Source organism: Triticum aestivum, chromosome 2A, assembly GCF_018294505.1.
Source record: "Triticum aestivum cultivar Chinese Spring chromosome 2A, IWGSC CS RefSeq v2.1, whole genome shotgun sequence".
NCBI classification, from domain to species: Eukaryota; Viridiplantae; Streptophyta; class Magnoliopsida; order Poales; family Poaceae; genus Triticum; species Triticum aestivum.
Genome location: NC_057797.1, coordinates 36,970,536 through 37,041,306, shown reverse-complemented (window position 1 = coordinate 37,041,306; position 70,771 = coordinate 36,970,536). Strand labels below are relative to the sequence as shown.

General features: G+C 44.2%; 4 protein-coding genes, 1 non-coding gene and 2 pseudogenes across 10 annotated transcripts; 2 read left to right on the top strand and 5 right to left on the bottom strand.

Annotated features, from left to right (window-relative positions):
- Positions 1-1,220: 1,220 nt before the first annotated feature.
- On the bottom strand, positions 1,221-6,874 carry LOC123184530 (OVARIAN TUMOR DOMAIN-containing deubiquitinating enzyme 1). 4 transcript variants are annotated; one of them, XM_044596628.1, is made up of 11 exons: positions 6,594-6,874; positions 5,941-5,988; positions 5,677-5,724; positions 5,157-5,279; positions 3,575-3,634; positions 3,405-3,488; positions 3,176-3,322; positions 2,416-2,450; positions 2,219-2,274; positions 2,054-2,148; positions 1,221-1,815 (listed from the first exon to the last, which is right to left on the bottom strand). In XM_044596628.1, the coding sequence occupies exons 1-11, from the start codon at positions 6,780-6,782 to the stop codon at positions 1,480-1,482; spliced, it is 1,221 nt and encodes a 406-aa protein (XP_044452563.1). In that variant the 5' UTR covers positions 6,783-6,874; the 3' UTR covers positions 1,221-1,479. The 4 variants fall into 4 exon arrangements, with proteins under 4 accessions (XP_044452563.1, XP_044452564.1, XP_044452565.1 ...); XM_044596629.1 differs by having other exon boundaries at positions 1,223-1,812; XM_044596630.1 differs by having other exon boundaries at positions 1,512-1,815; positions 2,054-2,132.
- Positions 6,875-13,469: 6,595 nt separating this feature from the next.
- Positions 13,470-18,601, bottom strand: LOC123184529 (OVARIAN TUMOR DOMAIN-containing deubiquitinating enzyme 1). Its single transcript, XM_044596627.1, has 10 exons — positions 18,313-18,601; positions 17,734-17,811; positions 17,210-17,464; positions 16,269-16,331; positions 16,107-16,190; positions 15,877-16,023; positions 14,677-14,711; positions 14,494-14,549; positions 14,328-14,422; positions 13,470-14,035 (listed from the first exon to the last, which is right to left on the bottom strand). The coding sequence occupies exons 1-10, from the start codon at positions 18,487-18,489 to the stop codon at positions 13,709-13,711; spliced, it is 1,317 nt and encodes a 438-aa protein (XP_044452562.1). The 5' UTR covers positions 18,490-18,601; the 3' UTR covers positions 13,470-13,708.
- A 302-nt stretch (positions 18,602-18,903) lies between these two features.
- On the bottom strand, positions 18,904-25,331 carry LOC123191445 (photosystem II CP43 reaction center protein-like; annotated as a pseudogene). Its single transcript, XR_006496790.1, has 2 exons — positions 25,278-25,331; positions 18,904-20,677 (listed from the first exon to the last, which is right to left on the bottom strand). The product of XR_006496790.1 is annotated as a photosystem II CP43 reaction center protein-like (transcript).
- On the top strand, positions 19,223-19,310 carry TRNAS-UGA (transfer RNA serine (anticodon UGA)). The gene has a single exon. It is a non-coding gene; the product is annotated as a tRNA-Ser (tRNA).
- A 6,779-nt stretch (positions 25,332-32,110) lies between the features above and the next one.
- On the top strand, positions 32,111-39,299 carry LOC123184528 (5'-3' exoribonuclease 3). The gene is made up of 23 exons (XM_044596626.1): positions 32,111-32,402; positions 33,005-33,107; positions 33,521-33,597; positions 33,730-33,921; positions 34,069-34,191; positions 34,288-34,350; positions 34,556-34,702; positions 34,811-34,975; positions 35,088-35,165; positions 35,283-35,369; positions 35,537-35,806; positions 35,897-35,992; positions 36,287-36,382; positions 36,583-36,653; positions 36,797-36,925; positions 37,006-37,082; positions 37,187-37,227; positions 37,307-37,381; positions 37,485-37,642; positions 37,832-37,936; positions 38,016-38,091; positions 38,195-38,280; positions 38,362-39,299. Exons 1-23 carry the CDS (start codon positions 32,199-32,201, stop codon positions 38,999-39,001), a joined length of 3,159 nt encoding a protein of 1,052 aa, XP_044452561.1. The 5' UTR covers positions 32,111-32,198; the 3' UTR covers positions 39,002-39,299.
- A 1,044-nt stretch (positions 39,300-40,343) lies between these two features.
- LOC123187272 (putative FBD-associated F-box protein At3g50710) lies at positions 40,344-43,411 on the bottom strand. Of its 2 annotated transcripts, XM_044599084.1 has the most exons (4): positions 42,323-43,411; positions 42,081-42,221; positions 40,810-40,936; positions 40,344-40,730 (listed from the first exon to the last, which is right to left on the bottom strand). In XM_044599084.1, the coding sequence occupies exons 1-4, from the start codon at positions 43,334-43,336 to the stop codon at positions 40,690-40,692; spliced, it is 1,323 nt and encodes a 440-aa protein (XP_044455019.1). In that variant the 5' UTR covers positions 43,337-43,411; the 3' UTR covers positions 40,344-40,689. The 2 variants fall into 2 exon arrangements, with proteins under 2 accessions (XP_044455019.1, XP_044455018.1); XM_044599083.1 differs by having other exon boundaries at positions 40,344-40,936.
- Positions 43,412-45,550: 2,139 nt separating this feature from the next.
- Positions 45,551-49,214, bottom strand: LOC123184527 (putative F-box/FBD/LRR-repeat protein At5g44950; annotated as a pseudogene).
- Between the last annotated feature and the right edge of the window lie 21,557 nt (positions 49,215-70,771).

The window sequence follows — 70,771 nt, the reverse complement described above, 5'->3', positions numbered from 1 at the left end:
CACCACCACTGCCACACCCCAACTACACCAGTGGCAAACGAGTCTCTAATCGTATTTCGTACACACCACACGCATAGTTCCAAGGTTCAGCCGCCCTCCTGCCGAAAGTGGCCCATCCAGGGAAGGGGGCCCACAACGGCACCGGAGGGGAAACCATTGGTTGCTTCCTTTATCTCATCTCTGGATCTAATTGGCTATTCCCTAATTTCTTATTATCTATGCTTAAGATAGGTTATTCACCTTTTTGTACTTACCGCTTACTTTGAACCATTATATCCTCATCGAAACAAGATGATCATCCACGAGGACTGACTTTTGGCCAGCTTCCATTTTATCACCCAACCATTGCTTTACAAGTTTAAATACGTATTGCTCATAACGACTAAGTTTGCAGAGTACTTCTCCCATTTTCTATGAAGAATAGTCAAATCTCGGGGAAACAAATCCCCACCATGACAATTGTGTCATTCAAAAAGCTATGAAGGACAACAAATTTCCAGATTGAAGAAATGACAAACATGCAATGATTGTTGTTTGAGCACATGTTGCGAGCAAAATGATGACTTCTCCACATTTTCTATGAAGAATTGTCAAATCTCAAGAAAACAGATCCACACCATGACAATTTTGTCATTCAAAAAGCTATGAAAGACAACAAATTTCCAGATTGAAGAAATGACAAACATGCATTGATTGTTGTTTGAGCACAGTTCGCGATCAAAATGGTGACTCTGATACCATTCATAAACCAAGGAATAGTTTTTGTTGCTATTGGGGCATTATAGTGCTTCGAGATTACAATCTCACCGAATATGACCAAACTGGAAAACTTTCCAGCATAATCCACTTCCACTCTACAAGCTTCAGCAGTATTCATGATTCATTAACAGTTCGTCCCAAAAGGTTCAATACTTCTAATTAACTGTATCCTTGAGCCTAGGAGAAACAGACAATCTGCAACAGATGCAACTCATCATCATCATCGACTCAAAATCTCATTTTAGAATGAGCTGACAAGTGCTGGATCAACATATTGGCTGCTGCCACTGGATTGTTCATAGTTTCCCTTGTGGTCCGATGATGTAAATTAATATCAACTTGCATCATATTAGAAAAAACGAATAACTCCTCAGAGTATCAACTTGCATCATATTAGAAAAAGCGAATAACTCCTCAGAGAAACAAAAAACGACTAGCATACCACCAAATACAGAAGCAGTTGGGGACAACATCAAGAAAAACACACCATGTATTCCCAGTGCAAGAAAGTATATTCCCTCGTTTTTTGTGCCTATTTAAAGCTACACCCCCGGACATATACAGACCAATGAAGCAGCTTTTGGCTTTTGCTCAAAGATTAATCACAAGTACTGTGAGAGCAGATGCCAATAAAAGAAAGCCCATAGTATCACTAGATTTCTACACCATCATTCAGGATTTTTCTTGCCAGGTAGGCTACAGGAAGTGATATTTCTACACTTAGTTTTGTTCACTGCGATAAAGAATGTCACAGTGCCTAGGCCTACACAACAATGTCAGCAAAGGTGTGCCGTCAGATGATAACAAGTTGCCACTTCCGATCTCATGTGGTTCAGGGGTTGTGATGGATGACCAGTAGCTTTGTACCAAATGAAGAGGACCCTTCCCCGATTCCGACCGGGGGAATAAATCAAGGCGCTCCACTTGAATTCCGCGATTCGAACCTTCGCCCACAGTTTCGACACGCAACGGAATGCCAAGCGCATATGTTAGAGCCCTCATTGGTAGCACCTCAGCTTCAACATCCAGAGGACGCAGCTCCTTGCAGCAATACTGCTACCAAAACCAAAAATATGCAACAGTGAGCGTAATCTGTATTGGTTGACTTATTTCGTCATGATTATCTCATTTCAGTTCACATTAAAATTGTCCAGAGTGGCACAATTTTAATACTGAGGTTTACAAGTTTATGCACAGAAAATACTCAACGTTGATATTGAATTAAAATATTACAACATAAAGGACAGATAATCTATTAGTTGAGTCAAGAATATATAGTGTAGGAAACTCTAACCGTAAGGGCATCCATTTCTTTTGGGAGAAGTGATTTGAAATCGTCTTCTTGTGATCGGATCTCAGTCTCTGCCAGCAATCTTAGCAAAGAAATAACTAACAAAAAAATGTGTTATACAGAGAACAAGTAGACAAACAAAATATGTCAGCAAGTATGTATACTCACTCCTGAGTGGCACGATCTCCTGTATACTTCTATTGTACAGCTCATCAGAACTCAGACTGCAAAAGATAAAAGCACTTGTTTTAAAACCACTTGTTTTAAAACCAAATGTAACAACAAAGAAACAACAGGATTTTGAAATTTATTGCCATGTCCTTTCAAGGAATATCACTACAGAACATTAAGTTAAGAACTCATACCCATTCGCAACTGAGTTGACCAAATGACTGAACTCCTGAAAGAACATGAAGACAGTTTATTAGGCATATAATTTAAGCTATATCATGAAATGAAAATCTATAATTTAGCAAAATGCTGTTGTAACTGCTCATAATCCTGCACTATTTTTGCAGTCAGTACTATTTGTAGTGGATGTTATTTCAGGAATTGGTACTTAAGCTGCGAGACAGTGTCCATACTGTATGCAGAATGAACCAATTTAACATTTATCAAGGCAAAAAAATAATTCCGGAAAGTGGAGGTTTTGTCTACATACTCAATGTTTCAAATAGCCGGCTAATTCTTTACAAACATGAAACCCTATGGCAGCTATTCTAGTAGCAGCAATAACTCCATTATACATGTGCCAAAAACCATCGAACTCATAAGTATTGTTTCCTCTATACTCTTCTTACATATTACATATGATATCCAATAGATTGGTTCAGGCAAGGCTCACTGTAGTTCAGTCAAATAATAAATATGTGGTGAAAACATTGTGGTGGTGTTGTTCTTTATCAAAGATATTTTCTGGTGATGCAGCATTGGGTAAGATAACTGCCAATACAGCCTCAGCGAGGGCATTGGACAATTCAGGACACATAAGGGACAGCAAGTTAATTTGGCAGGTATTTTCTCATGCAGAGTTCGTTTGTCTGTAAATGTCAGAAGTATTACAAAAAATAGGGGTTACAGATCATAAAGGAAGAGTAAGATAATGTAAGCTGGGAGAATACGTACAGAAAAAACACTTGAAAAGTATTCTTCAGGATTTAAGAAGTATGCTTTATCCCATTTCAGACGACAGAAATTCTCTCTGGACATAGCCACATGTTCCATTAGACGAGTAACTTCAGCTTGACTATCTTGCATTAATCCAAGGTTTTCCTATTTAAAAGCCTCCTGGTATTAAACTTCTGTGCAAAATAAAACAGCGACATCATCAAAGACAAGTAAATGAGATAGTTACCAAGTAGGAGAATAAGAATGCCCTGTAGAAACAGCTGCCATCTCCACGAGTTCTTCTGAAGTGCGCATAATGCTGACAGAGAATCTATAAAAGGAAGTTTAGATGTGCACAATTTAAACTAAATAATGTTTCTAGCCTTCTACCATGAAATTAGTTGCATGCAAACAAACCTTGATCTTTTCCTTGAAGAAATTCTTTGAATGTTTCTCAACCAAACGCGAGAGTCGTTTCTACCATAGCAAAAACCAGTATCACAAAAATGGTGTAAATGATTTGTGTGATTTTAAATTCAAAATGGATTTCAAATAAGTAATGCTGAAGCACGAGGCATAGAATCGGTAAGTCTAACAGATTCTTTTATAGTTTTCAGAAACGTATCATCCACTAAATTGGGTGGAAAAAATGATTTCAGGACTTCATGGGAAAAACCTATGTTTCAACAAGGGTCATCGATCATAATGTGCAAACAGACTAGATAGATGAAATATGTCTGGAGCAAGAACTTAGAAGAAGTTAAGAACTTCTATACCCAAACTATCATTGTCCCAGGACACATTATGACCTTATCAACATCCGAATGTGAAGAGTAAGTTCCAGTTTCCATTGTAATTGCACAGTATAACCAACGGCGGAGCCAGGAAATAAACATAAGGGGGGCCGAACATCAAGGACAACTCTAAAATGCGACTAAGACTGGCGGAATATATAGGAGTTGACACTGAGTATAGCAAAAATGTACTATTATAACCATAAGTGTTGATAATATAGGCAAGATTTTTTTTGGATCAAAGGACACGGCCCCATTTTTATTATGAAAATGGAAATGGAGTCTTATCCTACAGAGACTAATCTCTAGATTTTTTTTTATGTTGCAACCAATACTTTGAAACAAAACTATATCCACCAATGAATGTTGTGAATTAGGATACCAAAATGCAAGATCTTTCATATTGTACCAGTGTGTCCGCTTCCTGATGTGCTCCAAAGTACAAACTGAAGAGAATAGAACTAGCAAGATTTTTGTGTCTTCATCAAAACAAAACAAAAAGGATTTAGCCTCGTCCCAGATTTTGGCTTGGAAAAATAGAGTAGTTGAGACAGAAGGGAAACTGCACGAGTTAGAAAGAAGCACACCTGGTGTGTCTGTGTTTGTGAACTGTAGAGTGTGGCTGTGGGAATGAGAGCAAAAGTCAAAATGGTTCTCAGTTTTCACCGATTGGGATCTTCTGTGAACAATACATGTATTTCATTTGCTAAAATGGTGTAGGTCACATAGCTCTAGGCATGTTTAATCAGGGGTCTTCAAACATTTTCTGCAGGTTGGGGGGAGCCGTGGCCCCTGCTGGCCCCCCCTGGCTCCGCCGTTGAGTATAACGACTAACGTCTAACAAAATGATTTTTCCGGAAGAAGAAGAAACGAATATCAAAGAATTTCAGAAAGTATCCAATGTCTTCCCCAGATGGTATAGCAGGATAAAATGACACATTTTATTGCCGCAAAAAAAGTGACAATTTTAGGATAGTAATATTTGTCTTAGACAAGGAACAGAGACTGGGATAATGAAGAAGCTCATTGGAAATGTTATAGATTTAATTCTCAAATATCTAGTTATCTACTGAAGTGTATTGCTAGGACGTTCAGGAGGTCAGGTGGTATGATCATCAGCACAATAAAAGAATCCACTGCATTTTGGTGAATATGCAATTTATGACTGGTGAGCTTAAAAAACAGAGGAGCAACGATATTCACACCTGGCGTCCTAATGCAGCTTTACGAGTATCCGGACACTTGAAAACATCACTGACAACATGGTGCTCCCTTGGTGGTCGGAGGTATGTTCGCTTGCCATCCAGAAGTTGCTTCCAGTTTTTGCGCTGGGAAAAAATATTCATTTTAGTTGAGCGACACTGAGTCATGCCAAAGAATATCATGCGGGAGGTTTTTTCTTTGACCGCTCATGAACAACGAAGTGTAGATTTTCTCATCATCTGGTACTTCATCCTAAATAATTGCTGATCCATTATTCTAGCACAAATAAGGCCGATAGTATGCTATGATATTACACAAAACAAGTGTGGTTACTGATTCGGACTCCAGTGAATACAATCAACAAGTACAAAAGGAATCGCACACTGTTATGACTGACGAGACATCCTTCTCTAGGTTCAGATTCAGAACAATTGGACAAACAACTCAAGTGTAACACAAATTTGGGTAGTGAAGTCATGGAATTGAACTAAGAACTAGCAGCAAGGGAACACAGATTTGCACCTCATCGTCTGCCACCTCCTGAGAATTCTCATCGTCCGGTCCATCATCCTACAAAATGGCAGAGCATTACTTCACTTGTAAAATGTTCTTTCCAGCACAAATGGGGTGAACAGGGAAACAAGAAAAATGTTCAGCCAAAACCAGAACATGCCGTCCGGACTACAGAGGAAAATCCTTAGGTTCTCTTGCTATAAATATCCTTAGGTTGCCAAGTCAACCAATTATAGCAAGAAGAACTAGCAGCAAGTGAACACAAATTTTCACCTCATCATCTGCCACCTCCTGCCAATCCTCATCGTCCGGTCCTTCATCCTACAAAATGGCAAAGCATTGCTTCACTTGTAAAATGTTCTTTCCAGCACAAATGGGGTGAACAGGGAAACAAGAGAAATGTTCAGCCAAAACCAGAACTACAGAGGGAAATCCTTAGGTTGTCTTGCCATGTCAAGCGACTATACCAAGAAGAACTGGCAGGACACAATTTTGGGTAAATTAGAAAATCCGACCATTTTTCCCTCGGCAACGGCAAGAAATCAGAAACTACACAAGGCAGGAAGAACTTGCAGAAGGGTCCGCGAGTATGCAGCAATCCATCCAAGCATTCAAAGAACCGCGCCAGAACTACATGGGGCACAAGAACTAGCACAACACTGACTAGCAGAAGGGCCCGCGAGTACCAAACCAATCCATCCAAGAATTAAACTAATTATTATAGGAACCTACGACCGCGGCCGATGCTACAGCCAAGAAAGCATCCCCACGAACTGGGCACCACGCCCGATCCGACATGCGACAGCCAAGAGCACATGTCCACCGCGAACTGTGCACAAGACAGACGCGGAAACATAAAGAACATCCAGAAGCACCAGATTTCACCAGACGAATGAGATCTCGGCGAAAAGGTCGCTGGAACTCACCGTGTCCTTGCCGGGGGGGCGCGGAGGGGGTCGTGGCGCCTGAAGCGGGGGCGGCGAGGTGGGCGATGCGGGCGGTGGTGCGAGCGGAACCCGTGGTGGCGTCGTCGGTGCAGCCTCGGCGGCGCCGCCGCCGTATCGGCTGCTTCCCGCGGCGCGCAGTAGGTTCTTGAATTTTATCTTGAACCCCATTTCTTCCCCTCCGAACTGCCTTTTCTGCCCCTCCGACCTTGGATTTTCTCGCTTCTCCCCTCGTCTCGTGTGGAATTTGTGTACCGCTCCTCTCCAGGGACCCAACTGCTGCATATTTATTTATACTGCTGTGTTGTCCCGAGGGTATGCTGTGGAAAGTCATGGAAAGCTGGAAACATTTTTACCTTCGAAAGACAATATTTGTTCAGACTTATGCATTTCATGTGATAAGCTTACGCGATGAAAATATATATTTTCTATCGAATGAAAATCATAACGTTTTGCACAGCGAAATTTTGTTGGGCAAAATGCCACAATCAGGCTACAAATGCTCCATTTTGATTAATCCATGTATTTGTCCCAGCAGAACTTGCCATGTTCCCGAAATGTAAAATGTGTCGGACATAAATTTACTCAGTCCTATATGAATCTCAAGGTTGGATGCGGATTTACTTACCAACTACACATATTTGCATCGGCATTCTATTTATTTCGTTAAATCCACGAGAAAGGGGTGCTTGCAATAGATGCGACACGTCGTCGTCGTCGTCATCGTCGATTCAAAAATTCATTTTAGATTATAATGTTTAGCAAGAACTGCAAAGCTTCCATTGCATTTTTCATAGTTTTCATGATGCCCTATTACTTATTGCAGCTCACAAAGAATTGCGCATAGTTGCATCATTACTTTTGGTTACTACCTTACTGGTGCGATAGCATGCCTTCTCAAGGTAGGGTTCCATGTCAATGGTTGATAACATAATGTTACCATTAAGGTGTCGATGAAAAGACATATGAGAACATGAAGCAGTTGGATAATCAAGAGGAAGAAAAGGGAAGGAACATGAGATGGAGTAGGGAAGTATAGATAGACCGTGCTTGGGGTACATAGCCACTCTATGCCCGACAAGCTAGTCTAACACATCACCTCACGCTAGTAGCCTATCTGGCAGCCAAGACCAGCCACTCACATTACTACATACTAGGGGAAAGGACAGGTTCCTGACCAATATTACCACAAAACAATTGTAATGTATTAATTTTACAGTCAACGGTGAACTAATAGAGGAGTTTAGCAGGATGAACGGGCCGCTGCTTGAGCTGCCTATTTGTTCCGTCATACTATACGAGTCCAATATGTATGTGATGTGGTGACACGTAGTGCGGAGCCCTCCGGGTGCCTATGATGACGAGAGATGACGATGTCCATGTCGAGATGCACAACCCACCTAGTGCAAAGTCCCAGTCACGCTCCTCCAGAGCACTTTGTTCCTCACAGCACACACCCGAGGAGTTCTTGCTTCTTGCTTCTCCGGCCACTCACCTTCTCCTCTCTAGTGTAGCTCCAACCACACCGAGGACCATGGGTTCTTCCCAGAGCCTGCCTCAAGGAGATGTTGTCATCATTGTAGTCATCTGCCCTGATCGCGGCGGCGATCGGCCTTGGCTGCTGGGCATATTGCCGCCATCCCGTAGCGGCAGCCCCTCGCCGCCACCTTCACCCGAAGTGCCCTGCCAGGGCCGACCTAGCATTATGGAGGCCCTAGTGCGATTGAGGCACAATGAATATTAACATATGTACTTTCAACAATATATATCGTATATCATGAAAAAATAAAGGCATTAAGATAAAAACATAATTTTAGTTGGAAAATAAAGTCTCGATACATCATCTATATATATGTGATTATATGATGCAAATAATATGATTATAATGTACTCAACTACAACTAACTAGTGAATACATACAACATGGTGAAGTGCGCCGAGGAGGGGGGCATACTGCGCATGCTGTTTTTCTGTTCTGCAAATCGATTTCCTTTTTGTAATTTTTTTAAGTACTCGTGCGGCGTCAAGATCCAGGAAGATGACCCCCTAAGCCTAAGGTAATTATTTTCAATTTGGACATATCTTTTCAATTTGGCAAGGTCTCACTTTGATGGACGTATCTTTTCAATTTGGTATGAGCCCATCATAACAGTTCAAAAATTTCAAAAAAATGAGATTACATTTATTGCATGCCTGCTCATTTGAGCTTACGATATGTTACATAACCGGGCATTACAAAGAGAGCATGAATCTTGGAGCCCTAAAGGAAACAGTGGGTACTGAAGTAGATGCTCTCAATACTAAAAAAAAAGGTAACACTTGCTGCTTTGTATTCTTCTTTAACTTTCAGCAAAATTATCAAAAATGCATCTGAACTCTATAAGCAGCAACATGGGTGCTGACACTGCATATGAAGAATATACCCACGTCTAACAAACATTTTCTCTTTATAATTAACCTGACATATGTTTCCATTACATAAGCAGCAAGGTCACTGCAGATACCCCCTCTGGGTATGTACTTTCCAAGACTCTATCTGCCGCAACCCACAAGAAAGGGCACTGGCAGGTCAAAGGGTAAGGAACTACAATGAAAGGTGAATGAAACTAAACACTGATGTTGACTAGGTTGATTAGCACATTAATTTTCACAAATGTAATTAATATACTTCCAATTCCACATTGTGATGCATATAATGTGGTTGCTTTCCTGGATAGCAAGAGCCTCTGCGTTCTTCCCCATTTATATTTTGTAATATGTGGCCAATCACAACAAATACCAATGCACCCAAACCTATTCGTATGAAATTGCTTGAGCATAATGTCCAATGTGAATATATTGTATGTAGTATGATCTTACGAGACTTGAATTATACTGCCTGTTTGGCTGGAACTATATATGTGAATTAAAGACCTGTGTTTTATATCTAATCGTAACTGTTTTATATCTGGTTGTAGCTTCTAAATCACGTGAGCTCTCTTTTCATTTGATTTGAAGACATTCACCATTCTGTTGGTAATAATACGCAAATTGAGCATACTTACAATTTTCATAAGTGATAACATACATTAAGCTCAAGGTACATGATTAGTAACATTAGTTGTTCAACATAGAGAGATATATACAGACTGTAATAGAAAGTCACTAGCAAAAAAAAAAAACCACAGATCCGGTTCATAGCACAAACAACAACAGTCTATGTCACATACACATATATAACACAAACTGCATCTTAGTTCACCTAGCAATGCATTCAGCTCAGTCCTCTTCTATCCAGCAACAGTCTATGTCACTTGCAGATATATAACACAAACTGCATCTTAGTTCACCTAGCAATGCATTCAGCCCAGTCCTCTTCTATCCATGTCGCAGCAACCTGCAATCGATGTCTTGCAAAAACTAGAGCAGTAATACACGTTGCATATAGTGCAGCCCCTTTCTTAGCAAACTCTCATTTCGCATTGTACATCTAGTCACACGGACCTTGAATGGCATGTTGTGCAAGCTACATTCGACACTCCCTATCTCACTGGCGTAGCCCATCCACCATAAGATGCCAGCCTTGAAAGATGTCAGTCGCTAATGATGAAATAGCCTGTGCGGCATTTTCACTTCACACACATAATGACCGTCGTGTGCCTTGCTGTTGTAGTTCAAATCCACCACATAAATGTCTCTATCTGTCTCTAATGACAGGACAGAGCTAGAGCTGCACTCTTAGACGCACCATCTTCGGTGCCCATATTTGTACCAAAAATACTAATGATTTGTCTCACTACAACAACCTCCACTTTCGATATTTCAACCTTAGAAAGATACATCTAATTGCACCGAGAGCTTACACTAAACACAGGAGCACTCCAGCCCAAAGACCTCATTATCTCAGCAAGCACAACTCCCATGCTTATTTTAATTTCAACACGCTCATTTCCTGACTGCATTAACATCACATACATTTAGAGAAATATTGTTTTGCGCATGTAACAACTTACTAGATGCTGGCTATGGCCAAAAGACACTCCATGTTACTGCTATTTAGGATAGTAACCATACAAAAATATAAGACATTTATCATAGCAGTTATAGCATAGAATATAAACTATTAATTATAAATGTGGAAATAGATAGTACAATATTATTGCATCTAGGGCATATTTCAAACACACCAATGCAAGGAAGCTTTCGGGACTTTACTCCTACCGACTGGGAGCCCCGGGACTTGACTCCAACCACCTTGGAGCCCCGGGAATTGACTCCTACCGCCTTGGAGCCCCAAATCTTCAAGAGTAACAAGTTTGGCGATGAACAAGAGTGGAGACCATGAACTGGTTTGGTGAAAGTGTAAATTGGGCCAAAGTTTGGTGGTATTTGGATGGTAGTATTGAGAATAATCAAGCTTTTGAGGAGTACCAATGAAGGAGGAGCTCAAATGTGTTGGTTAGGGTTGGAGGAGGAACAAAGGTGAGTATAAATAACCCTTCACCCTCCAAAGTGACAATTGCCACCTTGGACGCCCCGTGCGTATGAGGTCACCCGAGAGGGCCACGATCTATTACCCATGTCATATGTGACCTGCCCGTGAGCAACATGCAACTAGTACAATAAACATACAACTCTTACAACAACATCATTGGACTATTAGGCGTGACGGAACTGTGAACATCCATAAAAGATATTTTGGGACCGGGGGGGGGGGGGGGGGGGGGGCACTGCCCCCCTGACCCCTTGGATTGTCGGTACCCGTTGAAATACTTGCTTGATAAAAAGAAAAGGTGTAATGAAGAAGGTCTTATGTTCAGAAGAAGCATGAAAAACTGAAAAAAAAACAAAGTTGAATGCTTTGTAGGGACAACGAGCTGAGTGTTAATATTAATCTGATCACAATATACTTAACATTTTTTTCCTTTCTGATATGAGTTGATATTTTCAGTTTGCCGCGACAACCTACAATGTTTATCGTAAGACAAAACACATCAAAAGTCTGGAGAGATAAAACATTTGGTGCAAACACATTCCAGGCGACATTTCATAATATCACTTTTCCTCTATTATGGATGACAGGGAGAGAGAAAAAAGGTTGCTCTCCTTCGAATATCCAATTCTGAGCCCGGGATCATCTGCACCCGGTCAAGAAATAATTCGTAAAAAATTCAAAAAATTTGTGCATGATAGATAATTTCGTGCGTGAGGTGCACTCCAAATTTCAGAGTATTTGGACATTTGAGTAGCTCTCAGAAAAAAACAAATTGAGTCAAAAAGTACACTATTTAACAGACCCCAAATTTGTATTTTTTGCCGAGAGCTACTCAGATGTCCAAATGATTTGAAATTTGGACTGGACACCACGCACCAAATTATCTACCATGCCAAAAAAATTAGATTTTTTTTATTCAGCGCAGATGCAGATGCTCCTGGAAGCCAAAACGCCTCACTCGCTCTCCTTCCTCTAGATTGATAGTTTTATTTTTCCTTAGGGCATCTCCAACGGTCCAAGAGGTCGCGTCTGTCTGTGCCGCTTTCCCGTCCGGTCAAATCGCGGCATCAATGTCGGCCGCTCCATCCTCTGGGCCGATATGAATGCCGCGCGGCAAGCGGCGCGAGGAGTGGGATGGAAAGAATGGGCGGGTGGGAGGTTTTGTTGGGCCAGTATGGTCAGAAGCTGGATTGGGAGTTGTCCAGGTTCCCGCAAACCTTCCCCTTGTTTGTTTCCGGTTTGCGGGAGAAAACGCGTCCGGACCGTGCCGCGGACCGATACAGGTCCATGTTGGATGACTCCCATGGTCCGGACAGCGCGGTCCGGACGGATACGGGCGGTTTGCGGGTCCGCCTTGGAGTTCCCGTGTGGGCCAACTGTAGTTTTGTGATGTGATTACTCCCACATTAAAATTTCAGATTGAGTTGGACTGTATTGCCTCATGACACATTCAGATCTGCTGTTTAATTATGTAAAAAGAGAACGAAAGCATAATATGGGTGATATGAATGTGTGGGCCATCTCTACAAAAAATTAGAATTTTCTCATCGTTGTCCCATGTTTATGGTTTTGCCATCTCTCTAAAAAATGATCAAGTTTTGGTTTACTGGATCCACCTTGAAATTTATGCAGTCCTGCGGGAGTACGCAAACTGGTCAACATGCCGCGTGTGTGACATGGCGGTGATTGTGGCTTCAGGTAGAATTTGTGAAGCTAGCTAGACAGTTGCTATGACCATTTGTTCTTTTTGTTTATTATAATAGATGATGGTTTAAACATTTTTTACAGACTTTGAACGGCATAATATTGTGACATAGGCGGGTTGTAAGAAATGTCACATCATATATTTTTCTCTAGTTAAAGGAGAGAGGAGAGGCTACCTCCATCCGAAAATATAAGACGTTTTTGTAGCCGAGGTAGTACTATTTTTGTATCTGTGTTGAGTCAGAAATTATGAAATGTTACGTGGTCAAACTGATGATGATACTTTCACATTATCGGGCTAAAAATATCTTATATTCTGTGTTCAAAGCTAGATAAGTTTGACCGCAGAATACATTTGGAGGAGATGATTTTATTGAATATTATTCTACTTTAAGTCCAGACACTACTTCTCAGTAATAGTATGCCAAGATTACAGTTTCACCCTAATACAAGAAAGCTTGGGAAGCTGCATGAGGCAGAAACATGCAAGAACCTAACCGTTTATCCCAAAAAGCTCACCAAGTGTGAAGATTCAAATCTGCAGTCACATTCTAATTATATACTCAAATTTTGGAGAAAAGAACATCTGCAATATCACCTTGCAACATATATATTAAAAAAAACTAATTCTTCATATATTCTCATCCTCCGAATACAGAAGCCAAGGAGCAACACATCAGTAAGAATGCAATATATATTCCCATTTCCCAATGCAAGTATTCCTAAATATATAATTGATGCCTAGTTAAAACTACTACACTAAACATGCCCAAGCGAATAGAACAGCTTGTGGCTTTTTGCTCAATTGAGTAATCTCAACTTTACAAGTAGATTAAGATGAGATGCCACAAAAAATCCCTTAGGTTTTTGTATCGTCATCCAAGAATTTTGTACGTCAAGTAATACTTGCACCGTTTGTTTACTTGCGATACAAAATATCGCAGTTGTCAGGCCTACACAGCAAGGTCAGCAAAGGTGTGCCATCAGATGATATCAGGTTGCCACTTCCAATCTCCAGTGGTTCAGGGGTTGTGGTTGACGACCAATAGCTCCGAACTATATGGAAAGCACCCTTCCCTGATTCTGATCGAGGGAAGAAATCAAGGCGCTTTACTTGCAAACCTCCAGCCGTCAAGCCTTCGCCTAGAGTTTCGAGTCGCAGCGGGATGCCAAGTGCATACGTTAGAGCCCTCATTGCTAGCGCCGATGCTTTAACGTCCAGGGGACGCACCTCTTTCCAGCAATACTGTTACAAAACCATAATATGTGCAACGGTGAGCTCAGTATGTAAATGGTAAATTCAGTATTGGTTAACTTATTTTGGTCATGATTATCTTATTACAACTCAGGGATAATTGTTTCCGGGATTTTACATGCTTATGCAGAGAAAATTCTCAACTTATTTTGGTCATGATTATCTTATTACAACTCAGGGATAATTGTTTCCGGGACTTTACATGCTTATGCAGAGAAAATTCTCAACGTTGATAATACTAGTTGACTATTCGAGAAAAGTACTAGGGGTAAGAAATTCTAACCTGATTGACATTCATCTTTCCGGGGATAAATGGGTTGTAATCATCTATTCGCGTACGGATCTCAGTCTCTGCCAGCAATCTTAGGAAGGAAATAACTGGAAAAAAAGTGTTAAGCGAGAGAGAAGTGGACAAACAAAACATCTTGGCAAGCATGTAGTATCCTTACCCCTGAGTAGCATCATCTCCTGTAGACTTCTCTTCTGCAACTCGTCAGAACTAAGACTGCAAATGATAAAAGCAATTATTTTTAATCCCAAACGTAACTACAAAGAAGCAAAGGGATCTTGAAACTTAATGTCATGTCTTGTCAAAGAAAATCAATAGAAAATATCAAGTTCAAAGCTCATACCCATTTGCAACAGAATTGACCAAATGATTCAACTCCTGAAATAACATGCAGAAAACCGGTTAAGTATATGATCAAAGCTATATTATGTCGACAAAATCATATTCGCTTAGCATACTGCATACAGCAGGTGCAACAAACAAACATCTCAGCGAAATATCACGCCAACTGCTCCTAATGCTCCACTATTTTTGCAGTGAATGCTTGAGCTGAACAGCATCCATACTGTAGCAAGAATGAAAAGTGGAGTTTTTAGTCAAGTGGAATATGATGACAGGCCATAGTATTATTAAGGAGCTCTTAAGTTGGTGTGGTCCAGTAGACCAGTACTCTCCACCATGTCATCTACGCAATGTTTAAAATTTTATAAATAGCCTGTTGTTGCATTTACAGCATGAAATGCTGAGCTATTAAATAATTTCCATGATCAGAGCTAATAAGCCTAAAACTGATATGTCCACTGTTCATGCAGCAGGTACAGTTCCTCTATGCTACATGCGACAAAACTACTTGAACTTGTAAACATTTCTTCTCTATACTCTTCTTAGATCCCATACATACTATCCTGAAGATTAAGTAATTCAGATACTAGAAAATAAACATTTACAGAACTTTCCCAGTCTTTCCTTAAATTTTACATGTATGGCAGCTCCCTGAGCGCTTATAGGTTTAGTCTCTTCTCACTCTGCATAACCGTCCTTGCCTGTTTAGTGGGCGTATTTTGGAATTCGCTAAGACCAAGGAGTTTTGTATTTGCCGGAACTTTGTGCTGTTCTTTCGATAAGTAATAGAAAGCTCAGGCTGGGCCAAATTTTGCCTTAGTTCAGTCATAGATATGACCAAATGCAAAATCTATCTTCTATTATACATCTCACATTCTCACTGCATATATTTCATACTCGGAACAGTAAACAAAGATGTGTACTACCGTAAAAAAGCAAGAGTAGCATGCCTTTTTCAATGTGAGGCTTGTTCTTCATTAAAGATATTTTCTGATGATGTGGAAGGGGTCAGATAACTTTCAGAACAGATTCAGCAAGGGCACTGGATAATTCAGGCCACATAAGGGACATCAAGTTATTTTGGCAAGTATTATAAATCATAGATAGTTTGATTTTCAGTAAATGCCAAAACTTATTCCAGAAGAATTAGGGTTACGACATCAGAAAAAAAAAAGCTTCTGTGAGCTATGAGAATACATACAGAAGCAACACTTGAAAAGTATTCTTCAGGATTTAAGAAGTATGCTTTGTCCCATTTCAGACGACAGAAATTCTCTCTGGACACTGCCACATGTTCCATTAGACGAGTAACTTCAGCTTGACTATCTTGTATTTGTCCAAGATTTTCCTGTTTACAAGCATAGTCATATCAAACTTCGATGCAAAACAAAAAAGCAACAGCACAAAAAACCTAGTAACTTAGATGGTTACCAAGTAGGAGAAAAAGAAAGCTCTGTAGAAACAGCTGCCATCTCCACGAGTTCGTTTGAAATGCACATAGCGCTGACAAAGAATCTGCACAAAACTAGTTTTGCACATTAGCATAAAACAATTAAATAATGAGAATGCTCCTGTAGTGCCATGCAAACTTACCTTGATCATTTCCTGGACAGTGTCATTATCTGGATAATCCTCAACCAAATCCAAGAGTGGTTCCTGCCATAGAACAAGTAAGTACGACAAAAAAGGACTAACTATTTAGTAGATTCATCTGAATTAATAATGGATTCGAATAAGTAATGCTGAAGCACAAGGCGCAAAATTGTAAGCCTAAGAAATTCTATTATGGTTTTCATGCACCAATCATCCACTTATTTAGGAGGAAAATGACACGAGGCCTTCATGGAGAAAACCTATGTATAACATTAGATAAGGATCATCGATCACAATGTGCAAAACTAAAACTTATTTTAAGTCACATAAGAACTTCTCCTGTACCCTAACTCACATTATTGGTTAAGACACATATTGACCATGTCAAGAGTAGGTTCCAGTTTCCACTTGTAATTGCGCAGAATAACATCTATGAAAATTAACATCAAAAGATTCAAATAAGAAGTCAATGTCTTCCCTAGATAGTACCATAGACCATAGTTCTCTAGGGGAGTGATTGCAGTTTGAACATTTTAAGGTTACATGTAACAAACACTCAAACAAGGCGAATGCTAATAAAATTAGCATGTTAAGCTGACAAATTTCAAGATAACAATGTTACTCTCCGACAAGGAATAACTGGGACAGTGAAGAAGCTCACTGGAAATATTTCAAGATCTAACTCTTTAAAATCTAGTGAAAGTTTATTCACTGCATTGTTGTGAACAGAGGAGCTATGATTTTTTTTAAAAAAAGGACAGACCCAGTGCATAGAAGCTCCCACACAAGGTGGGGTCTGGGGAGGGATTATAGGAACTTAGTCTTACCCCTGCAAAGTGCAATGCAGAGAGGCTGGTTAGAACCCAGGACCTCTTGGCACAAGTGGGGAGGACTTCACCACTGCGCCAGGCCTGCCCTCAGAGGAGCTATGATTTTCTCACCTGGAATTCTAATGCCCATGGACGAGCTAAGGGCCGCCGGAAAACACCACTGACACTGAGAACACGGCGGCCCCTCGGTGGTCGGAGGTATGTTCTCTTGCCGTCCAGCAGCTGATTCCAGTTTTTCCACAGAGAAAAGTATTCATTTTTGTTGAGCGGCACCGAGTCATGCCGAACAATACCATGCGGGAGATTCTTCTTTTGACCACTCATGAACAATGGAATGTAGAATTTCTGATCATCTGGTAATTCATCCTATAAACAATTGCAGACAGGGAGTTGTAAAGGATACTTTCCAGCACAAATAAGGCCCATAATTACCCAAAAAGAAACAAGTGTAGCAACAACTACAGCAACAGATTCAGACTCCAACTAATGCAATCAACATTCAACAACTAGACAACTATAATTCCAGCACTGTGAGGCATCCTTTTCTGTGTTCAGAAACAACTGGACAAATAACTCAAGTCACCAAGTCATGGAATTGAACTAGGAAGTAGCAGCAAAGGAGCACAAATTCTCACCTCATCCTCCTGCACCGCATCCAAATCCGTCCCATCGTCTTCGGGCCAATCATCGTCATCATCATCCTGTCCTTCATACTAGAAAAATGGCATGACATTGTAAGAAAAGAAAAGTTTGCAGCACAAGTGCAGAGAACGGTGTAAAAAAGTGCAGTGAGACCCAGAACTCCCGGCCCGGACAACAGAGGGAAATCCAACAGCCTTCAGTTTCCAAGTCACGCGCGCGGTTGGACCAAGAACTCGCAGCAATCAAAGGAACGCAATTTCTGGATAGAAGCCCCGACGAATTGGTTGGAGGGCTCGAAATCAGAATCGAACAACCGCACCAATTCGAAGAACGTAGCCAAGAGATTGATAACCAAACTACGACGACGACGCCCGATCCCGCAGCAGCCAAGAAAGCGTCCCCCCACGAACTGGGCGCAGGAAATGCCCGAAAGCGGGCCAAGAACGAAGCCGAGGCCACCCGGACGCACCACCGAATCGCGCTGCACGAACGAGATACCGGCGAAACGGTCGCCGAGCAACCATCGCCTCGCCGCTCACCCGGGAGACAGCAGGAGGAAGCAAGAAACTCACCGTGTAACTGAAGATGGCGGTCGGCGGCGGCTGACGCGGGTGCGGCGAGGTGGGAAGCGCCGCGGGGTCGTGGGAGGGCGACGGCGCGGGCGGCGGCGTGGGTCCGCCGGCGGCGGCGGCGTCTCCGCTGCTTCCCGCCCTGTCCTTGTATAGCTTGACCTTGAATTTTATCCCCATTTCTTTCGCTCCGGGAGATTCCTTTTCTGCCCCGCCGAGAAACACTGCCTTCTTCCGGCCTCGCCCCTCGGTTCCTGCAGAATTCGGTAGCGGCCTTTTGCCAGGGACGAAGTGGTAGATGTCTTAGAAGAAATGGCCTTTATTATTTCTTTTTTATGGGGTTAATAAATATTAACCAAATTTAATTTAAGAAATGAGAGAATTCAGAATAGCTACGAGAAAAGACTAGTCCAATTCATAATGATGTACCGGAAAATACAACATTTTTATTATTTGACCAACCATCAGGAGAAGCAAATACAAGGGGTACACTAATTATTAAGATTGAGGAAGTCGCAATTAATGCAAAAACAGCTAATTGGAAAGCAATAGTCATATTTCTAATCCTCCAAGCTACCATCAAATAAAGTTGACTACATATTTGATCCCTCACTTAACCAAAATTGTAAAAAAATACAAGAAGTAGGAGGGGTTTAATCATGAATCCATTGATTCTTCTCTTTAATTCAAATTTATTACTTAAACCGCTTTTTTATTTGGATATGGGGGTGAGAAGAGATTATTTACTCTTTATTTCACAAGCGGGTATAGCGGATCCTGTATCCGTGTATACAGTATACAGAGATATATCGAAAAGGAACTTGTATCTGATATCTTTCTAGAGGCTAATAAATCTTTTTATTTTTTATATGGCTATGTTCTATTTGTAGGAGTAAAATAAGGATTAGGCTGTGGAGAGATGGCTGAGTGGTTGATAGCTCCGGTCTTGAAAACCGGTATAGTTCTAGGAACTATCGAGGGTTCGAATCCCTCTCTCTCCTTTTGCTTATTGAATACGTTTGTTTCTTTCATTTTTTTTTTTTCTGTCCCTTATCTTTCTTTCATAAAAAGGAATGAATGGCTCGGCTAGATGGAATAACCGAGCCAGAACAGAAAAAAAGTAGAACAGGTATAAATAAGAAAATCTTAGTTAAGAGGGTTCATGTAAAGAACAGGTTCCAAATCACGATCGATTCCCTTTTCAAAACCTGCTGCAGCAGCTCGGGCTCTTCCTGCATGCCATAAATGGCCCACAAAAAAGAAGAATCCTAGAACAAAATGAGAAGTTGATAACCAACTTCTAGGAGAGACATAATTAACTGCATTGATCTCGGTAGCTACGCCACCCACGGAATTTAAAGAGCCTAAAGGAGCGTGGGTCATATATTCTGCTGAGCGTCGTTCTTGCCAAGGTTGTATGTCTTTTTTCAACCTACTCAAGTCCAAACCGTTGGGGCCCCTTAGAGGTTCTAACCATGGAGCACGAAGGTCCCAAAAACGCATAGTTTCCCCTCCAAAGATAACCTCCCCAGTTGGGGAACGCATTAGATATTTACCTAAACCTGTGGGTCCTTGAGCGGATCCCACATTAGCTCCAAGACGCTGGTCTCTAACTAGAAAAGTAAATGCTTGAGCTTGAGAAGCTTCTGGCCCGGTGGGTCCATAAAACTCACTCGGATAAGCTGTATTATTGAACCATACAAAACAACAAGCGATAAAACCAAAGACAGATAAAGCAGCTAAACTATAAGACAAGTAAGCTTCTCCAGACCATACAAATGCACGGCGAGCCCATGCGAAGGGTTTGGTTAAAATATGCCAAATTCCGCCAAATACACAAATAAAACCCAACCATACATGCCCACCAATTATATCTTCTAAATCATCTACACTAACAATCCACCCTTCTCCACCAAAAGGAGATTTTAGTAAATAACCAAATATAACACTGGGACTAAGGGTCAAATTGGTAATTTTTCTTACATCTCCCCCCCAGGGGCCCAGGTATCATATACACCGCCAAAATAAAGAGCCTTGAGTACTAGAAGAAAAGCACCTAGACCTAACAAAATTAAGTGAATACCCAAAATTGTAGTCATTTTATTTCTATCTTTCCAGACATAACCAAAGAATGGAAAAGATTCCTCAGGAGTCTCAGGTCCCAGAAGCGCGTGATAAATGCCACCGAAGCCTAAGACTGCGGAGGAAATTAGGTGAAGTACGCCAGATACAAAGTACGGAAAAGTATCTAGAACTTCCCCCCTGGCCCTACTCCCCAACCTAGAGTAGCTAAGTGTGGAAGTAAAATCAACCCTTGTTCATACATGGGCTTTTCTGGTACCGGGGGGAGGGGGGTGAGGTGGTGACTCTATTTGGTTGCATCGAAATTATCTAACCACTTTCGCCCTTAGTAGAGTGTATTCGGAAAATTGTCCCAACCCTAGCCGCCACTCAAGCTCTCTCCTTCACGCCGCCATGTTGGTACTTCGACGATGATCGATCTGGCAGCGTCGTAGGGCTGTGAGGGTACATGTCGCTAGATTTGTTGACTGTTTTCGGATCTTAGTGGATCTTAGTAATTGGTGTATCAATCAAGTTAAGTAGTGGGCTGGCACTTGGTGTGGTGATTTTGACATTTTTCTATCAATTTTTTTTGCGACATGGTTCGGTTTCTCCACCCCATCTAGACTGGTGGTGAAGCATTATAAGCCTACATTACGTGGGATGATGCCCCAACTGATGTTCCTTTAATGTTTACTAGACATTGTTTCTAGCAGTGAACGGTTGTCACAGTCTTCAAAGCTTAGTTTAGCGAAGGAGTTTGCAAGTGTCCCTTTTCCTTACCGGTGATTCAGTGTAAGTTTCAAACTTTGACGGGTGATGTGCAATCAAAGTAAGAAGACGGGTTTTGTTTGTAGTCTATTTTTTTGCTCGCCATTTCATATCTTGTTGTCTTTTCATTGTATGAACTATTGTCTTTTTTTAATAATTATCAAATATAAGATGCCTTATAAGTGACTTTTCTCGAAAAAGCAATGTATCAGTGAAATGCAGTTATATGACCGACATGACCACATCGATCATTGATTGGCCCGTTCCTATCGTCGTCCACCCAATCTTGTCATTGCCTGCCTGATCCTCTCCACATCTTAACATCAAGATCTTGCACTGTCTTTCAGGTTCCTCATCATCAATGGTCCACCCCGCATGTAATTTCATTGTTGCTCCCGCTGATCCGTCGACCTTTTGTAGATCACCAGCTCGGTACACATAGCCTGACGCAGGAGAATCTACACAATGCCAATGCCACAAAGCTCTCATGACTTGCACAGAAAGCATATACAACTTATTGCACACATGCACCTAAGCACACATTGGCAAATTAGCACAACTTACTGAGTACAAATGCATTTCTTTCTTTGGCGCAAGGACAACTTAGTAAACATTGGCTAAATATTAGAACACGTAAGCATAATAGTAGCATCTATAGCGAACGGGGTGATTCCGTGCCGAGGCTCAGCTGCACCTACGATGAACAGAAAATTCAAAAAAAAACTAGAAAAATTCAAAAAAATCTGGATTTTTTTTTGCATAGAAGATAATCTGATGCGTGAGGTGCGCTCCAAATTTCAGATCATTAAACATATAAGTAGCTCTCAGCAAAAAAAAACAAATTGGATCAGAACAATACGTAAATAGTAAACTTTTTCATAGACTCACCATACTCCTAATTAAAATAGGGTATTCAGGGTTGGTGGCGAACTGGTCATGGGTTCCAGCTGAGCACTATGAAGTAGGCCATTCAGGGTTTGTCGTGATGATTTTCACACCAACCCCTTAGGCAAATGAACATACAATCTTTCATCAAACAATTTATAATCAGCAAAGGTTCTGCTCTTGTGTGACTTCACATAAGCCTATACAACTTATTACACACATGCACCAACGCACACATTGGCAAATTAGCACAAATGCATTTTTCTTTCTTTGGCACAAAGGACAACCAACCAAGTCAGCGCATGCAATAGTTGGCAGAAGCACGACTGCGAAATATTAGTACACGTAAGCATAGTAGTAGCATCTATAGCACCATACTCCTAATTAAACTAGATGATGCCCCGCGCGTTGCAGCGGGAACTTTGTATTACATGATGTTTAGAAAGTAAGTGTAAAATATGGAGTGAATAAAATGATGGTATTGGATGTTTGATGTACAAAATAAATAGCTGATGTCCAACTCATACATGCATAACAATATCACCATCATGTTTCTCTGGGTTTAGAAAGAATATAGGCATTATGGAACAGATCGCTTGTTTTCTGAAACAATGTCTAGCATGAATTAAATCAAGGCTACAGAGAGCATGGGTCCTAAAGCAAATTGACTATAGCCGATCAAAGAATGTAGTAAAATCGACATATGCCTTACCAAAGTAAATAAGTTAACTATCAGCCAAAATCTCATTTTTAGCTTCTGTTTAGTAAAAAAAAAGTAAGGGCACACATCATATTGAGTCAAACACTGATGGTCTGATCTGTAATCGATTAAATACTCCTTTTCTTCCCTGACAATATCAAGTATAAGTCATTAAATGAGTACTGTACTGGATTATTGGTCCTACTAGCAGAATGCCCGTGCGTTGCTATGGGCTATCCACCATGTTATCTTCAACATCCGGGTCCAACACAAAAACCTCATCCCTCGATGCATCTTCCCTTTTTTCTGTTGGAACCTTCCCTTCCCGCTCGGTTTACCGTTGTAGCGGGACATTTCTCGCTGGAGCCACTTTCTTTAAAAGCAGATAACGTCCATCTCATCTTCGTCATGCATTGCAATAGGGATGGAAATTTTCATGTTTATAATATAATAGAGTGGGTTAACCTAACACATACTATTGACACAAAACAACAAGTAACTATAGAAATCATTCTCAAAGGTCCATTCAACTTTGCAAATGCACACTGACGTCAGAGGCGAGTTGAAATGTGAACATATTCCTAGTCATCAGTATGCTCCACCTCCAGCGCCCAAGTACCATTCATTGCTACAAGGGATAATTGTCGTTCTTCTCTTTCTCGTCCTACTGTCTATGCTTACACTGCACAAAAGGTGAACTTGATTAATGACCACGATATATAGCCCAACTTAGCCCATATAAGAAAACAAATGATTATTTTGTTTATGAAAATATCGTTGACAGTTAATCAAGGGTTCAACACTAAACTACTGTTCTTTTGCATCAGATTACTGTTACATTGGAATGCTTTGATTTTTCTTTTCTGGTGGTAAAACAAGGAATCATTACGGATGTAACATTTGCAATAAGTGAAATACACATCATTGTCGTGCTAAAACAATACAATTCTTTCATCACCGCAAAAAGGTGGAGAAAAACAAATAGAGTGTATAGATTTGAAATTGAAACTGTATACACTAGTAGAAGGCCCGTGCGTTGCCACGGGCTTTTAAATATTTTTACCGTGTGCATATATAAACATAATGCATATCAAGTTTTACGTGTAAACATAATTGAAATCCATATCACACAAAATATTCTTCGATACAAAATGTAATTCGATAATGTATACATAGAAAGACACGCGATGCACAAAATAAAGAAAGTGGTACAGAAACATAGTACTCTTTATTGTGCACTATATTACACAAGGTAGATAGCACCCTACATGACTTTTATGCTTAAGACCAATCATCTCACGAAGCATTTCCATTGTTATTAACCATTAATTAAAGACAACAGATGGAGCATTTTGTTACCTTTAAACAAATATTCCAAGATGCTGCAACCAGAACCTTAGTACATTATGGAATTTCCTAACAAATATTACATAGACCCAAATATACAGCACAACATCCAATAAAAAATCATTATAACACACCATCTAACTTAAAAGTCTGGCATATGAAAATTTAGACCTCCGATAAAAAACGCTGAATTTCAGCAGGAAATATCAAATACATGCTTCCCTGTCCGATGTATAAATATGTGTAATTCTCAATTGATGCACTTCTGAAATCTTCTAACTCACATAACACCATAATTACAGTGATTGTGCAACATATTTTTTAGAAAGCATGCATAAGCCTTTGAGTATAAACACAATTTTTGGTAGGGAGTCAATAACACCCCTAGGTAGCCAAGCCTTTGAGTATAAACAAAAATGATTTCTCAAGCTTTCTTTTGCTTCATGGAGCTGTAATTATTGCTAACAGAAACAAAATAGAAATCACATGATAAAAAAGAAACAACACAATAGGAGAAAATGAGGCATACTACGTGGCCATGTCGCTGACCTGGCCATCACAACCTCCGAGACCAAGGGGCGAGGAGGTGGCGGCATCAGCTCCAATGAACCTATGACACCAAAATGATTATGTTTGCCGTCCTCGATCGTCGGCATCATCGACTCAGTGGTCGGTCCCCTTGTATCTTCTTCCCCATGGATCGGGATTGATTCGACATAGGATCAGAACAACAAACAAAATCAAAAGTCACAAAGAATTATAGCCTAGTAATGCTCAGTCAGCCAAATTAAGAAATATCGGTAACACATGCATATCTATTAATGATATTAGTGAACAATGCAAAAAGCAAAGGATTCCATTTGTCGCAATTAGTACACACGACAACTACTTCATAAGTTCATATGACCAATCAGTTAGACCACATGGTTAAATTCATTCATAGATGAACAATAGATGAACAACTAACAAAAGTCGAGAAGGATCCTTACAAAAACAATGATTGGTCAGGAATTTGGAAGGAGGGAGGGTCTATTATTAACGCTAGTGAAGGCGCATGTCATGCCAACTCTACAAAGTTAATTCCATTTACAAAAATCACATCGGAAAAGTATTGTGCATTCATGTCCTAGTCTTAATATCCCTTAGGTAATCTTGTTTTCAGCTGAACGACGATCATGTCAAGCTAAACGAAGAGGACGCTGACAGGGCCACATTGTTCCCTGCCCACCACCGCCCACTTCCACACGCCACAATCCATGTTCACCGCCTGGATGCCGGCCCAGCTCTCAAGGCCCTAGAACCGGTGCGCCCACGGGTCGCCGCGTTGGGTATGTACCCGCCGCCACCGCGTTGGACCTTCTCGTCCTACAATGCAATAGCCATTGCCTTAGTTGTCTACATCAGACATCTGAAATGAAACAAAAGTCAAATGCTACTAATTAGACGTAATACATCAAAATGTCAAACAAAGTCAACACTTTAATTATGCTTCATAGGATAAGAATCAAACATACATAGTTAAACCAAATACTTAACAAAGTGTCAACAACATTTCACAGATTTTTTTCAGAATTTTTGAATCACTAACCTGGCTTGGCTCAATGCCAATGTGGTTCAGCATATCAATGCATAGATGTAGGAATCATCCTTGTACTCTGCACAAACAAGGGAAAAACATGAGCTTTCATGTTTCCGTGTATTATAGTTGAGCAGAAGCGATACATGGACAGTAGTATGAATGTACAACAGTAGGGAATCTAGTCATATTTTTCTGTTTTCCATTGTAACGTCAGGGTCCCCCCTCCCGCCTGCGCCGCCACCCGCGAGGCGGCCGGGGCGGGCGCCCAGATCCCGCCGCCTCCGGTCTCCCCTCCTCCTCCTTCCTCCCTCGCCGTCGCCAGGGGGCACGGCCGGGCTCGCCTGACCGGCGCCGGCGGCGGCGGGGCCCTGCTCTTCCTCCTCCGCGCGTTGGGGGCGACGCGGGTCCCTCCTTCGCGGGCGGGCGCGGTGCGGGCGCGGGGCGCCGCGGCGCGGCGGCGCGTGGTGCGGCGTGGCCGGCTGCGCGGTGGAACGCGCCTCGCCGCAGCGGCCGGTTCCGCCCGGCAGGCGGCGAGGGCCGAGGGCGGCGTGGGCGGCGGCTGGGGTCCGGCTTCGGGCTGCCGGCGGCTGCGGTGGTTCCTCTCCGTCGTGGGCGTGCGGCGGTGGTGCGGCTCGGCCGGTGGCGGTCCGGCGACCTGGTGATGGTGGCCGGCGGTGCGCGTGTTGGTGGTGCCTCCCTTGGCGGCTTTCGGTGTGGGGAGGAAGGGGAGCGGCTTGGACAGGGGCGGCGGAGCCGACGGCGTGCCGGCTGCAGCGCGAAGGCGGGAACTTTACGGGCCTCTGCGTTCCCAGCCGGGCCTGTGCGGCCACGGGCCTGGTGTGTTCCTGCCATTGCGTCCGGTCAGCTACCGTCTTCGGCGGTGGAGGTGGGGCCCTCCCGCGTGCCGATGGTGCTGTTGCCTGGTCCCGGCTCCTCTTCTTCATCGTGCCGACCATGCTTCACGGTGCCGTGGTGAGACAGCGTTGAACGCTTCGTGTCCGGGCTGGCGCAGGGTGAGGGTTTGTTTGGCGGCGAGCTTCGAAGTGCCTGAGGTGGAGGCTGGGATCGGGAGAAATCTCTGTTGGCCTGGCCGACATCGACGCGGTGGCGCTTGTGGGTGCCGCCAGACCTTCCTAGAGGGCGTCGGAGCTACCCTTCCTCTCCCCTCACCGTACCGGGGGAAACCCTTGGCAGCAGCTCGTCTTCGTCGCGTTCCTTCTTGGAGGTGTTGATTGGTACCGGTGCTTCGGAGGCTCGGAGTCTGGTGGGAGATCTCCGGTGGGTGCAGCGGCCACGAGGCTTCTTCATTTCTTTGTCGATCCGCCGTTGTCGGCGTTTGTTTCTCTTGTATTTTCTCTTTCTTTTCTTTTGGGCGTGACTGTGCTGTTTCCGCCCCAGCACCTATCGTTGGATGGTTCGGTTGGTTGCTTTGTATACAAAGCGGGGGGAAACCCTTTTTCGGTAATGTACAACAGTGGGAAAGTTGAGGTTCCCTGGGCTGAATGTCGATGAAAGGTGCCTCCCATTTGCCCTTGTAGTCCAGGTTCCTAATTATCTGACTACACAAATATCCCATGTCAGAAGTTGCAATGCCAATGCACACTGCTGTTTGTCTACAATTTGACTATCTAATCTTACTCTAGCAGAAGTACCTTTTGCATCCATGGTCTCTTGCACCGGGGTACGTACCAAACTCCTAACTTCTTACAACTGATGATATTGTTAGGCGATGGAATTTGGAGTAACTTCTTGCTGACAACTGATGATATTGTTGGGCATTGAATTAATTGAACCACCCAAACTACTTTCAATCCTTTCTCGAAAGACAAATCAAGGAGACCACGAGATAGAAAAAGAGAGAAACTTACCATTAAGATAGAGGACAAGTCAGGCAGTCTTGCACATAGTGTTGGTAGGCAGCACCGCCGTGGTCGGGACAGTTCGCGCCCCAAATCCATATCCTCCATTTTTGCAAGATTCTGTACACCACATCTTTCTTACTAAAGTGGGAGAAACCATAAATCGACTATCAATCATCATTAAGTGTAGAATATGGTCATTAAAATTCATTAAAATCATTGCACATCGCTTGCTTGATTCTCCTCTATTAAATTAGCATTCATCACGGTGCCTTCTAAAGACAAGGCATGACAGAAACACAAAGCACAACCCAAGCACATTGGTTTATGTACCATACTCATTGTAAAAAATTAGAAGCTTCTGTAAGATGTGACACTGTTTACATGTTTGGAGTGAATTGCATCCTCGTACAAAGGATAGAAGAACTGAATGCTTATGTACTTATAAAATACAAAAGTGAAAAGGGTAATTAAATCATGTTGGGTTAAAAACCTTACGTTCCCATGGTTCTTTCTCAGATCAAAGAACTCAAAATATCAGCAGTGGATATTGGAGCCAGGAGAAGAAACGACGTGACCTTCACCCACATCCTTAATGGCCAGCCTCGTCTCCATGCCCAGGACGATCTAAAGCCTCCCTCAATAATTCAACACCTGCACGATGACCGACCGTCAGATCACAACACTCGGCTTGGGCAACAAATTCGAGGGATTTCTAGACCAAGCGTTGAGAGTACCTAGGGGTCACCTTGGTTTTTGTACACGACAAAGAGGAGTGCGGGAGGCGAGCCCCAACCCATCGAGACCAGATGCCTTGAGAGAAAGCTAGGGGAGGCGATGGTGAAGCACGACATCATGGCACACGTGCCCTATGTCTCAACGCTACAGTCGAGCGTCGCCATGTAGCCGCACAATAGCTTGCACTCCATGAGTTACATACTATTTTCGCTCACACGACGAACGCCATCCGCCCGTCACTGAGACCCATCCTCTCAACCCTGCTGCTCCACGATCACGCGACGCCGTGTTAGTTAATGCAGAAACATAGGAGGCGGGCATCGTAAGGTAAAAAGTCTGGTTTGGACGGGATGAAAGACGAACCAAAATAAAGCAAAATTGGACAGGGAAGGGGGTGGATGAGGAGGCGAACATACAACGAGGTCGGGGTGGCTGTGGCCGAAGCATGAGGCTCGGCCTCCTCGCCGATGACCAGATCCGCCGTCAGAGATGATGAGGTCATCAGCCCCGTGACCTGGATCCCGCCAACAGGGTGATGCAGAGGAGAGGTGCGGCGGCGTCCTACGGGTGAGGATGGCGGGGGAGGTGAGGGAGCAGCTGAGCGCGGTGGTGCGGCTGCGTCCCTCGGGAAGACGAATGGCGAGCGGCCCGAGGCGGGAGGCGGCGAGGGGGAGAGAAGAGTCGTGCGGTGCGGGGTGAAAGCCCGACTCGCTCGGTTTGTAGCAGGGTACTGCTATAATGGAAACATTTCCTTTGATGTAATTTGACTACGTATGGAAAGATTAATCAGTGATTGACCGACTTATGGTAAGTTAATTAATTTAGATTTGATTTTTAAATATTGATTAGAGATTAACCGTGATTGATTCTCTCCCATGAAGACATTACTAAATAATTTGTGTCCACATGGAAAGTTCTGATCCGTTTGGCTTTCGGTACATGGGATGGTGGAAGGAAAGACGAAAATAAACCGAACGAAAATAAACCAGACGAATAATAACAGTGGACGCAATCCTAGCAACTGCTCCATTAAGAGTAGAGATAATGCCTCAGGATGAGGAGGTCACGATTAGGGTATGGCAAGAAGAACTTTTTTGGAAAGCTTTGATTCTGGTGATAATTACCATATTCGAAATTTCCTTAGTTATAGCCTTACCATACATGGATTGATTTATTATTATAATTATCATATTTGAGATTTCTAAGTTTATAGCCTTATCATACGTGGATTAATTGTGATTGATTACCATAAATACGTTGGGTATTGTCGGCCAGACGAGAAAGAGAAAAACCGGTGGGAGGGGGGTGGTGGGAGGTGGGACGAAGAAAAACCGGTTGAAAATAAACCGGTTGAAAGTGGGGGGACTATTCAACCAATTCGTCCATTAGGAGTAGAGATTTAAATTGGCAAAAGCGAATATACATTGGTTCAGCAAAACAATGCAAAAGCCTATCACTGGAGAGAATTAATGTTCACTAAGTGAAGCCATGTATTATAAGATTATGTATATCGTGTTTAGGATATATGCTGCCCATCTTTTCTTCTTTATTCCCTACCAAAAATTGCTGGGGGGGGGGGGGGGGGGCACCACACCATACCTGAAGCAGGAAACTCTTGTTAGTGTAAAAAGGAAAATAACATATACATATACACACACAGAAAAGAATGGCTTGAGAAAACTAACCAGATGAGTAGCCCACTGATCTGTAACTAATTATGCGTATTCTGTAGCATAATAGTACAACTCAGCAGGAAAACTAATAATCTGTATGCATTTTATGTCAAAGTCGACGACCTATTCATACCAATGTACAAATAGTATGAAACTCTTGTTAGTGTAAAAAGGAAAATAACATATACACACACAGAGAAAATGGCTTGAGAAAACTAACCAGGTGAGTAGCCCACTGATATGTAACTAATTATGCGTATTCTATAGCATAATAGTACAACTCAGCAGGAAAACTGATAATCTGTATGCATTTTCTGTCAAAGTCGATGACCTATTCATACCAATGTACTTGTCCATTATCTTCCTTGAATCTCTCTGAAATTCTAAGGCCTAGCACCTAAGCGAAGGGACATAGAACACCCGCCATAATAATTGTACCAATATATTGATGTAAACTCCCCGCTGCTATCTTACACGGTTTATACGGAGCATCTAAAAAAGTACAGCGTCTATCAATTCTTGCTACAGACAGAATGATCTTTTACTAACTTTGCATCAATATATACCTTCTAAAATCTAAAGAGAAACTCACCAAAGGTGCTTGATCAGAATAGTCACATTTGGGAAGTATTGGGCAAGATACACCATGTGGATTCCTGCAAACAAATATGAAATAACAAGAATTAAAAGAAAGGATAGTCATAAGTCATAACAAATGAAAGAATCATAAAAAGACAGATACCACATGGAACAAGCCTCCATGCTACAATAATCTTGAATCATTCTGAATATAGTTGCTCAGTTTACATAGCACACAATTTCTGAATAGAGTTGCTCACTTTACACAGAACACAATGATATCATGTAGCCAAAAATTATTCTGTTCGCTTCTTTGTACCAACAAATGCAACAACTAATGACCGAGTGTTTCCTTATCAAACCCAGAAAAGTCTAGTACAAGAGACGTAGCAATCCGAAGAAGAAACCAGGAAACGTGAACTCGATCACATCCCACAATATCTACGAGCTCAATAGATATAGGGTCTTATTGATCATGAATTCCTCCAATGGAGAAGATCCATAACCATTGTCTGTTAGATCATTCCCTGAATTCCGTGATCCATAGTTCCTCCAGTGATGCCCCGACGCTCTGGAGCCTGATTTTGCGTTGGCCCCCGCGCACTACTATCACTGTTGTCCCCCTTTCAGGAGTAGAGATACAATGCCAGGGAGGAGTCATGTCGCTCATTAATTTGCAGAGCTCTCCTTCACCTAAAATGCGAACTTATTCTATTTTTCATGGGAAATAAGTGTGAATTAATTAATACATAAGATTATTCTTGTGTATTTATCAATCAAATACATACCTTACCAGTACATCAATTGATAAGAGAGCATTCAACTAAAGCAGACGCTGACATCGGAGAGTAGTCGGTCCTTGAGCCGAGAGGTGCCTAGGCGGCAGTAAGACCCGGATGACTTGTATTTGTTGGATTCTTATATGAATGTAGTTTCTAATGATGCTATTTTTGCTACGTACAACTTACATTTTTCTTGGTCAAAATATGACCCAGAATACGAGGAGACTATAGTGAATCAGGACACGGAGGGATACATATGATGATGAATCTAATGATATATGTTTGACATTTCAGATGTAAATATTTTTCTTCACAAAGTTTGTCAAAGTTTGTAAGTTTTAATTTTTCAAAAAACCTATATGCATTGCATTATGAAACGGAGGGAGCACAAAATAAAGTCTACACCAAAGAAGCTGTGTCTTTTCGGCTATAGGAATCCACGTGTCACTGCGCACCTTCCGGTTTGTCTTTTCGGCTATGGAGGTGATCCGTCATTTTTTTCCGCAATATATAAAATTTTTGGAATTAGAAAAAACTCCGCAAAATATACCATTTTTTCACAAATTTCAAAAACTGTTCATGGATATATAAAATGAAAAAAAAGGAAAAGTAGAAGGGAAAAATAAAAAAAATGAAGAAAACAAAAGGAACCCCCATATAAAAAATAAAGAAAGCTGGCAAAAAGAACCCGAGAAAAACCCCGGTTCTATGGCAAGGTGCTTGAACCGCCCCAAAAAACACCGAAAGGTGTTAGTATCGAGGCAAACAAAACCGGTTCGTGGCTTGCGACGGACTCCCTCTCTATTTGGCCCGGCCCGCCCCCACCGCCTCAGGAAGTCACGAGTCACGAGGTCCAGACCAGACCGCGAAAGAGCTCGCTCGATCCGCCTCTCGCCGGCGGCGGAGGGAGACAGGATGGGCGTCCCGGCGTTCTACCGGTGGCTGGCGGAGAAGTACCCGATGGTGGTGGTGGACGTGGTGGAGGAGGAGGCCGTCGAGATCGACGGCGTGAAGGTGCCCATCGACACCTCCAAGCCCAACCCCAACGGCCTCGAGTTCGACAACCTCTACCTCGACATGAACGGGATCATACACCCCTGCTTCCACCCCGAGGACAGGGTACGTGCTTGATTTGGCTAGCTAGCTGTTCGATCCGCAGTTGGGTCTTACTTAATTACTTGTAGAATCATACTTGTTTTTTGCAATTCAAAGGGAGGGAGAGCTTCAATACTGTCCGTCCCCAAATCATCTCGAGGTTGCAGGAGCATGTTACTATAGTTCAAGTATACAAAATTGATAGAATCTCCGCATAAGATCAATGATACAGGACTTAGATGTGAATACTTATGGCACATCTAGATGTGCTTTAGCAAAACTGAATTTGATATGCAGTTCCAGGATTCAATCCGATTCTTCTGTTTTTCATCAAACTATTCACACTGCAAAACTAATTTCGATCTGGACAAGTGAATCTGCACAAGATTCAATTCTATTTTAGTTAGGACTTAGGACACCCTGCAGTGGATTGCACACTGCTACTGCATGTAGTATCAACAACAGTCCTACCGGAAACATTTTATTTCCCCAGTTATTTACCAACAGTCCTGCGGATTAATTGTGGATCTTAGTTAGTACCCACATCTAGATGAGAGCTAGCCACACCCGATATTCAACCACTGCGTTGACCGTGCTTCTCACTTCTATTGCATTTTCTGCCACAGCCCTCGCCGACGACATTTGCTGAGGTCTTCCAGTGCATGTTCGATTACATAGACAGGCTCTTTGTCATGGTTCGCCCTCGAAAGCTTCTCTACATGGCCATTTGTACGTGTTTCATCTCTTTGTCTGGCTATGGAGGGAATTCTCTCGCTCATTTTTTCTGTTTGGCTAGCTGCATGCTCTAATGTCGCTTGAACTGATTTCGTTCGTATGGTTATTTATACTGATCAATGGTAGAAATAATTAGGAGTGCTCAGTATAATTAAACTATGTTACTCGCTAGGTATTATCGTGCACAGCATCTTGCCATAATGCAACTATATATGTGTATACGCTCACATCATAGTCATACTACTCTTCCTTTAGAATGAATAGGCATCCTCTTCTCTGAACAATGGCGACATATTTCTTCACTTGTTAAGCTTTCCTTTGAATAACTTACTAGTTACTATTGTATCTATGTACCTACATTAAACAATTTGTTTCTCCATTTTGTATTATACTACAATGGTTTACAGATGGTGTGGCTCCTCGTGCTAAGATGAACCAGCAGCGCTCTAGACGATTCAGAGCTGCAAAAGATGCTGCTGATGCGGTCAGTATTCTAATGGAATCATCTTCTCATATTCAGTGTATAATTGTACAGCCGTATCTATTGTTATTTGTGGACAGTTGCAACCATTTATGATTTGCACTCACTGGCCACTTGCGTCCTATGTCCATCCAGGCCGAAGAAGAAGAAAAACTGCGTCAAGAGTTTGAGAGGGAAGGAAGAAAGCTTCCTCCAAAACAGCAATCACAAACCTGTGATTCTAATGTTATTACCCCCGGGACAGAGTTCATGGCTGTTCTATCAGTTGCTTTGCAGTACTACATCCACCTCAGGTTGAATTATGATCTTGGATGGAAAAAAATTAAAGTAAGCATGATTTTTTTTTACTAATCTGGCTTTTAAATACATTTGTTAATATGCTTAGTCATATTTTCTTGGGGTTCACAAACTCTATGGATTGTTATTAGGAAGTATGTAGAAATAATATGTGTCCTGATTTACAATCTTTTGAAGGTTATTCTTTCTGATGCCAATGTTCCTGGTGAAGGGGAACACAAAATCATGTCCTACATTCGTGGCAATAGGAACCTCTGTAATGAACTCAATGCAAATACCCGACATTGCCTGTATGGCCTGGTAAGTTCTGTTTCTGTATGCTTAATGTTCTATTTCTTGTTGGACTATTTTATCTGTTAGTTTCGCTAATGCATAAAATTAATCTCATGAATGCAGGATGCAGATCTAATCATGTTAGCTCTAGCAACACATGAAGTACACTTCTCCATACTGAGAGAGGTTCTCTTCTCAAAATACAGAATTTACACCTTTTGACCATATACATACACGTCACAGCCTTGTGTTAATCAAAATGATACATCTTTTAAATTTTATACTGTTGTCTCTGTTTCTACTCTGCTTTAATGTTGATACTCCTTTTCCTTGAACATTTTGTTTGACATTATGCCATGAAACCTTATTTGCATACACTTTGTGTTTGCAGGTGGTGTTTACACCTGGACAGCAGGACAAATGCTTCCTGTGTGGTCAAGTTGGACATCTAGCAGCAAAGTGTGAAGGAAAGGCAAAACGGAAAGCTGGGGAGTTTGATGAGAAGGGTGATGAAATAGTACCAAAGAAACCTTACCAGGTAATAATGATCAATTTCTTTAGTTGCAGCTTGTGGTGTGGCGCTATTCAGTGGAATTACCAACAGACTTATTCTCATTTGTACTGCTCCACTTTCGTGCTTTCACAGTTCTTGAATATATGGACCCTACGAGAGTACCTAGAATACGAGTTCAGAATGCCAAATCCACCTTTCAAGATTGATCTTGAACGCATCATTGATGATTTCATCTTCATGTGCTTTTTTGTTGGCAATGATTTTCTTCCACACATGCCGACACTAGAGATTCGTGAGGTTAGTTTTTGTAGTGTTACTTTTTTTTCTTTCAAAGTTTGAAACGTTCCTCTGTTTGTAGTTCACTTTCTTAGATTGTTGTCACACTGACACAATGGTTATCTGTCTGCAGGGAGCTATTAATTTGCTAATTGCTGTATACAAGAAGGAATTTCCTAATATGGGTGGCTATTTAACCGACACTTGCACGGTATTGTACATCATCTGACCCATGTGGTTTCTTCGTCTGAAATTTATTTTATTTGAAATGATCCTCATGGGTACATCAGCAATAAGTTAATAACACATTTTATCTCGATTGTTGTAGCCGGATCTGAATAGAGTTGAACACTTCATTCAAGCAGTTGGTTCATACGAGGATAAAATATTTCAGAAAAGAGCACGTTTGCACCAGGTATAAAAATGATGACTATCTTGATTTTGCTTGTCAATCTTGCTTAACTTCAGCTATACCTGGCGTGTATATTGTGAAGAGCAATATGCCTATGTAACATTTCTTACTTATATACATTTGATGCTCAGCTGTTAACAGTTTACATACAACGATGTTGTCCTTTGTAGCGTCAAGCTGAAAGAATAAAACGTGATAAAGCCCAAGCAAAGCGAGGCGATGATCTGGATCCCCATGTCAGTGGCGATCTTATTGTACCTGTTGCGCGTTTCCAAGGGTCTCGCCTTGCCTCTGGGGCTGTGGCTTCACCATATGAACATAATGGAGCTCATAAAGATAGCACGGAAAAGGGCAGTCGAGCTAAGAAAGCACGTGTATCATCTTCAGATTCCAGCCTTTCTGCTGCTCTTGTTGAAGCTGAAATTAGTGTCGAAGAACAGGTACTTAATTTGATCTTGTTTGAGAAGGTATTATATTTGTTTTGAAGATATTTTTATGGTTTCATCTGAATCTTGCTGAATCTCTTATAGGCACGTGAAAACAAAGAAGAACTGAAGTCAATGCTTAAAGTCGCACTTCGTGATAAATCAGATCTTTTTAATTCTGAAAATCCAGAGGAGGACAAGGTATATCTTGTATCTTTGGTCATCTGTGCACAAGTCTTCTTCTGCTACTGTATCAGTTGGTTGCAGTTGTAAATTCAAGTTTGTCCTAATATAAGTTCTCAGAGACTATTCCCTGCTGTGGGAGCTAGTGCCCCATCCTTTGTCTTCGGAACTTCTAATATGTTGCACACAAAACTAAATTATCGAAGATATTTGGGGCTTTGGGAATTGAAAGTACACTTCTATTTTTTGGACCTTCTGAATCTCTATTTTTTATATTTTACTCAAGTGATAACATTATTTGTTAATATTCAGATAAAGCTTGGAGAACCAGGATGGAGGGAAAGGTATTATGAAGACAAGTTTGGTGCAAGAACACCTGAGCAAATTGAAGAAATACGTAGAGATGTTGTAAGTATCGTGGAAGTGTCTTTAATATACTGCATTCATAAATAAAAGCAAACTGCATTCATGATTCATTATCGACACCATACCCTGTTGCCATTATTACTGAATTCATGATAGAAATTTTGACTTGATCATTATTTTAAAAATATTTTTTCCCTAATTCTCTATTTTCTTCTTATATGATCTGCTCTATGCTCCTTCAGGTTCTCAAATATACTGAAGGTCTGTGTTGGGTAATACACTACTATTATGAAGGTGTCTGCTCATGGCAATGGTAATTTAATTTTAGCCTGTTTTAAATGGCCAATTATATGCTACACAGTTTTATTTGTAGCACGATTGCTGCTATTTTTAATTAATTCCTCTACCCATCCCACCAATACCTGTTTCGTTCTAATTTATTCTCATTATGTGTAGGTTTTACCCTCATCACTATGCCCCTTTTGCTTCCGATTTAAAAGGTTTAGGCCGGCTTAATATAACTTTTGAACTTGGGTCACCATTCAAACCTTTCGATCAGCTTCTGGGAGTATTCCCAGCGGCAAGGTGAATATGCTAATATTTTTCTTCGATCTTAGTACCTTCATGTGGTGGATTATTTGATAGTTTGTTTCATTGCATTTCAGCTCACATGCACTCCCTCTACGGTATCGGCAGTTGATGACTGATCCAAGTTCGCCGATAATTGATTTTTATCCGATTGGTATGCTTATTTTTCAAAGATATAATCACAAATAGTATCTGATTCTCCTAGCTACAACCTTAATCCAATTCTAATCCGGGTGAACCTTTGTACATATGCTGCAGATTTTGAAGTAGATATGAATGGAAAGAGATTTTCTTGGCAGGTACATTTATCTTAGTAAGCATAATTATGTATATCATACTTCTTCCATGTTTAATTTAACTAAAATTTGTACTTTACAGGGGATAGCCAAACTGCCCTTCATTGATGAAGCTAGGTTGCTGTCTGAGATTGAAAAAGTCGAGCATACTTTGACGGTATGGAACAGTGTCTCGTGTGTTTTGTTTTTATGGCATACATGTAGTAGAGGATCTTGTTTTAACTTCTAAGATTTCCATATTTTCCTCATATTTTGTGTAGCCTGAAGAAGCAAGACGAAACAGTACAATGTACAATATGCTTTTTGTGAATAGCTTGCACCCAGTTGCGCCTTATATCTACTCTCTCAGCAGCAAATTCGGACATCTGCCCGATAATGAGCGAAATGAAATTAAAGAGCCACTGAAGCCTTCTGCCAGGTTAGCTAACCCTACCAGGATTCTTGATTGACTGCAGATAGTATTTTCTCGTTAAACTGTAGTAGTTCCACCATATTATAGTATATTACTTTGTATTTCCGGACGGAGGGAGTAATCAATAAGTGCCTCTTATATGAGCTGCTATAACTACAATATCACTTAATTAGCTGCTCTTGGTTATTTATGCAGTGGAGGAATGAGTGGTTACATCTCACTTTGTGGCGGGGATCCATGTTCACCTGTCTTCAGATCTCCTGTGGATGGACTGGAGGATATTATGGACAATCAAGTGATGTAAGCTCATTATCCCCTTGTATTATTGATATGATCTAGTGGCACTTGATTTCAAGATTATGACATTTGCCTTCTCTAGATGCTCAATCTACAAGCTTCCAGATCCTCATAAGCACATAGCGCGTCCACCTGCTGGTGTTATCATGCCCAAGAAGGTACAGAACTGTTGTTTATTTTCGTGTAACATCGACATGAGTATATCATTCCACTCCAGAAGTGTCCACGGTTAACAAGCGTATTGTTTAATCTGCTCTGAAGATTGTTGAAGCCGGTGATCTGAAGCCACCGCCTGTGCTGTGGCATGAAGACAATGGCAGGAGGCCTCATGATGATAACAGCAGCAGGTAGTGTATGCGTTTTGGGCCCTATTTAGTCAATCATTGCTTCCACATTGCAAATCGTAACCAACTTTTGAAATGGTTCAGGCAAAACCCTGCAGGATCGATACAGCAGGGCCGCCAACTAGGGGAGGCCGCACACCGACTAGTTGCAAACAGCTTGAATGTTCGCGGCGGCGGGCACTACCCTCCGGCTAGGCCATATCAAACTATAATGAGTGGTATGCATTATCCAAATGGAATGCCACCATGGATGGAGCAGCCTGCTGGACACCCTGGTTGGCATGTTCCTAGTGATAATCTACCCTATGGTCATGTACCAGCCTATGCGCTGCCATCAGGATCAGGTCATCAGTACACAAGAGATAATCGCGGAAGGCACCATCCATATGCAAGAGACAGCCACGCCGATTCAAGAGGAGCGGGCCGGCATCCATCTCGATACCATCAGAATAATAGTAGCAACGCATATTCATCATATCCTGCTCCTCCGTCATCGGGTTTTGGACGATACGGGCAACCCCCGTCGCATGCTGGCGGCTACCAGCCTGCGCCGTATACAGCAACCCAACAGTGGCAGCAGCAGCAACAACCTCGTAGTTCCTATTCTGGAGGCGGGGCGCTTCCTGCAAGACCTAATTCACGACCGCAGCAGTCACAGAACTCCTACGGCAGCTTAGATAGGACTTCAAGCAGGAGACCACCAGGCCAGGGTTTTCCTCTTTGATTCTAGCTAGCCCAGGTTTTGCTGTTACTAGAACTTACTTCGACTTAGATCAGGCATAGGAATAGGCACGGTGTTTGCAAAGTCTGGTGATCTTCAAGCTTCTTTCTCACGGTATAAAAATTACCAGGGGGAAGTGTTGTAGACTAGGCAATTTATTGCCATTTTTTGACAAAGAAGAGATTCGACTCCTTCCGAGAAAGAAATTGACAAGGCTGTTTCCTCATCAAAATCTAATTCGGCTCCTGGCCTGGACTGGTTTTTGGTTACGTTCTTCAAAAAAAATTGGAACATCCTTAAACCCCCTTGTCTACAAAGTTATTTTAGGTTTTTGTATTAGCACGGTCGACATCAAATGTCTGAATTAATCCCTTATTTCTAAAGTTAAGGGAGCTGATAATATTTGTTTATTTAGATCTATTCCCTTAATTAATAATTTATCTAAGTTCCACGTAAAATGATTTGCCACTCAGCTTTTCCTGGTGGCCCATCGTGTGATTAGTAATGCACAAACCGCCTTAATTTTGGATGGGATCCTAACCCTCTGAGATTATTCATGATATTCACTCTAGGGGGGAGTGAAGCAATCATCCTCAAGCTCAACTTCACAACTATTCACTCAAATGCACTTCACATTCTGAAATGGCTGGTAGAAAAATATATAAATAAAAAGCAGTAAAGTTAACTTTTAAATTCAGAGAAGTTTCTAATTATTTTGGAACAGAGGGGGGAATAGATAAGAAAGATTGATGACCACAGCTGTCCACACGTCATAAGAAAAGAAAAACAAATCTTATGTTGTCAATTTAAACCTCTTTTTTGAGAACTGATACGACTTTTTACAACCAGAAATGGCTCTCAAACAAACTACACCAGAAACCTAGAATGGCGGCTTTCTGCTGATCTAAGAGGGTGAATGTCAGATCCCGCTACGGATCAAACAACCAAATCACAGATCACACAGGACAACGATAACGATAAGCTCCCGATATAGAGACCCTTCTATCAATTGCGGAATTGGCTACAGTAGAGTCTACAGATAAGAGCTAGGGTTTAGCTTTTGATACAATGGTTGTTGCCACTCACGTGCACGCAGGCGGATGAAGGTAAACAGTGAATCACGGCGGAAAAAGTAACTATTAGCAATTAAACACGCAGTGTCTTCTTCCCAGCCGTTGATCAGCATCCGCGTCGTCTCGGCCGTCAGATGTCAGTTAACTGTAGCCAAACCGTTACGCTACAGTTAACTGAATTTAAGCGACACTTTGGTTCAGAGTTCAGTTATCTGACAGGGAAACCCAGCAACTGCAAGCAATTGAACATGTCGCCGCCACAAATGAAATGGTTCATGGAACATACATAGATAGACCGGGAAACCGTTAACACAGGTTACATATAGGGCAAGCAAAATATCAGCTCATCAAGCGTCAAAATTCGACGGACCATCACAAGGGCACTGGGCACGGCTAGCAAGAGACAGACACCATACTTACTTCATAGTTTGCATCAGAAAACAGCCAGTCCACTTCTCCACAGAAACTAAGCTCACCTGACCTCCACTTGGGAGAAGGGGTCATGGAAAGAAAAATCTGCCCCGTCTTTGAACCTCCAAACTTCACCTCCTGAAGGGCCGGTGCTCCCAATGACAGCCATCTGGCAGGACTTGCTCGCCTTGTTCCTGTAGCAATATTTCACCTTGGCGTATGCCTCCTCCGTCGAGAACGGTGTGAAGCTTGGATTGGCCATGGAAACAGACACGGTCTTCAGTGCCAGCGCGTTCCGGAAGATGAACTCCAGGAAGCCAACCTCACCTGGGTCCCCTCTGAACTCACGGATACTCGTCACGTTGATGCGCGAGAGGACATTCTCGATGGGACCAGACTCTTCCCAGAACTTGAGGCCCAGGTGGTTGCCAGTGGGTTTATCACATTTCTCACTCTGCAAAAAAATAGATTAAATCAGTGAACAGTTGGGAAACCATCCAAGGAAGGTGGGCTCACGACACGGTGAATAAGGGAAGCCTCAAATTATATGTTGTTAGAGAAAACTAACACAAAGTAGTCTATATATGCAGCTTCTCGCCTATACCAAATTTAGAAAGTGAGGCAGCAGTGTTTCAGTCTACCGTCGAGGTCAGGTGAAAATATGCCAGAAGTACTCTCCAACACAAACTTCCAGACATGAGCCATGACAACCAGTTAATAATCTATCACTTAATCAGAGATAAGTGCCGCATACTGTGGCATCAGTGTAGTAGCATCAATTTGAAATGAGTGGTATAATGTACAGACCTCCAAGAAACTTTAGACAGCAAATGTGCATTCCAGTAGGTCTGTACCATATAGCATTCGTGCCAAATAAGCATTACATGGTATGAGTAGCATTTGTTAGGAGCAGCAAATGTGTTATCCATACCACATACATACGAGTGCCAAGACATTTATGTGTGTAGTTTAAGGCCTCCTTTGGTTCATAGGATTGGAAAATCATAGGAATAGGAAAGTCATAGGAAATGAGATGACATGCATCTCAAATCCTATAAATAGGAATAGAAAAAGTGATGCCCTTTGATTCACACCATAGGATTTTTTCCATTGAGTCTAGGCTAATGTTTGTTTTCCTATGAAATGTGGAGGATAGGAAGAATTCCTCCATAGGAATAGGATTTCATTCCTACAAACCAAAGAGCTCTGAAGGAATTTTTCCTATAGAAATCCTATCCTATGAAAATCCTACAAAATTCCTCCAAACCAAAGGAGGCCTAAACAGTTTGAAATAAGCATTGCATGCCATTTGCATCATCCACATTCCACATCACAAATACTACTAGCTAGCATGAACAGACCGCGAAAAACTAAAACAAGGAAATCTGGAAAAACCAGGAAATCAAGAAGCAAAGAAAAAGAGATCAAAACAATGGCATTATAAACTGTGGCACGACAAAACTTCACAAATGTCATACATAAACAGATGAACATGCAAGCCCAACCATTCTAATTGCATACTCCAGTCTATCACAGCCGGCAACAAGAAGCAAGAAATCGGTACAAATGCAAGCAGAACATGGATTGATGACAAATACCAGAATATGGAGTCTCTCCGCGTTGGGAAAGCATCTCAGAAAGTTGGGCACCATCTTGACCTCATTGCGAACTCCGAAACGCACATTCAAGCTCAAAATCTTGACGCTTCTCATCATGGTACTTGTGCTTGCTATCCCGGGCTGAAATTCCCCCAATTCAAGAAGGAGTATCACACAATTGAGTCATGGACATATATATTTGCTAACTGAACAAATGGTGAGACCGGAGATGAGAGATGTACCATGATGATGGTGTCTCGGATCTGCAGGACCTGGCCTGGATCCAAGTATCCAAAAGCGTGCAGCTTGGGGACATCGCCAATCTTGAGTCTGCTGCACAAGCCGCCATCGATTTTGCCAGATCCAAAAAGGATGAGCCGCTCGAGGCACGGAGCCTTCACCACGGCGATGTGCTCCATTTTCGAGCAGCTGATCTGCAGGCAGCGTAGGCTCTGGCTGAGGAGGCGGAGGCGCAGCCCATTGATGCATCCCAGGATGTTGAGGACCTCCAGGACGGGGCTCCTGGCGACGAGGGAGTCCACCACGCCCTGCTCCATTTCGACGCAGCAGAGGCCGAGCTCGCGGAGGTGGGGGAAGGAGGCGCCGCGCAGGGCGGCCGTGTCCGGCAGCTTCCACAGGCCGACGTAGAGGCGGGTGAGGGTGGTGATGGCGAAGATCGTGGGCGGGAGGGGCACGTCGCGCGGCCACGGGCGGTTGACGAGGACGAGGTCCTGGACGGCCTTGGCGGCGAGGAGCTGGAGCCAGCGCGCGAGCTGGTTCTGGTTCCGGTACGCGCTCTGAGTGCAGACGAGGTGGATGCAGCGGAAGGGCCCCGGGTGCGCCTCGAGGATGTCGGAGACGGCGGCCGTGACGGCCGGCGAGCTGGCCGGGGTGGGGCGGAAGCCCTGGCCTTTGGGGAGGAGGAAGGAGTCGACGAGGACGAGGGGCGTGGAGGGCCAGAGCGCGCGCCAGCGGGAGGAGAGCACGGCGGTGCGCGCGGCGTCCTTGACGGGGAGGCGGGCGACGATGTTGCGCAGGGGCTCGTCGGGGAGGCGGCTGATGCGGTCGACGCCGTCGGAGGAGGCGGCGAGGGCCGGGAGCCGCGTGCCGGGGTAGACGGGGAAGCTGGGGAGGGTGGCGTAGATGTAGGCTAGAACGTTCTCCGCGGCCTGGTCGAGCTTGCGGGGGTCGCATCCCTTGCGCCGCGCATCGGCCGCCGTCGCTGGGTCGACGTTGGCGAACTCCCGCTCGGCCATGGCCGTCGGCGGCGTCGGCGCCGGCGCCGGCGAGGGTTTGTGGATTTGGGGTTTCTGAGTGTCGGCTGTGTGTGTGTGTGTGGAGGCGACTGCTCGTCCTCCTATAGGAGGGAGGTTTCGATGTTGGTTGGGCCAAAATTAACGGGCCCATCAGTAGGGAACCCACTGGTCAGCCACTTATTTTTTTTAATTTCTTTTTGAGCTGTGGTCAGCCACTTAATTTTTTATTTCTTTTTTATTTATTTTTGAGCTGTGGTCGAAAAACTTCACACGTGGGTATAATGGCATACCAAGTTTGATAACCCAAACTTTCATAATTTTTAAAGTTTTCCTAGTATTTTCTTTTCCAAATTTACTATTAAGGTGGGTGTGCATGGAACCATTTTCACCTTGGTATTTTTGGATGGATGGGTAGATATCTTAATGCATCTGAATTAGTTATTATAGTTATCTTTATTTTGTTAACATTTTTTCTGAAGTTTTTTTATTAAATTCTTTTATCAGTACACCGATACAGTCTTCAATGTGATGTTTCTAGCATTAGTTTCTACCAAAAGGGAAATTACTAAATATTGAAAGTTCGTTTCTTGGTATATATATACTTGGCAGTATCAATTTCAATATATATATTTTTGACTAACAGATCAAAAAGATTGACGACCACACAACTGTCCACACATCATATATAAGGGGGGGAAATCCCATGTTGTCAATTTTAATATATTTTTCTAAACCGATACGATTTTTAACAACCATGGCTCTCTGCCAAGCAGGTTTGGGTGGCTAGCGTTGAATACTATCATGAGAGGAGGTGCAAATTGTTTTACACATGGTTCATGGTGGAGAAGATCAACGACTTATGTGTCTTCATCTCACATTGCGCGTGGAGATAAATGTGAACCTCTGGAGGTTTGCACGACAATGGTGGCGATGGACATCACTTCTATATTGGTTATAATAACATCTTATATTATCGGATTAAGGGAGTAGCTTGCAAGCTGCTGCTCCTTGCCGTCTCTAGACGATCTTCCCAAGCTCTACACTAAGGCACGTGCAGAATGGTCTGGCTCTTGATGCAGCCAAATATAGAGGTGAAAGGAGCGGCTGGGCATCCACTGAGCACAGGCGAATGGCCAGGCTCTTGATGTAGCCAAATTTTGGCATGACTCGAAATTCACTTGTATTTGGGTCGATGAGCCCCCCTAGCTTTATTCTCGACAAACTTGTGGATAATGTAACTATTTTATACGATAAAAATAAAGTTAGCCATGATGGCCTTTTCTTGAACAGAAAAGAAGTCACTGGGCATGATCTATAACGCCCATGCAAGACGCCTCAACGCTCAACGCCTATATGTAATGTAAGATAGCGTGAGGACGGTTCTGTTGGTTCTCCTGCCTGAAACACAATGCTTACCTACCGTGGGAGTAATGGCAAGGATTTGGGGGGGGGGGGGGGGGGGGGTCATAGTTCAAAAAGGCGCGCCTAGGCGTGCTTAAGCTCTGGGCGTTGGACTAACGCCTCCTTTTGGACCTAGGTGCTCAAAAAAGCGGCCGTCGAAGTCCTCCGGCCAGGAATCATGTTTCTAGGTGAGAAATCAATCTCCCACGCGAGGATTTGATCACTCCAGCAAGTATTCATCCTCGCCGACGAGGATTCAACCACTTCTGACGTCAAATGGACTGATTCCGGCAAGGGACTGAGCTTCTCCAGCGAGAAATTAAGCTTCACTAGTTGGTTCCCCATCAGTGTAGCAAGGGAGAGAGGCAAAATCATGCAGCAAGGGAGAGAGGCAGCGTGAGGAGGATACCTAGATTTTTTGCCCACGGTGCACATACAGGTGCTTTAGTAAGGGAATAAGAAGGTGGGCATGGGGTTTAATTAATGTTTTAAATAGCAGACTATGGAAAATAGCGGTGAACCTTCAAATCAGCTATAATGGAGCTATAACGGGCTAAAGCGGGCTATTTATGAAGGCGATCATTTAGCGGCACCCTGCTGAAAAGGCTATAGCTATAGCAAGCTATAGCCGGCTATTTAAAACTATGGGTTTAATGGGCTAGGCCAGCCCATCTAGCTTACTTCTTCATGCTACAGTAGTAATGCCTAATTGCGCCTAAGCTAGAAAAGTGCAAGTAGGTGGCCAAACACATAATTAACACCTAGCATTTTTTTTGAACTTTGTCTAAAAGAAAAAAGAACAGCTATTGCAAGGAATAAAAACATGTAGACTGGGAAACTGGCAACACAGGTCAAGCAAAGTATCAGCTCATCTGTCTTGCTGCATACTAGTTTACATCAAGCCTCAAATTTGTCAGACCGTCACAAAGGGCACGACTAGCAACACACATAGTTTTGCATCAGAAAACAGTCACACCACTTCTCCACAGAAACTGAAGCTCAGCCGACCACCTCCACTTCGGAGAAGGGGTCATGGAACGAAAAATCGGCCCGTCTTTCAAGCTCCACATCTTACCACCTGCAGGGCCGGTGCTCCCAAGGACAACCATGTTGGACTCACTTGCCATGATCCTCGAGCTGCGTTTCACTTTGGCATACGCCTCCTGCGTCGAGAACGGCGTGAAGCTTGGGTTGGCCATGGAAACGGACGCGGTCTCCAGCGCCCGCGCGCTCCGGAAGAAGAACTCGAGGAAGCCGACCTCGCCGGGGTCCCCCGTGAACTCACGGAAACTCATCACGGTGATGCGCGAGACGAGGTTTTCTTCGGGGTCAGACTCTTCCTAGAACTGGAGTGTGAGGTAGTTGCCAGTGGGTTCAGTGCATCTTTTACTCTGCAAAAAATGGTAGAATCAGTTAGGAAAGCATATCAGGGAAGCCTCAAATTAATTATGGTGTTGGAGAAATGACAATTTAATACTACCATGCATCAAATGTGCTGGTTTATTATGTGTAGTTTGGTCAGTTCGAAATAAGCATTACATGCCATTTGCATCATCCACACTCCACAACACACTGCTAACTAGTATGAACACAGTGATTTTTTTTTTTATAAACCTGGGTATACCGGCAGATCAAGAAGCAAAGCAATACAAATCAACTGTTGCACAACAAAACAAAGGTAACAAATGTCTTTAACATAAAAAAATGAACATGCAACCCCAATAATTACAATTGCATACTCTAGTCTGCATGAGTAGTAGAAACGGCCTGATGGTTGAGAATAAATGGCAATGCGCCAATGCTTTGCTTTTTAGCTATATTAGTCAAGAATGAATATGGTCATTGGTCAATTATGCCTACTCATGTTGATGATGTGCTCATCATCTTATTCTGTTATTCGTGGGCAAACTATTTCGCCTAGCATGCATAACTACATACATGACTCACATTTCACAGTCGAAAAAACTAAAAAGATCATAAAGAACTCTAACTTGACAGATCTATGTAAACAAGAGAGAATGCTACAAGCAACAACATCTGCTCCAACATGAAACAAAAAAAATAAGTGACGTGTGCACAGAAATTTATTAAGCAGAGCAAGAATAAGGTGAAATAAATTGGTCCTTACTTTCCATTAGCTGTATGGAAAGGGGAGGTAAGAAAACAAGAAAAGGGAATGGTATTATGAATGTCTTTTTTTCTGTGAGCAAATAGAGCATTTTTGCTGCCAAGTTCAGAACCTACACCACATGCAGTGCAAACAACTCAACACTAAAGTACTGCAAATTATACTGGTCCATGACCGATTTGTAGGAGATGTGACTACAAGGACCCTTACGGACAACTCTATACTTTAAATTTTAATGGAGGAAAGTAGCAGAATGTACTACTAATTACTAGAGAGCCTAGTCGTGGAGAGAGAGAGAATGGTGTATGTGGCTGCGCTAAACAAGATCTGATAGCATAATTCATACACAGCAAATTAAGGTATATGTGAGGCTGCAAACTTCAGTCCACAATGAATGACTTTAGTCATACAGAAATTTTGTGCAATGTTGGTATACCAATACCCTAAAAGCAAACTGTCAACATCAATGTGCTAATTTACTATGTGTAACTTTAACAAGTCTCAAATAAGAAGTTAGCACAAATAAACACTCCTTCTCTAAATAAAAAAGTTAGCACAAATACTAGTAGCTCGTAAGAACACAGTGAGAAACACTAGGACGAGAAAATCTGGATATATGTAAAGAAGTAAAGCACTATAAATCAAGATACAGCAATGATAATCATTATGCCACAGGAAAAAATTATTACCAAATGTCAATAACATAAACAGATCAGCATGAAACCCTCCATAATTCTAACTGTGTATTATAGTCTATAGGTTGTCGAGAAGACCTGATGATGATGGTTGAGAAGAAATGGCAAGGCATGGAATTTAACTTATAACACATTTCTTACTCTGAATTACAGTGCACGAAACCAAAAAAGACCATGTAAAGAGCTATCACAAGTTCACAACGACTGACTTGATGTATGCAATCAATCATAATATGAAGCAGTCTCCCCGCAACTACCACATATTCGTAAAGAGCAGAACATGTATTGGAGGAATTACCATGATATGCAGTCTCTTGGCGTTGGGAAAGCATCTGAGGAAGGTGGGCACCATCTGGACATCACTGCGAACTCCGAAACACACATTCAAGCTCAGAATCTTCACGCTTGTCACGACGGTACTTGCGCTTGCTATTCCTGGCTGAAATTTGCCCAGTTCAAAAAGGAAGATGCCACAATTGAGTCATGGACCTCCACCGGTTGAACATACAGTATTCGTTAACTGAACAAAATGGTTACTAGAGATTTACCATGATGATGGTGTCTCGGACCTTGAGGACCTGTCCTGGGCCTGGCTCCAAGTACCCAAATGCGTGCAGCTTGGGGGCATCGCCAATCCTGAGTCTCGTGGACATGCCACCAGCGATTTTGCAAGGTCTAAACAGGACGAGCCGCTCGAGGAGGGGAGCCTTTACCACGGCGACGTCCTCCATTCTCGACCAGCTGATCTGCACGCACCGCAGGCTCTGGCTGACGAGGCGGAGACGCACCGCCTTGCATCCCAGGATGTTGAGGACCTCGAGGACGGGGCTCCTGGCGACGAGGGAGTCGACCACGCCCTGCTCCATTTCGACGCAGCCCAGGCCGAGCTCGCGGAGGTGGGGAAAGGAGGCGCCACGCAGGGCGGCCGTGCCGGGCAACGTCCACATGCCGACGTAGAGGCGGGTGAGGGTGGTGACGGCGAAGAGCGTGGCCGGGAGGGGCACGTCGCGCGGCCAGGGGCGGTTGACGAGGGCGAGGTCCTGGACGCCCTTGGCGGCGAGGAGCTGGAGCCAGCGCGCGAGCCGGGCACGGTGCGCGCTCATGTGGCTGCAGACGAGGTGGACGCAGCGGAAGGGCCCCGGGTGCGCGTCGAGGATGCGGGAGACGGCGGCGGTGACGGCCGGCGAGGTGGCGGGCGTGGGCGGCCAGCCGCAGGCTTCGGGGTGGAGGTGGGCGTCGGCCAGCACGAGGGGCGTGGAGAGCCAGACCCGGCGCCAGTGGGAGGAGAGGACGGCGGTGCGCGCGGCGTCCTTGACGGACGGGAGGCGGGAGACGATGTTGCTGAGGAGCTCGGGCGGGAGGCGGCTGATGCGGTCGACGCCATCGGGGGAGGCGGAGGAGGCGAGAGCGGCGAGCCGCGTGCCCTCGTAGACGGGGAGGCTGGGGAGGTTGGCGTAGATGTAGCACAGCATGCTCTCCGCGGCTTGGTCCAGCGTGTGCGGGTCGCAGCCCTTGCGCCGTGCGTCGGCCGCCGTCGCTGGGTCCATGTTGAAGAACCGTGCCTGCTCGGCCATGGCCGCCGGCGGCGCCGGCCGGCGAGAGGTTGTGGATCTGGCTGCGGCTTTGGACGGAGTGGTGAGCTACAGTAGAAAGAGGAGTGTGGAAGCAAAATGGTCGGCCGTCGTCGGCTGTTCCTTATATAGTGCTCGGCTGGGCTGTGTGGTGGCCCTAGGGTTTGGTTCTTTGGTTGGGCCGAATTCCGACACAGGTTGCTAACGGGCGGCCCATGAGTATGGACCCACCAATCGGCCACTCATTTGATCCTTCTGTTGAGCCGTCTTAGTTACTGCTCCCTCCGTTCCATGATATAAGAGCGTTTTTGATAATAACTTGTTTTGCCTGTTTGAGATCTTGTGCTTCGAATGTTCTGCTTTCAAACATTAACTTGTTTCTGTTTTTTTTGGCGGGAAAAGGAAACTAACGGCATGTTCTGAAACACCCTAGCTCCCGAACATAGTTTTAAAGACCAGACCGGGAAAAACCGAGATCGACAACGTCGACGGTTTTGTAAGCTAATCAGACTATTTTGCAAAACGGGCCGGCCAAAACCGACTGAACCGGGCGGTTTGTTTGCTCAAACCGGAAGAAAAACTAAAAAACGATAGTTTGCGCTAGAATCATTACAAACGATGAAGAATAATTGTGTCCCCTGGGGGCGATCCGTGGGGCGGTAGGAAATAGGCCTAAGTCGCCAGTTTGGTCAAACAACCAAGTTGCCCATCCAACTTAGCTGCCAAAGGATAGAAAATTAACAGGTGAACCGGCGGTGTCGGTTCAATCACCGGTTCGGTCTAACCGGTGAACCAACGGTCTGACCGGTAAATTTGATAGTAAATGAAAATTTTGCTATAGTTGTAGTGGTTTCTCCGACTTTTAGAATTCTCTCGTCTGATTTTTCTGAATCACTATTTATTAATGAACTACTATTTTATTTCCAATTTATGAGCCGAAAATTTGTTTATGGGTTACTTTCTACTTACTAAGTTGTTAAGTTATTGGGTATTTACTTGCTCTGTAGAGTTATATTTGAATTTTCTCTTCGTGAAAAACATTGCCTATTTGCGAACAATTATACTTAGGCATCACATAAGATAATATCACAATAATAATGAGTAAGTAACCGTTCCAAGAGCCGCATAGGTGTCTTTTTAGACCACTCAACGACAACTATTAGCACTAGAACGGGCTGAAGGTGGGCCACTGACATTGCCCATCCCCATCCCTCATTGGAGGCATGTAAACATTGTTGTAGTTGATAATCATGGAGTCGTCGAGCTACGGCCCCAATCTGCCAACACATAAGAAGAACATGACCCATCGCCGACAATGAGAAGCAAAGATAAGAAGGATCACACGGCTTTGTTTCTAGATATTTTTTTGAGTTTTGTTAGAGTTTGTGTCTGACGACTCTAAAGATGGAATAAGGTTCTCCTCATCTAGCCCTGCCCGGTGGTGCGTCTACCATCGTTAAAGGGCACGTGGAGGTGTGTCTCTGACTGATCTCGCAGGGTTCGATCGGTGGTTATCTTTGGTGGATCTACTCGGATATGGTCTTCGTTTGTCTACGTTCATGTGTCTTTCGGTTGGATCCTTCTAATCTACGCTTGTTTTCATCGGCATCGGTTGCTGCTCTGGTGCATTGGGGGCTTAGCATGATGACTTCTCAACTGCCTTCTATAAGAAGTTCTTCCTGCTCTGGTGAGAGAGGGATGATGATGATGACACGTCTTAGTTTCGCTTCGGTGTTTATAGTCATAGCTAGGTAGTCTATGGATCTGGATGTAAATTTTATAATTTATGATGTTTGTTTTACTCCTATGATTGAAGCTGAATAGAACTGAAGTTTCCTAAAAAAATAAATAAATTATGGAGTAATGATTAATTAATTCAGGAGAGTTAAAAAGAACAAATTAGTACTAGTCACACAGTCACAAACTCATGGGCCCTGGATTTGTCCCAACTAAGCTACGAGCCTCCATTTCACTCACCGCTTGCTGGGAAACACCAAAAATGGCACCTTCAAATACCTACGAGACAGAGTTTGGGAAAGGATAAAGGGATGGATGGAGAAACTTTTATTAGTGGCAGGAAAGGAGGTTCTCATAAAATCTGTGGCTCAAGCTTTACCAGTTTTTTTGATGTCTTGCTTCAGATTACCTCAAGGCCTTTGCGAAAGCATTACGTCACTCATTCGCCAATTTTGGTGGGGAAGTAAAAGAGGCAAGAGGAAACCATGTTGGGTAGCTTGGGATTTGATGACCCGACCGAAAAGTTTGGGAGGACTTGGCTTTCGGGATATAGAGATCTTCAACGTGGCCCTTTTGTCTCGGCAAGTTTGGAGATTATTGAATGATCCTTCCTCTCTTAGTGCACAAATCCTTAAAGCATCATATTTCCCACAATGTTCAGTCCTGGAAGCTCAACTAGGTCCACATCCTTCTCAGGTGTGGCGATCTATCCTTGATGGGAGAGATATTATCACCCAAGGAGCTATCCGGCGTATTGGTGATGGAACTACCACGAACATATGGCAACATAGTTGGATCCCAAGGGACGGAATGATGAAGTCGGTAGCCTCTTTAGTTGCTGACCCACCGCAACTGGTTTCAGATCTAATTGATCATACTAGAGCTGCGTGGCGAGAGGACCTGCTCAGACAGGTGTTCATTCCTATTGACGTGGAGGCCATCTTGGAAATCCCGCTCTGTACACGGCTTGTGGACGATTTCTGGGCGTGGAATGCTGACCCAAGGGGGCGTTTTTCCGTTCGCTCAGCTTACAAGATGATTGTCAAGATCAAGATTGGGCGGGAGGCATGGCTGGAGGAAAGGGAGGATCCTTCCAACTCTGAACTTGAGAAGAGGGGGTGGAACTCAGTATGGAACATGCCAGTGCCACCGAAACTGCGTTTTTTCACTTGGCGATTGGCGCAACACTCACTTCCTACCATTGTTGAGGAAATCGTTAACTGGTAGCTGCTCGGTTGGCTGGGGAGTAGGGGATTAATAGGCTAAGCAGCAAGTTAATCAGCCATTTAATCAATTACTCGGGTGATTAATCAATTAATCGGCTACTTGGTGACCCTACGAGTAGGGATTAATCGGCAAGTTAACTGGTTAATCGGATGAATTCTTGAACAGGGCTTCCTACGGGAGATGTCCTAAACCATCGTCATATGGCCACTACGAGTGCATGCTCCCTCTGTGGTGGACATGATAGCTGGCGACATTCTTTGCTGGAGTGTAATGCGTCTAGATGTGTATGGGCACTTTCAGAAGCCGCGATGGTCGAGCACATGCTGGCAACTTCGGAGCCTGACGCACGATTATGGCTCTTTGCTATGAGTGAGTCTCTCCCACCTGAGCAATTTTAGTTGATGATTGTTACTATGTGGGCTATTTGGAGTGCACGGCGGAAAGCTATACATGAAGATATATACCGGACTCCGTTTGCCACTGACAACTTTATCAAAGCTTACTTATCAGATATGGAGTTTCTGAATAAGAAGGAGAAAGCACATGGGATAGCAGTACCACGAGTTCATACGTGGATTCCGCCACCAACAGATCACTACAAGCTCAATGGGGACGCGGCCGTGTCACGCTCGGGCATGTTTGGCACAGTTGGTGTGGTTTGCAGGGATGAAAGGGGTTTGTTCATGGGAGCGTCAGCTCTCGTTCTCAATGGACTGCGCAACCCCCAGGTGCTAGAAGCACTAGCTGTTCGGGAGGCATTAGCTCTTTCAGAAGATCTCTATATCAACCAACTACTGGTGGCCTCAGATTGTAAGGTGGTGGTAGATGCAATCAGGCAAGGAAGCGCAGCAGACTTCGGAGCCATTGTTGAAGAAATCAAAGCTAGAGCAACTACCTTTATTTCATGTTCGTTTACTCATGAGTATAGAACCTCCAATACGGAGGCCCATAATCTCGCAAAGCATGCTTTATCTTTAGGGTTTGACCGACACACTTGGCTAGGACAACCCGGCGATCTTCTTTTTGTACCTATGAACATTATGATTCAGTAATAAAGCTTTGCGAGATTCTCAAAAAAAACCAAAATCCATTTGTGCAGTTGTCACTGTGGGAGGTCCATGAGTTAAATGTGCCATCTTTGTTCTTAAATTGGTTGAATTTCAGGCTGGGATAAAGGAGAGTGCAGCCACCATTGTCGCAAGCGTTAAGATCCTGATCTTAAATGTGCGTTTTGGACTCCCCAATGAGGCAAGGATGGTTCCTATGCTCCTTAAATGCTTTCCCAATGTCGTGCGACTGCATATCATGGTAATTTCCACCAATTCAAGTTTTAGTTTAACATGTTATTACTTGTAAATGGCGTGTGTTCTGATTGAATGCATAGGTCTTCCAAGTCATTTATGCATCACAGCTCTTTATGGTGAATGTGATGATTATGCAATTTTACCACATGTTAAGGTGCCATTCATTGTCAGCGATCATGTCTTCTTTATACGTTGACTAGAGTACACAACTATAATTCTGGGTATTGCATGCTCATCTTCTTATGCTATTTTACCCGTTTTTGTTTCTAAATGTTCGTTTGCTTATTTCACACGGATGCATTTGAGCTGTTGCAAGCTAGTAGCAACATAGCAATCCTGCTATGCTTATTTCACACTGATGACAGATACATATGTGCACATTGCTGTCTACAGTTTCTTAGTGGTATATATGATATAATATAATACCAAAGTTTTAAATCGCGGGCAATTCCATTTCACAGCAGCTTGTCCGTAACGCTAGCCATTTAGCGGCAGCTAGTACATGGTCATTTTCAGCAGAGAACAGGGTATTTTCAGCAGGAAAACAGAGGATTGCAGTATATACTTGGACATAAACTGAAACAAGCATCACCAACTACAACTTACAAACAAGCATCACTAGTTCACAAACATGGGAACCAAGAGCCTGTCATGTTCTGGTTCCAAATGAAAACTTAAACGCGATCACGGGCCTCGCGGCAGATCAGGTAATTTTGGCCATAGCGTCGCGGGGAGCATCCCAGGCAGCGATTGCGCCGCAATAGCTGCACTTTCGCGGGCGACTTTAATCTCTGCATAATACTAGTTGCATCAGTTCAAGAATGTATATCCGATTTTTTAATATTGAAAGTTTGCAGCCTCATTTCTTTCTTCTTTTATGCATGGACGATAATCATGAGAGGCCGAATAACGCACGCACCATCTTAGTTTTTGTATTTTTTTATCTCTGCACTGCTAGCTGCTACTTGGTTGTTGGCACTTTCTGCTAGTTCCATCATGCACATGAAAGCATTTAGTCATGTATGTGACATACTGTTTTTAGAGTTGAGCATTCTCATGTAATTTATGAACCTGAACTGCCAAAAGTAAACCTCCCTTGTTCACCAAAAGACGCACTTTTGTAATACTGTTACCTTATAATTATAATTTCTTCTTCTCCTTCTGAAACAGCTAATAGCAACTGTGGACCAATGTATCTGAGGAGCTAATTCATGTTTTACTTACATTCCTACCAATTTCCTCTAGATATTACATGTAATAATTGTTCTTTCATGCAGCAGATTTTATCGCTTGTAGATTATTTGTTCTGATTGATTTGCATAGACCTGTCAAGTGAATTACCATCAGAGCTATTCACTGTCTATGTTTTCTTCTGCCGTGAAAAGTGAATCCTGTATGTAGTTATTCAAGCAACACATGTTAAGGCTTTCTTCATTCACCAAATGTGTGCACCTCCTTCAATTTCTCTCCAATTATTGACCGATTTGATCTCTTTTTTGCAGTCCAGAAAATGTAATGGGTCCATTGGTAAGCCCAGCCTCAATTTCCAGGAGAATCCCACTGAAAGTGCTATGTTGCACATCAAAGAGCTGTATTTCCGTGAATTCCGAGGGGAACAAGGCGAGGTTGCCTTCCTCAAGTTGATCTTCCCAAAGGTGCTGGAGACCGCGGTGATTATAATGGCAAATCCAAGCTTCACGCCATTTTCAGTAGCCGTAGCGTTCTCCAAACTGAAGGAGGCTTCTGAGGTCATAAGGTGCTGCCAAGTGCTGCTTCTTAAGAGTACAGGGCCCGAAGGAGGCAAAGCATGGAGCTTTAAAGAAGGAAGTGATTTTTCATGTGAGGACCCTTTTTCAACAGTGGAGAGCAGCTTATTCACTCCGGCGCAGTCGAAGTTTATTGGATTTGATGAAGTAGGAAACAGGCATGACATCTGCTGCACAATGCCTGTGAGGAGCGGAAGTTCTTTGGATGTGCTGAACTATGAACCGGGCATGGTATCTGCTTCTTTTGGTAGCCGCCCCTGACTTTGGTGGCCTTACATCGCAAACTTTGCGTCAATTTGTGGCCTGATTGATACTGGAATTGGTATTTTGCTTGCTGTGTAATCTATGCTATCGGTTGCCCTAAGTTTCCTCCTTCAAATGGATGCTCCATCTGGCAGCATGTTCCAGGACATGCAGATTTGCACCTTCTCACCCTGGTTGAGTTGACAAATTTAATGATCATCGGAGCACTCTATGATCTTGGCATGCATTGTAGTGATCATACATATATCTCTGAACTGCATGACCAGGTATCCTTAACCAACAAGGCAACAATGTCTTAGAACACTAAGCCTTGGCATTCCTTTTCAGGCCTTCCGCATATCTGAAAGGGCTTTTGCTGCTTTGCATGTTACTGTGAATCACAAGTAGAATTTTACATATGGGTTGCATATCCACGTGCTTGTCCCTTTTATCTTGTAGCGCTATGTTAGATATTCTTCATTTGCACGAGAGGTTTTGCATGTAATTGTGTGCTTATCTCCTAGTACTAGATTCTATGGTCGTGTGCTTTCCTCTTACAAATACAACTGGTAACATACGTTTTTTCTTTCTTTTGAATTTCGACAATTGGTAAGATGTTAATTTATCAAGCTGCTACAAAGTACAATTGGAAAGCCTTGATAAATGGAGGGCTGGAGACAAGTGTCAAAAACACTCTTATATTATATGATGGAGGGAGTATATAACAAGCATATGCAAATGGCGATCGCAATATCAGCCTCAACCATTGCCTTCTTTCCATTGACGCTTTTCCTGCTCTCATTCATGTAAGGTCTTCGGAGACCCTACTGACATAGTCGGTTCAAGTTCGACGCGACGCTACCTTCTAGGAGCTTTGCCACGTTGGAAAGGGACATTTTTTTTACAGAGTTTAAATATTTGAATTATATATTGTGTTCACATGTTCATAAAATTTATAAAGTGATGTTATACAGTTTTATAAATGTTGGAAATTATGATTAAATAAAGGAAATTTATGGATTCTTTATATGAAACCAAATAGCACATACCAATTTCCCCCCTTTTTGGAGCGGAAGGTAGTATATTGTTTTTTTCTTTGAGAATATATCACATGCAGTAAGGTTGCTGATCCTTTTGTTTTTGAGCAAAGTAAGGTTGTTGAGATGATACATGGGCTTTTGATGGACGACTCAGAAAAGCCATGGGCTCTTTTTTGACTGATTGGGTGGGCTGGGCTTACATGGCCAACATTTGCATGCTGGCAGGCCGCTGCATCCGGGGACTTGTCTCGAAATCTCGCCTCAGTCTGTCTCCACCGCCCACAACGGCGGCGGTCGAGGCTGAGGAAGTTGTCCATCATGTCGGGTGTCCAGCATCCACCCCCTCCCAATGCCGATAGCCAGTATCTAGAGCTCGATGCCCATGTCACCCTTGCTATGTATGCCACTCTTACAGATCAGACCATCGACGACGTGATCGGAGCCACCACCACCTATGCTCTCTTGACACGGATCCGGGATTATTTTGGAAAGTGACAAGACTGGACTTCGACTCGTTTAAAAAGAGTTGCCAATCATGCGGCTTGCTACATGATGCCCAACCGGCAGTATAGAAACCTCAAGCAGGACGGCCTCTCCGTCGACTAGTACGCCTGCCACATCGCGGACGTTGACCATGCCGTCACCGAGGTTAACCTCACCACACAGTTCTTGCACGGCCTCGACACCATTCGCCTGGTCTTGGGTGACAGCGTCCCCTTGCCGCCCTTCGAGGCTGTCTTCTGGCAGGTTAAACTCGTCCCACTGTTTTAAGAGATAGGCTAGATGGACAAAAGTTTAATAATTTCAAAAGGTGAGTTTTTAGGCAAATTTCACAAAAGAAAAAGTTGGGTTGGGCCCTTACGAAGGATCAGATCGTTGGCTGACTCGTGGATCCATACGCACTGGCCCGTTACCAATCCCGTGTAGGAATTCGGCCCAACCAAACATGGAAACCGAGAGCCGAGAGCACCGACCATTCGCCAGTCGCCACACAGTCCACTCCACACAGACTACACGCGGAAGCCCCAAATCCAGAAACCCTCGCCGGCTCATCCACCGGCGCCGCCGTCCACCATGGCCGGGGAGGCGCCATTCACCCTCGTCTACCTAGGGAGAGTGCCACGGGACTCGCAGGAGATGGACGAGGCCATGGGGATGATGCTAACGTACATCTACACCCCGGGGACTTGTCTCGAAATCTCGCCTCAGTTTGTCTCCACTGCCCACAACGGCGGCGGTCGAGGCTGAGGAAGTTGTCCATCATGTCGGGTGTCCAGCATCCACCCCCTCCCAATGCCGATAGCCAGTATCTAGAGCTCGATGCCCATGTCACCCTTGCTATGTATGCCACTCTTACAGATCAGACCATCCACGACGTGACGGAGCCACCACCACCTATGCTCTCTTGACACGAATCCAGGATTATTTTGGAAAGTGACAAGACTGGACTTCGACTCGTTTAAAAAGAGTTGCCAATCATGCGGCTTGCTACATGATGCCCAACCGGCAGTATAGAAACCTCAAGCAGGACGGCCTCTCCGTCGACTAGTACGCCTGCCACATGAAGCTCCTCACCGCCGGTCTCGCGGACGTTGACCATGCCGTCACCGAGGTTAACCTCACCACACAGTTCTTGCACGGCCTCGACACCATTCGCCTGGTCTTGGGTGACAGCGTCCCCTTGCCGCCCTTCGAGGCTGTCTTCTGGCAGGTTAAACTCGTCCCACTGTTATAAGAGATAGGCTAGATGGACAAAAGTTTAATAATTTCAAAAGGTGAGTTTTTAGGCAAATTTCACAAAAGAAAAAGTTGGGTTGGGCCCTTACGAAGGATCAGATCGTTGGCTGACTCGTGGATCCATACGCACTGGCCCGTTACCAATCCCGTGTAGGAATTCGGCCCAACCAAACATGGAAACCGAGAGCCGAGAGCACTGACCGACCATTCGTCAATCGTCACACAGTCCACTCCACACAGACTGCACGCGGAAGCCCCAAATCCAGAAACCCTCGCCGGCTCATCCACCGGCGCCACCGTCCGCCATGGCCGGGGAGGCGCCGTTCACCCTCGTCTACCTAGGGAGGGTGCCACGGGACTCGCAGGAGATGGACGAGGCCATGTGGATGATGCTAACGTACATCTACACCCCTCCCCCCTCCCGTCCACGACGGCGCGCGGCTCACCGCCCTCGCCGCCTCCTCTGACGGCGTCGACCGCATCAGCCGCCTCCCCGACGAGCTCCTCCGCAACATCGTCGCCCGCCTCCCCGTCAAGGACGCCGCGCACACCACCGTGCTCTCCTCCTCCTGACGCGCGCTCTGGCCCTCCACGCCCCCCGTCCTTGCCGACGGCTACCTCCTTCCCGAGCGACAGCGCTGGTCGCCTACACCCGGCTACTCCTCGTCCGCCGCCCCCGCCGTCTCCCACATCCTCGAGGCTCACCCGGGCCCCTTCTGTTGTGTCCACCTCGTCTGCAACAGCATGGCCGCGCACCGCGCCCGGCTCGCGCGCCGGCTCCAGCTCCTCGCCGCCAAGGGCGTCCAGGACCTCGTCCTCGTCAACCGCCCATGGCCGCGCGACGTGCCCCTCCCGGTCACGCTCTTCACCATCACCACCCTCACCCACCTTATGGGGGTTGTGCTAATTGGGCAACACCCTAGCACAAATCACTTTTGTACTTTGTGTGTCTTCAACACCCAAGCGTGCATTATTTTTCCATTTACTGCCTCGGGTTTTTGTTTTCTACATGTCAAGGTGCAATCTAGTGATTGGAAACGCCACCTGACATCACCTCCTTTTTCTAAATTATTTTGAGTTTCACCCTTAGCAAACTTTCAAACGCTTGGTAGATGCCATCCATTTTAAATCCTTATATGAGTTTATTATTATTTTCTAATTTCTCATTCTCTTTCCAATAGAGCTTTATTTATTTATTTATTTATTATGATTGCCTGACATTAGTGAGGATGATCTTCGAGTCTCTTTTATTTCACCGCGTTGTAGACGAGGAGCCGTTCATGATGCACGAAGAGACGTGGCAATAACAATAGCATGTGGATCAAGGCAAGCCTTAACCCTAGCTGCAGAACCTACCTTGCGGAAACAGTATTACTATTACTCCCTCCGTTTCTAAATATTTATCTTTCTAGAGATTTTAAATGGTCACCACATACGGATGTATATAGACATATTTTAGAGTGTAGATTCACTCATTTTGCTCCGTATGTAGTCACCATTTGAAACCTCTAGAAAGACAAATATTTAGGAACGAAGGAAGTACTATGCATGTTGCATGCTCGCTATCCAAATCATGTCACACATGAGCCACGGGATTTTATAGGCTCGTAATGATTTTGATTATATTGAAGCCACTAATGTGATAATATGGTTTTATTCTTTTGAGAGTGGTGCCCAAGATTTGCTTATCAAAGGGTCAAGGTGCATAGGGCATCTAAGAATAGACATCGCAACCTAGGCGCGTGCAAATTGGTCTGTACCAAAAACAGTAGTTAATCCCTCCCACCGATAAATAAAATTTATTGCACCAGTGCATGGAGGTTTTCTTGTTCGATGATTGGACCATGCAGGCAGGATCTGGTTTGCCTGCTTCCTCCTCATGCTTCCATCCATGCTTCCACTTCATCCAACGGTTGTCTTTTTTCCTCTTTTCTTTCTAATTTAATCATCCCCTAATTTTAAGGGGTGGGGTCGGGCCTTATTTTGTTTCAATCAAATCAAGCCACGTGCGCGGGAGCACGGATGGGCACACGCCGAGGGAGCAGGCAAGTCTCGTCCATGCAGGCATGCGTGATTAACTAGTCACAATGGGAGTAACTTAACTAGTAACATCACACATTTCAATACAAGATTGCTTATGTGACAGCTAATTAATGAGGAGAGAGGGATTTGTGATAACTTAGCTAGTTATTGTAACATCACATATTTCAAGGCATAATGAGTCTATAACCTAATAAATAAACTCTTTCATGACACCACTCATATGTTACTACCCACTATGAAGGTATAGGGGGTGTTTGGTTCAGGGACTTTTTAGTCCCAGAGACTAGAAAAAATCCCTAAAAAGTCCCTAGGAACCAAACGGGAGGGACTTTTTCTACAGAGACTAGAAAAAGATTCTACTAGAGAGTCTTTTTTGATTAGTGCCTGGGGCTAGAAAAAATCCTAAGACTTCTCAATCAAACACCCCCATAGTAACATAAAATAGTAATATTGGCAAGTTACTATTCTATGTTACCCCTCGCTATGAGAAGTCTAATATCCTGGGAAGCGGACGGACACCTACACCGGTGCATGGCGGGAAGTAGTTTCAACTTAATTAATCACGGGCATCAAGTCCCTCGTCATTGGTGGTGACGACTGACGAGGATGTCACCGGAGAGTACTTCCCATCCTTCCAGCGCTTTGGCAAGATGTCGCCGAGCGGGATCGACGATAGTCATCAGCATAAACAAGTGCCATGATTTTAGTTTAAATTTTTAAAACAACCAAAGAAAATAGTACGTAATTAGAAAAAAAATCTACAAAAATGGTCAGGAATCGATTCCGGGATAATTGCGATAAAATGAACTGAAAAATTAGCCAGAGGTCTAGAAAAATCCAAATGTTCACCTCTAGAAAAATATAAGGATTTTTTTCTTTATGTAATTGGCAATATAAGGATTTTCAATGCAATTCACCGCACAATACATATAAATATTTTTCTAGATCAAAATCAAAAACTCTATCAAGATTAAATTTTGGAATACCCTCAGTTATACGTTTCATTTCTTCATAACCCAAAAGAAGGCTAAGCTCTTTATGATGCTCAAGGGTAATCAAATTATCACAATGTTTGGACACGACTTGATTATGAAACAAACATCATTGGAGCTTTAAATGACCATGTTCATTGCAAAGTTCACAAGGGGCACGAAAAATATTGAATCTTTCAACACATTCATCTAGGCTTTCTTGCAACGATTTTGTTTCTAAGTACTTATGCCTCTTGCAATATCTATCTTCCCTATTTGGTGTGTACTTGCAAACTCAGTCTACTCCACAAAAATTGACATGTTTATACGAGGCACTTTCATCATAACTAGTGCAATCATCATTAGCATCATGGATATTCAAAGAATTCGTACTAACAACATTGCAATCATGCTTATCATTCAAATATTTAGTGCCAAATTTTTTATAGATTTATTCTTCTAGCACTTGAGCACAATTATCCTTTCCATCATACTCACGAAAGATATTAAAAAGGTGAAGCGTCTGAGACAAACTCAATTCCATTTTTTATAGTTTTCTTTTATAAACTAAACTAGTGATAAAATAAGAAACTAAAAGACTCGATTGCAAGATCTAAAGATATACCTTCAAGCGCTAACCTCCCCGGAAACGGCGCCAGAAAAGAGCTTGATGTCTGAGGAAGTCCTGGATTAGGGGGTGTCCGGATGGCCGGACTATACCTTCAGCCGGACTCATGGACTATGAAGATACAAGATTGAAGACTTCGTCCCGTGTCCGGAAGGGACTTTCCTTGGCGTGGAAGGCAAGCTTGGCGATACGGATATGTAGATCTCCTACCATTGTAACCGACTTTGTGTAACCCTAACCCTCTCCGGTGTCTATATAAGCCGGAGGGTTTTAGTCTGTAGGACAACAGACAGAACAACAATCATACCATAGGCTAGCTTCTAGGGTTTAGCCTCTCCGATCTCGTGGTAGATCTACTCTTGTACTACCCATATCATCAATATTAATCAAGCAGGACGTAGGGTTTTACCTCCATCAAGAGGGCCCGAACCTGGGTAAAACTTCGTGTCCCTTACCTCCTGTTACCATCCGGCCTAGACGCACAGTTCGGGACCCCCTTCCCGAGATCCGCCGGTTTTGACACCGACATTGGTGCTTTCATTGAGAGTTCCTCTGTGTCGTCGCCGTTCGGCTTGATGGCTCCTACGATCATCAATAGCGATGCAGTCCAGGGTGAGACCTTCCTCCCCGGACAGATCTTCGTCTTTGGCGGCTTCACACTGCGGGCCAATTCACTTGACCATCTGGAGCAGATCGAAAGCTATGCCCCTGGTCGTCAAGTCAGATTTGGAAGTTTAAACTACACGGCTGACATCCGCGGGGACTTGATCCTCGACGGATTCGAGCCACTGCCGAGCGCGCCGCACTGTCGCGACGAGCATGATCTAGCTCTACCGCCGAACAGTGCCCTGGAGGCCGCACCCGCATCGGCTTCGACCCTTAATTCGGAGCCAACTGCACCGATCGAGGATGGGTGGTTAGACGCCGCCTCGGGGGCTGCGATCCCAACGGCGATCGAGCCGAACACCAGCCCCGCACTCCACGAGACTCGTGACTCCAAGGAGCCGGACTCCTCTCCGGACTCCGAACCCTCCGCGCCCCTGCCGATCGAATCCGATTGGGCGCCGATCATGGAGTTTACTGCCGCGGACATCTTTCAGCACTCGCCTTTCGGTGATATTCTGAAGACACCAAAGTCTCTCTCTTTATCAGGAGAGCCCTGGCCGGACTACGGTCAGCAAGGTTGGGATACAGACGATGAAGAAATTCAAACACACCCACCACCCACTTTGTAGCCACTGTCGATGATTTAACTGACATGCTCGACTTCGACTCTGAAGACATCGACGGTATGGACGCCGATGAAGGAGACAATGAAGAACCAGCGCCTACTGGGCCCTGGAAAGCCACCTCGTCATATGACGTATACATGGTGGACGCACCAAAAGATGACGACAAGGAGCGGAAGGACGCACCGAAGGCTTGTTCCCTCGAGAAGTAGTCAAAGCGGCGACGCAAGCGCCGCCCCAAATCCCGCCTGACAGAAATAACAATCACACAGACCCAGCGCTGGAGCAGGGCGAACCGCTGCCGGACAACGGCAATCCGGATAATCAAACCGAACAAACAAATTCTATCAAGGATAATAGTCTGGCCGACATAACGCCGGACAGGCACCCGGAGCAGCAGAATGCCCGTAAAAGGCTTGTTTCCACTGCGAGAAGTCTTAAAAAGCAGAAGCAAAGGCTCAAGGCTGCGCAAGACACACTCCAATTCAGATGGAGTAAAATACTCAACACAGCAGCGAGGTACGGCGACAATCGCCCCTCCAAGAGCTACCCAAAGCGGAAGCTGCTACCTGAATTCAATGAGGAGGCCTCAGACCCCCCACAACCAAATTTCAAAGCAGCCACCTGGCCGGATAGACGACCCCTCTACCAACACAGAGCGGCATACAACGCCACTCACAATACAACACGCGACCCATGCGAGGGCTCGCACCCAAAGGACGGCGCAACAAGATCCATCTATGGACCACGCAAGCGCGCCCCAGCATACAATTCAACACAACAAACATCCGAACAACGCGGTACACCCAGCTACAAGGGTGCCGCACACCCCCTATATTTCACCGATGAGGTGCTGGACCATGAATTTCCAGAGGGATTCAAACCCGTAAACATAGAGGCATACGACGGAACAACAAACCCTAGGGTCTGGATTGAGGACTACATCCTTCATATCCATATGGCTCGAGGAGATGATCTCCATGCCATCAAGTACTTACCCCTTAAGCTCAAAGGGTCAGCTCGTCACTAGCTTAAAGGCCTCCCCGAAAGCTCCATTGGAAGTTGGGAAGAGCTCGAAGACGCCTTTCGGGCAAATTTTCAAGGGACTTATGTCCGACCCCCGGATGCTGACAATTTGAGTCATATAACTCAACAGCCCGGAGAGTCAGCCCGAAAGCTTTGGAACATGTTTCTTACCAAAAAGAACCAGATTGTCGACTGTCCGGACGCCGAAGCCTTGGCAGCTTTTAAGCATAGCGTCCGTGACGAATGGCTCGCCAGACACCTCGGCCAAAATAAGCCGAGAACGATGGCCGCATTAACAAACCTCATGACCCGCTTTTGCGCGGGTGAGGACAGCTGGCTAGCCAGATGCAGCACCAGCGACCCCAGTACATACGAAGTTAGAGATGGAAACGGGAAATCACGGTGCAACAGCAATAACAAACGCTGGAATAAAGAAGAAAGCACGAAGGGCATGGCAGTAAACGCCGGATTCAAAAGCTCTCGGCCAGGTCAACAAAAGCCGCCCTCTAAAGGCACCAGGGACGAACTGTCCAGCCTCAACAAAATTCTGGACCAAGTATGTCAGATCCATAGTTGTGACGCCCGGGTAATTAAGCTACAGTGATCCTCTGCTAGTGTTGCCATGTCACCTCGATTATAGTTGCTAATCTCGAGTTAGTTCAAAACGGTTTCGAAATTCAATTCAAAATTATGGTGGCGATAAAAGTTTTCAAAAATTAAAACTGAAATGTTCGGGGGTTGTCAAATATTACAAAGTTAATTATGGTGGAGTAAACACATTTTTATAAAATGTCTAAGTTGTTAAAATGAATTAAAGCAGAAAAGGAAAAATAAGAAAAGAAAACAAACAAAACAAATAGAGAGAAAGAAAACCCCCCTGGCCAACTGGGCCAAACGGCCCAGCCGGCCGGCCCAATGGCCCACCCGGCCCCCTCACTCCCCTTATCCCCTCGGTCCACACCCGACCGAACCCTAGCCCGCACCCCACTCGCCCCACTCGCCCCCCTCCCGCATCGCCCGCTCCTCCCCCCGATCTGGATCGAGATCGGGGGCTCGACGCCGACGCCGCCCGGTGCTGTCCCGCCGGACGCCGACGCCCCCATCGCCACACGACGCCGGCCCCGTCCTCCCCTCCTCCCCGACCAGTCACCCAGGACGCCGGCGCCCCCTTGCCGCACGCCCGACGCCCCACGTCGCCTCGGATCCGTCCCCGTCTCTCGCCGGGACCACATCGCCGGACCGCCGCCTCCTCGCCCCTCCTCGCCGGTCTTCCCCGACCGCCCCCGAGCCCACTGCCCCGTTACCCTACGCGCCCCCCTCGTGAGCTTCCCCTTCGCTCCCCCCTCTCCCCCTAGGACGCCACCGCGTCGCCCTCCGCCCTGGCCGTCGCCCTGCTTGGCCACGCCGGCGCCGTCCGCTGCCGCCGAGCCCCCTGCTGCCCGTTCCCGCCGCTCGCCGGAGCTGGCCGGCCCTTTTTCCCCCTACCTCGCCGGATCCTGGCGCCCTGCTGCCCCCCCCTCGGCATCTTCCCTCCGGTGGTCGCCGGCGCCCACGCGCCCGCCCGGCCATGCCCCGGTTCCCCTCCTCGCCCGCCGATTTGGGCGAACGCCCAGTCGGGCGGGCCCGACCCGCGAGCCCCCCCCCCGGGCCACTGACCACAGGGCCCCGCCCCAAAACGTTTTTCTTTGGAAAAAATAGAGGAATAATAAAATATATATAATAAAATAGAATAAAAATAATTAATAAAAATAAAAATGATTTAATAAGATTAATTATTAATTAATTAATTAATTAAGTTAATTAATCCGGTTTAATTAATTGAATTAACTAGTTAATTTTAATTAAACTGTAATTAGGATTAATCTAAACCCTAAATAAACCTAACAGTGTATGCCAGGTGGGACCCACGGGACCCACATGTCAGTTGACCAGTCAACGCCTTTGTTGACTGCTGATGTCATGCTGATGTCATGCTGACGTCAGCATGCATTGTTCTGGATAATGTTGAATTTAAATAATTAAATAAATCCTAAAAATGAATTAAATCTTTTAAAATTAATATTAAATAAACCGTAGCTCGGATGGAAAAACTTTGTACATGAAAGTTGCTTAGAACGACGAGACGAATCCGGATACGCGGTCCGTTCGTCCGCCACACACCCCTAACCTATCGAACCCGCAACTTTCCCCCTCCGGCTCCTCTGCCCGAAAACACGAAACACCGGGAATACTTTCCCGGGGGTTTTCCCCCCTTCACCGGTATCACCTACTACCGCGTTAGGGCACACCGAACACCGCGTATTGCCTTGATATATTTTGTGGTGCTTTGTTTGCTCTGTATTCATTATTTCTTCCCCCTCTTCTCTCCGGTAGACTACGAGACCGACGCTGCTGCTGACCAGTTCGACTACGGAGTTGACGACCCCTCTCTCTTGCCAGAGCAACCAGGCAAGCCCCTCCCTTGATCACCAGATATCGCCTATTCTCCTCTATACTGCTTGCATTAGAGTAGTGTAGCATGTTACTGCTTTCCGTTAATCCTATTCTGATGCATAGCCTGACATTGTCGCTACATCTGTTGATACCTTACCTGCAATCCTAAATGCTTAGTATAGGATGCTAGTTTATCATCATTGGCCCTACATCCTTGTCAGTCTGCCTTGCTATACTATCGGGCCGTGATCACTTGGGAGGTGATCACGGGTATATACTATACATACATACATACTATACAGATGGTGACTAAAGTCGGGTCAGCTCATTGAGTACCCGCAAGTGATTCTGACGAGGGGGCTGAAAGGACAGGTGGCTCCATCCCGGTAGAGGTGGGCCTGGGTTCCCGACGGCCCTCGACTGTTACTTTGTGGCGGAGCGACAGGGCAGGTTGAGACCACCTAGGAGAGAGGTGGGCCTGGCCCTGTTCGGCGTTCGCGGATACTTAACACGCTTAACGAGATCTTGGTATTTGATCTGAGTCGGCTACGAGCCTATACGCACTAACCATCTACGTGGGAGTAGTTATGGGTATCCCAGCGTCGTGGTATCAGCCGAAGCACTTCAGACGTCAGCGACGGAGCGGCGCGCGCCGGATTGGACTGGAACGCCACTTAGGGCTAGGTCTGCTTCCGGCCGCCCACGCAACGTGCAGGTGTGCTCAGGGCGATGGGCCCAGACCCCTGCGCGCTTAGGTTTAGACCGGCGTGCTGGCCTCTCTGTTGTGCCTAGGTGGGGCTGCGACGTGTTGATCTTCCGCGGCCGGGCATGACCAGGAAAGTGTGTCCGGCCAAATGGGATCAAGCGTGTTGGGTAAGTTGGTGCACCCCTGCAGGGAAGTTAATCTATTCGAATAGCCGTGATCTTCGGTAACAGGACGACTTGGAGTTGTACCTTGACCTTATGACAACTAGAACCGGATACTTAATAAAACACACCCTTCCAAGTTCCACAGACAACCCGGTGATCGCTTTTCCACAGGGCGACGAGGAGAGGATCGCCGGGTAGGATTATGCTATGCGATGCTACTGGAGATGCTACTTGGAGATGCTACTTGGAGGACTTCAATCTACTCTCTTCTACATGCTGCAAGACGGAGGCTGCCAGAAGCGTAGTCTTCGACAGGATTAGCTATCCCCCTCTTATTCTGGCATTCTGCAGTTCAGTCCACCGATATGGCCCTTTACACATATACCCATGCATATGTAGTGTAGCTCCTTGCTTGCGAGTACTTTGGATGAGTACTCACGGTTGCTTTTCTCCCCTCTTTTCCCCCTTTCCTTCTTTACCTGGTTGTCGCAACCAGATGCTGGAGCCCTGGAGCCAGACGCCACCGTCGACGACGACCCCTACTACACCGGAGGTGCCTACTACTACGTGCAGCCCGCTGACGACGACCAGGAGTAGTTAGGAGGATCCCAGGCAGGAGGCCTGCGCCTCTTTCGATCTGTATCCCAGTTTGTGCTAGCCTTCTTAAGGCAAACTTGTTTAACTTATGTCTGTACTCAGATATTGTTGCTTCCGCTGACTCGTCTATGATCGAGCACTTGTATTCGAGCCCTCGAGGCCCCTGGCTTGTATTATGATGCTTGTATGACTTATTTATGTTTTAGAGTTGTGTTGTGATATCTTCCCGTGAGTCCCTGATTTTGATCGTACACATTTGCGTGCATGATTAGTGTACGATTGAATCGGGGGCGTCACAAGTTGGTATCAGAGCCGACTGCATGTAGGAATCCCCCTTCCACACTCCTTGGCCGAAGTCGAGTCTAGACATTGCAAAACTTTTACTAACTTGGCTGTGTGCCTTACGGGCCCACGTCGCCATCGGGTGGTACTAGGATCTTTTACTCCTCGACCTTTACTCTGGGACTCTGATCTCTCTACTATTCGGGTTAAATGAATTTGCTAACTCTAAGATTAGGATCTCGTGATTGCATCCACCCGGAGAGCCCCTTACTGCAGAGGATTGCCTGCTACATCAGAAGATTCCAAAGATACTCTCTGATGTTCTCTCAAGACTTTGTGCCCATCACTTTTGCTATTCCTGACCACCGATAAATCCGTATGGATAACTACTTACACTTGCCATTCATATGATCATCCCCCATTGATCTTGTTATTACAAGATACCCCGAAGTTTTCTCGATTGTTCCGAGAATACTTTGTGCCTACTGCCTAGCAGTTCTTTGCCACATGAATACCCCCTTCAAATAAATTCTTGAACTTATCGAGTATCCGCTCATCCCCCAGTTGTTCATGTGTTACACAAAAGTCTTCGAAATACCACCCGATATTCCGAAAATCCTCAGCAACCTATTGCTCTGGAATTTCTTGTTTGCTTTCATTATGATTAATCCCGTAAGTATAGAAATCTTATTGACATTCCTTGTCATTGTCATTTTGAGTCTGTTGACTCAATATGTTGCGAATACACGCAATCATCATTGATCCTTATAAATTACCTTTCCGGCTGAGCTTCCATTCTTTTAACTGGAATTGGTTCTCGACCAATCCAATTGTCTTTGATTGTACCCTAAGGCTATTCAACTTATCCATCCCTAATCAGAGCATTGCTTCTGATCCCTTGATTTGGAAATCATAATTCCTTTGCATTTGACAATTGAGTTAGTCAGTTGTTTCTATAATCTGCTTCCTCTAGTTGAGTATCGATGCTCACGTCAGATCCCGTGTGGACCACCAGATCCTTTGTTGGATTTTATCTGACAACGCCCTTCATAGTCAATAAACTTGTGAGCCTTTTCTCGGATACATAATGCCTTTGGTAAATTGTATCGTCTGCTTTCTCAACCATGCTCTGCCTTCGAGCTTGAGTTAATTACTTCTAAAGATTCTGGTATATGATTCTAAGATGCCCCGATGGGTTGAACCTATGCCTTCCTTAATATGTGTGAACTCGAAAGTTTTCACGAGTCGTACTCTTCTGGTATTTGGCCAGATAAAATTTCAACGCTATAACTTCATCGAAAGCGAGAAGTGAATGAAAGGGTATGCATTGGAGAAGTGGGAGTCGACCTTGAACCTTGTGTTCATGCCCATGGACGCGATATATATCCTATCATGAAAGCTTCTTGTAACAATAACTATTTCCTTGATAACTAACCTATGGTATCTGTGAATTGATCCCTTGCAACCGTGGTTCCGACCATGATTGTTCTTCTTTGATCTCATTTCTCGGACAAGTTAAAACAATTGTCTTCTATGGATCAATACACCAGTCCAACCTTACTTTGATCTTGTGTCGGGTATTACCCCCCTGGTATCTCGAGATTATCATGGAACTGCATAACTTTTATGAGTTCTTCATCAAGTGCTACCTTCCCACTGATTCCAATTTTTCGCGGGCTCTGTGTTACTGAACACTCAAAGACACCGATAACTGAACCGAGTCCGCTCTACGGTTCAACAACTCTTCAGTAAGCTTCTATAAGTACGAGTTTGTACCCGATCACGCCATTCCTAGCCTGTTTGGCTATATCATTGTCGTGACGATTCTAACGGTGCTACCTGGTCCTTATTCTCGGAGCACAATTTTCGACGATGAACTAACCTTACGTCGATCCTCATCGTCTTATCATTTCGCCTTGAACAACCAGCTTGGTTTCGAGTTTGTGTCGTACCCATGGTTTCAATAACCTTTTGCTTCATCATTCCTTTGACTTGATGTCATCGCCAATTGATTACATCTTCATGAATTCTCGCGACAAATTGTCGTGATCATCATCAACATTTTGACTCCTCCTAGGTTCCCAATGGAAGTCATGATGAGAAATACCATCCTTGCCCTCGATGATTTGTGTTATCATCGACGACATTCTTGCATTTCCGCAACACAAAACTTGTTTCTAGTTTTGCGTTGTAACTTGAGTTCCTTTCTATCCAACTATGTTATGATTCTACCGCGGAGTATTACCATCTTTGATGTCAAGAATGTTGTGAGGATTGCTCCACCTCTTCAGAATTCTTGCTATAATGATACTTCTTGCCATATCTGTTCATTCCTTGGTCCCCATGTTGTTTCTAACCGGAGAACCGACAATTGAACTATGACGTGTGAATTCAAAACTTCTAGCAACCCTATTGCTTTGAAGTGAATGGGCGATAGTTCATTCTAAGTCCTTCGCTAATTGAATCACCATTCTGGCATTGGTCGTGCAACCCAACCCATATTTTGG

Bases quoted from the DNA above. Each gene is read 5' to 3' on its own strand.
- LOC123184529 (XM_044596627.1), bottom strand. From the start codon at position 18,489: ATGGGGATAAAATTCAAGGTCAAGCTATACAAGGACAGGGCGGGAAGC. The intron at 16,024-16,106 runs GTAACCATCTAA...GCTTGTAAACAG, and splicing joins CTTTCTTTTTCTCCTACTTG to GAAAATCTTGGACAAATACA. The intron at 14,036-14,327 runs GTTAGAATTTCT...GTTTTGTAACAG, and splicing joins GAAAGATGAATGTCAATCAG to TATTGCTGGAAAGAGGTGCG.
- LOC123187272 (XM_044599083.1), bottom strand. From the start codon at position 43,336: ATGGCCGAGCGGGAGTTCGCCAACGTCGACCCAGCGACGGCGGCCGAT. The intron at 42,222-42,322 runs GTACATCTCTCA...GGGGAATTTCAG, and splicing joins TCCGAGACACCATCATCATG to CCCGGGATAGCAAGCACAAG. The intron at 40,937-42,080 runs GTATTTGTCATC...ATTTTTTTGCAG, and splicing joins CGGAGAGACTCCATATTCTG to AGTGAGAAATGTGATAAACC.
- LOC123184530 (XM_044596628.1), bottom strand. From the start codon at position 6,782: ATGGGGTTCAAGATAAAATTCAAGAACCTACTGCGCGCCGCGGGAAGC. The intron at 3,635-5,156 runs GTGTGAATATCG...TTGCTATGGTAG, and splicing joins AAGCTGCATTAGGACGCCAG to AAACGACTCTCGCGTTTGGT. The intron at 3,323-3,404 runs GTAACTATCTCA...GCTTTTAAATAG, and splicing joins CATTCTTATTCTCCTACTTG to GAAAACCTTGGATTAATGCA.
- LOC123184528 (XM_044596626.1), top strand. From the start codon at position 32,199: ATGGGCGTCCCGGCGTTCTACCGGTGGCTGGCGGAGAAGTACCCGATG. The intron at 34,976-35,087 runs GTTAGTTTTTGT...ATCTGTCTGCAG, and splicing joins CGACACTAGAGATTCGTGAG to GGAGCTATTAATTTGCTAAT. The intron at 37,228-37,306 runs GTACATTTATCT...TGTACTTTACAG, and splicing joins GAAAGAGATTTTCTTGGCAG to GGGATAGCCAAACTGCCCTT.